Genomic DNA, 72,089 nt, shown 5'->3' with positions numbered 1-72,089 from the left:
AAAATTTTTGAAATTCATCAAAAAGGAGATGGTGTTCGTTGACGAACCTTCTTCGTGACCTCGTCGACGAAGGCCGCAGTATAAATAATGTTAAACTCAGATTTTACGCAGCAATTTTTAGCAAAATTCTCTCTCTCTCTCTCTCTCTCTCTCCCTATGGTTCCTCTTCTTTCTCTCATCGATTTCGGCCCCGTCATTTGCCGGATCGATGATCTGAGGCCACCACGATGCTCCTGGGAAAGTTCTCCCTAAGTCTACCGAAGCGGATCGTCGATGGGATGGAGTTGAATTTCATTCCAAATTCAAGGTAAGGTCTTTTTGTCAAAGTTTGGCTTTCCAGTAGTGATAGGAAATGCAGTAGACGTAGAAATAGTGATATTTTGTTTTGGAATATATGATTTTTAGAGTGTTGAGTGGGAAGCCCTACGGGTGTAAGACCCAATACAGTAGGGGATTTTAGCAGAAATTAGGTAAGGAAAATACACTATGTTAGGTAAACCTATTATGATACAATATAAATTATATGTTTTCAGAAAATTATTATTCATATTATTTATGCAGTTTTAGAGCCTGTTAATGTTGATATTTAATTGTGTGACATGAGTTAGTATTAGCTCATTACAAGGTTTCCATAAGTTTTAGAATACCATGATTTTCAGCATATGTGCAAAAACTTGTATTTTGTAGTATTTTCAAAATATTATGTTATAACAATTTCAAAACGATAACATTTAGTTTATACAGTTAATCAGATACTTTAGTTAATCAGTTATGTAGACATTTCAGATATCCCATTATTATAGTTTATTCAGCTCAGTATATGTAATGTTATAGTTATTTCAGTTGTTACAAAATCATGGTTAAAACAATATTTTTTTAGAAATATCAATTATGTATATAGTATCAAACCCTGATGGACCATATTCAGCGGCAGAATACGGTACCGTAGCTATATTCAGTTCAGAGTGCCACCCCTATTCAGATAATAGGTGGTATTTAGAAGTCGATCATACTTATGTTGTGGACAGGCTCCCCATCAAATATGGGTTGAGGGGGCCGATCTGATTGTCGGAGTTCAGTTGACTTACCCTGGTCGGCCAGTTAGGTTAGCCCCCGCCTTTGGGCCGCACAACCCTGTCATGAGGGGTTAAATCATGACTTTCAGTTATCCATCCAGAGAATTTTCTCCACTATTATATATACGTATGATTAGCTTTACAGAAAATAGTCTTACTTATAGATATTAGCAGTATTATGAAAAGAATATTCAGAAAAATCAATTTATGTTAAGCAACTTAGGTATGATTTTATTTTGTAGTAGGTATCCAGGTTTTATTCAGTTGTGTTATTTTTGGTATTTTTCTAAATCAGATTTTACAAGCATGTAGCTTACTTGCCACACACTAGCAATAGTATATTTCGTCTTACTGAGCGTTGTCTCATCCCATTTAGTTGATATTTTCAGGTGATCCAGGTAGGCGAGCAGAACAAACTCGCAGATAGAGGGGGTTACAGTGCTACCCTGCCAGTAGGGTGAGTGTTTTGGGAAATAGGGGTATTTTTGTGTAGCCTTAGTTCAGTTATATATGTATATTTTGGGAGTATTTAGCACTCTGGTATCGTATTGTATATGTATATGGTTGTGAATACTTGACTTCAGCTTCTCGCTGCTTAGGTTGATGTTTTATTCCATCCATAGTTAACAACACAGTTTAACTTAATATATAAATATATAGAATTTTAGCAAGTCATTACAATTTGGTATCAGACAAAAGGTTGCTAGGTTTTGTAGACTTTAGAATACAACGGAAACAATACTAGAGTATAAGAAATAATTTGAGGTTTGTTCTGTAGTCTGGGTATAAGACTTTCCGTCGTAGTTTCCATATTTTTCCTGAGATAACGATTTCAAGAAAACCATAGTAAACTATCATCGGGTCGTGTGTCTAGGTTGCAGAACTGAATTTTGAATTAAAATCAGGGAAGATAGGCAATTATAAATATAGGATTTGAGTGGAACAAAATAGATTAGGTATGTGCAGGAGATAAAATTCTTAAAGTGTGTTCTTTGTTTTCAGGATGGACCCAGGAAGCAGTGGCACGAATGCTGGGGGAGATAGACCAGGATCTTCCAGTATGGGTGGTGGTGATACAGATGCAATACTACGCATCGTCACCCAGCAGGTGATGGTTGAGATGGCCAAGAGCTCAGGGGAGCGTAGCTGCACAATTGAGCAGTTTACGTTGATGAAGCCGCCATCCTTTGTTGGAGGAGATGACCCGATTGTAACTGAAAATTGGGTCTAGGACATCGAAGAGACGTTGGCTGTGCTTCCTTGTACAGATGAGCAGAAGGTGGTATTTGCAACATTTAAACTGACAGGGGAGGCGAAGCGCTGGTGAAGATCAGCGCGTTTTATAGAGGAGCAGAGGCCCGTTCCGATGCTAGTGACTTGGGATCGATTCAAGGAGCTGTTTTTCGAGTGATATTTTTCCTCGATTGTTCAAGGCACGAAGGTAGCAGAGTTTATGCACCTGGTACAGGGGCAGATGACTGTATCTTAGTACGCGGCTCGGTTTATTGAGTTTTTATGTTTTGCTCCACATCTAGCACCTAATGAAGAGAAAAAGACAAAGAAGTTTTAAGCGGGACTGAGGCATAACTTGTTTGAGCAGGTGATTGGTTTTAGGGCTTATACATTTACGGAGGTTGTAGACAGAGCTGCGATCATTGAGAGTGGTATACAGAGGGGGATAGTAGCTCAGAGTCAGAGGAAGAGGATGGCACCTCAGGATTTCAGGCTGGCTTCAGTAGGGGTCCATGGAGAGGAGGTCGAGATAAGGGAGATCAGCGGCAGATGACAGGACCTCGCAAGAACTAGGGTACCCCAACTTTCCCAGTATGTCAGACATGTGGGAGACGTCATTTGTGGGAGTGCCGGGCAGGGAGAGATATGTACTATTGCTGTGGGAGACCCGGCCACATGACACGTGCATGCGCAGGTCCTCTAGACCAGGTCACAGCTCCCAGTCCCTATTAGGGAGGTTATCAGGCGACTCGGGGAGGTCAGCAGAGGAATGTGGCCTTGGCAAAGAGTTTACGCTTTAACGTCGGGTGATGCTGAGACTGCCACAGGTGTGGTGACATGTACTTTTACTGTGTTATCATATCCAGTTATTATCTTATTTGATTTAGGTGCTATACATTCATTTGTATCTACATCTTATGTTAAACTATCTGGAAGTGAGATCCAGTTATTAGATATAGAGTTGTCAGTAGCTACACCGTCAGGGTCAGTGTTGCGATGTCAAAAGGTACTTAAGGATTATCCAATACAAATTCAGGGGAGAGTGCTACCGGCAGACTTGATTGTGTTTGATATGTGTGGGTTTGATGTAATATTGGGAATGGATTGGTTGGCAATTAATCACGCCACTATTGATTGCCATCAGAAGGAAGTAATTTTCAGACCCCCTAGTGAGTAAGAATTCAAGTTTGTTGGTTCATGTGTACAGGCTACGTTGCAGATAGTATCAGCTATACATGCAAGCAGACTACTCCGGGACGGAAGTCAGGGGTTTGTGGCTTTTGTAAATGAAGCGTCAGAGAATGAATCGAAGCTCGATAGTATCCCGATTGTTCAAGAATTTCCTGATGTTTTTCTAGAGGAGCTACCAGGGTTGCCTCTTGAACGCGAGGTGGATTTTTCCATAGATTTACCTCCAGAGACAGCACCAATTTCTAAGATTTCTTATCGTATGACCCTAGTTGAATTAGGAGAATTGAAGAATCAATTGCAAATCTTACTGAATAGGGGATTTATACGACCTAGTGTATCGCCTAGGGAGCTATAGTGTTGTTTATAAAAAAGAAAGACGGGTCTTTGAGGATGTGTATTGATTACAGAGAAATCAACAAGTTTACTATTAAGAATAATTATCCTCTACCCCATATAGACAATTTGTTTGATCAGCTCTAGGGTACACGGGTATATTCCAAGATCGACCTCAGATCAGGGTATCATCAAGTGAGAGTAAAAGCAGAGGATGTCGCAAAGACAACTTTCATGACTAGGTATTAACACTATGAATTCCTTGTTATGCCGTTTGGTCTGACGAATGCCCCAACTGTGTTTATGGACTTAATGAATAGGGTTTTTCACTAGTATCTAGATCATTTTGTGGTAGTTTTTATTTGATGATATACTGATGTACTCGAAGAATTTTGAAGATTTTGAGGTGCATTTGATACAGGTTCTACAGACACTCAGGGAAGAGAAATTCTATGCCAAATTTAGCAAGTGCGATTTCTGGCTTGAGGAAGTTGCATTTTTAGGCCACATGATCTCAAGAGATGGTATTTCAGTGGATCTCTGTAAGATTGATGCAGTGGTGAATTGGGTCAGACTGAAGAATGTGCAAGAAGTCATAAGTTTCTTGGGATTGGTAGGTTATTATCGTTAGTTTGTTGAGGGGTTTTCAGCCTTATCAGGGCCTCTCACACGTTTGGCCAAGAAAAATGTTAGGTTTGTGTGGGATGAAGAATGTGAGCGGAGTTTTTAGGAATTAAACCAGCGGCTCCTCACTGCAACAGTTCTGACGATTCCATTAGGAGGTGATGGGTATGTGATTTACAGTGATGCGTCTTTGAGAGGGTTCGATTGTGTACTGATGCAGCATGGTAAGGTGGTAGTGTACGCTTCCAGGCAGTTGAAAGAATATGAAAAGAACTACCCTACTCACGATATGGAATTGGCTGCAGTTGTATACGCACTGAGGATCTGGAGACATTACTTATATGGTGAGAGATGTGAAATATTTTCTGATCACAAGAGCCTAAAGTATTTGTTTACATAGAAAGAGATGAATATGCAGCAAAGGAGATGGTTAGAACTCATCAAAGATTACAACTGCACTATCAATTACCACCCAGGTATAACAAATATGGTGATTGATGCTTTGAGCTGTAAATAAGAAAATGCAGCACAACTAGAAGTAGTGGTTTAGCACCCAATTCAGATGGACTTAGAAAAACTTGGTGTGGAATTAGTGGAGGATGATCCTCAGGCCCTTATTATCAGTATGGTTGTACAACCTACACTATATGAAAGAATTAAAACTGCTCAGGGGGATGATCCAGAATTAGCAGAAGTAATAGCCAGAATACAAGATGGTCAGGGAGAGGAATTCAGCATTTTTGACGATGGGGCTTTGAGATTTCGCACCAGATTGTGTGTGCCTGTGGATGATAGCACTAGGAGGACGATTCTAGAAGAAGCACACAAATCTTTGTACATTGTTCATCATGACAGTACGAAAATGTATAGGGATCTGCGAGAGTATTTCTGGTGGAGTGGCATGAAGAAGGAAATATCAGAATTTGTGTAGCAGTGCTTGATGTTCCAGCAAGTTAAGGCTAAGCACCAGAGGTCGGCTAGTCAGTTGGAGCCACTTTTATTTCCTGAATGGAAGTGAGACCACGTATCCATGGATTTTGTTACTGGGTTACCGCCGGCGTTGCATGGTCAGAATGCCATCTGAGTAATTGTTGATAGGCTGACAAAGACAACTCATTTCCTACCTATTAGAGTTAGCTGCCCTATGAACAGGTTGGTAGAGATTTACATACCGGAGATTGTTCGACCCCATGGAGTGCCGGTATCCATAGTCTCGGACCGTGATCTATGTTTTACATCATGGTTCTAGAGGAGCATGCAGGAGGCATTGAGGACTCAGCTGGCATTCAACACCACTTTCCATCCTCAGATAGACGGTCAGACAGAGAGAACGATTCAGGTACTTGATGATATGTTGCGAGCGTGTGTATTGGATTTTGGGGGTAGCTGGACTCAATATATGCCATTGGTGGAATTTGCGTACAAAAACAACTACCAAGTTAGCATTGACATGACTCCTTATGAAGCACTCTATGGTAGGAGGTGCTATTCCCCTTTATACTGGAGTGAGTTGGGTGAGAGGCGAGTTTTGGGACTAGAAATAGTACAGCAGGCGTACGATAAAGTTCAATTCATTCAAGATAAAATCAGTGCAGCACAGAGTTGACAGAAAAGGTATGCGGATACTCGCTGCCGGGAACTGAAATTTGAAGTGGGAGACCATGTATTTTTGAAAATAGCTCCGTTAAAAGGGATTATGAGGTTTGGGAAGAAGGGTAAGTTGAGCTCTAGGTTTATTGACCCATTTAAGATACTCGGGAAGATTGGGTCAGTTACTTATCGGTTAGCTTTACCACCATCTTTATTCAGGATTCATGACGTATTTCATATTTTTATGTTAAGAAAATACGTCCTAGATCCTTTCCATATTATCAGTTATGCAGAATTGGAGCTCAATGATGTTCTAGCATATGAGGAAGCTCCAGTACAGATCTTAGATAGAAAAGAACAGGAATTGCGTAATAAGAAGATACCACTAGTAAAAGTCCTGTGGAGGAACCACACGATAGAAGAAGCTTCTTGGGAGCTTGAAGATGAGATTAGACAGAAATACCCCCACCTGTATAGGGGGTTATAATAGTAATGTGTAAATTAAAGTAGTGGTAATTTTTTTGTACAATGTAATTGTAATGTAGAGTATAGGATAGGTAATATTTCGATTTTGGGGGAATTTTCTTTTATAGTTGTAATCTCCCAGAACTACCCATGTAACCACGGTATTCCTTCGCCATAACTGAGGGCAGGTAATAAAATAAGTAGACCATTTGTTTTAGAGATAATGGATCATGTGAATAGAAATTTCGAGGATGAAATTTTATAAGGAGGGGAGAATGTAATGACCCGAAGAATAATGGTATTTAAATAATAAAGAGGGAGGGAAATGAAAATAGTAATAGAAGGAGACAACAGGCTTCTATTCGTCGATGACGTTGTACTTTGGGTGTAATAACCTAGAAATTTAATCAAGGACTCGTCGACGAATACAGGGGATTCATAGATGATGATAACATAGGGTCTCATCGACGAGGGTATGTTTCGTCGACGAGAAGATACAGAGAGGCTGTTTTCTAAATTTTGAAATTTGTCGAAGAGGAGATGGTGTTCATCGACGAACCTTCTTCGTGACCTCGTTGATGAGATGACGTGACTCATCGACAAAGGCCGCAGTATAAATAATGTTAAACTCAGATTTTATGCAGAAATTTTTAGCAAAATTCTCTCTCTCTCTCTCTCTCTCTCTCTCTCTCTCTCTCTCTCTCTCTCTCTCTCTCTCTCCCTATAGTTCCTCTTCCTTATCTCTTCGATTTTGGCCTTGTCATTTGCCGGATCGACGATTTGAGGCCACCACGATGCTCTTGGGAAAGTTCTCCCTAAGTCCGCCGAAGCGGATCGTCGGTGGGACAAAGTTGAATTTCATCCCAAATTCAGGGTAAGGTCTTTTTGTCAAAGTTTGGCTTTTCAGTAGTTATAGGAAATGCAGTAGACGTAGAAATAGTAATATTTTGTTTTGGGATATATGGTTTTCAGAGTGTTGAGTGGGAAGCCCTGCGGGTGTAGGACCCGATACAGTAGGGGATTTTAGCAGAAATTAGGTAAGGGAAATATGTTATGTTAGGCAAACCTATTATGATATAGTATAAATTATATGTTTTCAACAAATTATTATTCAGATTATTTATGTAGTTTTAGAGCCTATTAATGTTGATATTTAATTGTGTGGCATGGGTTAGTATTAGCTCAATACAAGGTTTCCATAAGTTTTAGAATACCACGATTTTCAGCATACGTGCAGAAACTTGTATTTTGCAGTATTTTTAGAATATTATGTTATACCAATTTCAGAACCATAACATTCAGTTTATACAATTAATCAAATACTTTAGTTAATCAGTTATGCAGACATTTCAGATATCCAGTTATTACAGTTTATTCAGCTCAGTATATGTAATGTTATAGTTATTTTAGCTGTTACAAAATCATAGTATAAACAGTATTTTTTTTGGAAATATCAGTTATGTATATAGTATTAGACCCTGATGGACCATATTCAGCAGCAGAGCACAGTTCCGTAGCTATATTCGGTTTAGAGTGCAACCCCTATTCATATAATAGGTGGTATTCAGAAGTCGATCGTGCCTATGTTGTGGATAGACTCCCCATCAGATATGGGTTGAGGGGGCTGATCTGACTGTCGGAGTTCAGTTGACTTACCCTGGTCGGCCAGCCAAGTTAGGTCCCGCCTTCGGGCTGTACAACCCTGTCATGAGGGGTTAAATCATGACTTTCAGTTATCCATCCAAGGAATTTTCTCAGCTATTATATATACGTATGATTAGCTTTATAGAAAATAGTCTTACCTATAGATATTAGCAGTATTATGGAAAGAATATTCAGAAAAATCAATTTCTGTTAAGCAACCTAGGTATGATTTATTTTGTAGCAGGTATATAGGTTTTATTCAGTTGTGTTATTTTTGGTATGTTTCTAAATCAGATTTTGTAAGCATGTAGTTCACTTGCCACACACTAGTAATAGGATATTTGGTCTTTCTGAGAGTCGTCTCATACCATTTAGTTGATATTTTTCAGGTGATCCAGTTAGGCGAGCAAAACAGGCTCGCAGATAGAGGGGGCTACAGTGCTACCCTGCCAGTAGGGTGAGTGTTTTTGGGAAAGAGGGGTATTTTTATGTAGCCCTAGTTCAGTTATGTATGTATATTTTGGGAGTATTTAGCACTTTGGTATTGTATTGTATATGTATATGATTGTGGATACTTGACTTCAGCTTCTCGCTGCTTAGGTTGATGTTTTATTTCATCCAAGTTTAATAGCGCTATATAGAATTTTGGCAGGTCACTACACAAGCGGCGAGTTCAAGATCATCATGGGAATGGGTACTTAGAACTAATGTATTTACATATTTCATATGATTTAATTTGAGGCTTAACATGTACTCTAAACTGACCTTAGGACTCATGTATCTCATGAACATCATTAGGAGATATTTATGAACTTAGAGATATTTTTAAAATCCAGAAAAATATTTTATAAAAAAATAAAGAAAGAGAGCAAAGCATATTTTTTAAACTAAAAAGAAAAAAATCCAGTAATTGGTCAGTTCAGAAGACTAAACTCCACGTTCAGTCATCTAAAGATTGAATTTCAGAAGATTGAAGTTAAGCTCAGTTGTTTGAAGAATTTTTTCAGAAGACTGAAGATTAAGTTCAGGCGTCTGAAGAATTTATGGTGAAACACCAAACCTAAGAGAAGCACCTTAGAAGACTGAACTCAGACTTCAGTTGTCTGAACCCGACACTTCAGAAGACTGAACCCCAACTCCAATCGTCTGACCTTGTGTCCAAGCTAATTTTTTGAAACTCTAAGGAACTTCAGTCGTCTGGTCCTTAACCCTCAGTCATCTGAGCATGCGGGAAAGTTTAAAAAATTAATTTTTAATGAGAGAACATGCGAGTTAATTTTTGATCCAACGGTTAAAATTCATTCTAAGGGCAAGGTTCCTATATAATCAACATCAAACCCTAGTTCCCGGAGGAGAAGAAAAGAGAAAAAACCTTTGGCATACGATTGAAGAGATTGTACGTTTAGCACAACTTTGAACACACTGCTAAAACTTTTGCTTGAGATTTCAAAGTTCTTACGTCAAATCTGAGCTAAGGCTATCTCGATTTTCAAAGACAATCTTGCAATCATTGTGGAATCATTTTGGTATTGAGGTTTGGTAAATCAATTTGCACGTTAATATTTATTCTCATAAAGTTCTTTATATAAACTGATTTTCTTGTTGATATTTAGTTTTCAAAGAGTTTTTCGTATCAAAATTTGTTATTGAATATATGCTAAGTGATTGATCTTGAGTGTACTTACTTATAGATTATTTTGATAAGATCAATACTTGAGAAAAGTTTTCGCCATTAGTTAAACAGTTTTGATTCAAGTGTATATTTAGTTAAAGGCTCTATATTTTTAATATCTTAAAACCACTTGATTAAATATCCTTAGTGTTCATAACTATATATTTTATTAAGGGATATTTTCTGGAAAACATTATATTCAGTTTTTTATCTTTGGAAATCATATATATATATATATATATATATATATATATATATATAGATTTGCACATTATAAAGATCGTATTGTGATTGAATATTTGATAGAAAGCTTTTTGATTTTGATCGATATAATATTCAAGACAAAACTTTTGATAAGTTCACATTTGATATTCGTGCATTTTCGTAAAGTGAACTAGAACCCTAATTTTCTCCAAAGCTTTTTCTTATATCATTACTTGGAAGATTTAATAAAAGGGAAATTATTTGAAGCATTTCATTCATATAACGATTGTATCGTTTCATACATACTGAGCTTCAAGTGTCATCATATGTATATGTGATAGGTTTCAATTGTACGCACTAACTTTGCTAGAAGCGAATCTTGAGTTATTTTGCAAATTTGATATTATATTGTAATCTCAGTTCGGGTTGTGAACCGGGTGAGGAGGAAGTCATGCCTTTTGTAAGCAGCGGATGTAAGGGAAGCTCCGTTCCGGTTAAAGGAGTAGGGAATTAGTGGAATCTTTGATTGGGTTGCTCAAGGCGAGGACGTAGGCTGGGTTGACTGAACCTCGTAAAATCGTGTTTGCCTTCTCTTTTCCCTTATCTTTTTATTTTCCGCACTGCATTTCAATACTCGTATTGCATGTGTATGTTGAATAACTCTACACGCACTTAATTGGGTAAAAAGAATTCATTGATCAAATAAATATAAATCAGTCTCAAACTCCTGCATTTAATTTGTTAAACCTAGAAATCGAGAATAAGTGGTAATTAATCTGAAAGATTTTAAAAATATCCAATTCACCCCCCTCTTGGGATTACACCTAAATTAACATTTTATCTTAAAATGTTAGAAAAAATAGAGATGTTATTTTTTAACCCAATTCCACGAATAACTAAACAAATTTTGCTATCCGCTTGTCCTAATTATTATAATAATTGGAAATCAGCTAAATCCACTAAAACTGTTTGTGAGTTCTTCTCATCTATTTCATTGTTGTATTCTTTTTTGAAATTGCATCATTAATGTAAATGATTTGCTAAACATTTTAAAAAATTCTTGTTCTTTGGTTTTGAAATGAATGTGGATGAATTTGAAAGTTGGAGATCATACTAGGTAAAAAATGAAGGCTTAGGTTGTTGTTGATTATTTTAATAATACTTCACTATCCTTTCGGAATTAACGATAAAGAATTTGAGCACAAAAGATCTTTTGAAAATAACACCCATTCCTTCAAACTATCCTAGTTAAACCATCTTGAGATGTCTTCAAAACTTGCTTAATATCAAGTAGACCAGTGCATTTTTTTTTTTTTTAAAGGAATCCTCAACCTAAATCTTGGTTGACTTTAAAACTATGTATTTAATGTCAAAATGACAAGCTTCGATCTCATATAAAACATAGATTTATAACTGTTTGGATTGAATCTAACATTCATTTAATAGGCTGCTTAGTGCCTTTATCATTGGATCAAGTCCAACCATAGTTTATAAACAACTAGGAAGATGAAACATTGAATATTTCTTCTTCACTTTTTTTTTTTTTTCATTATTTTCTTCTTTTTCTCTTCCCCCTATTTGAAGAGATCATTCTTCCCCAAATATTAAAGTCACAAACCAAGCCATGAAATACTCAATGAAATAGAAAGATACTTGATTTCCAAATGATCATTACATCATTTTGAAGTACAAAACTTAGAATACCATACAAGTTTTGAGGGTAAAATTTCTTAATTACATCATAATTGAAAGGTTGTGTGAACTTTTCATTAATCATATTAGCTAAGATTACAACTCATTTTGAGAAAAAAATTCTTCACAAGATAGAGCCCTTTCATTTTTCGTAGTGAATTTTCCTTTGGGATCATTTTTATTAGCTAGTTGCCTTTAGAATACCAAGTGTCTCTCACTGAAATTCTAAGGACAAACTTTTTTTGTAGTAGGCTCTGATAATCCCTTTGGTAAAGGTCAGCCAACCTTGAAACTGGGTGATTTTTTGTGGGGGGGTTTTGGGCAACTTTTTGTTTGGAAAAGACTTCTAGGATTGAAATGAGTCGAATAAAAAAAAAAAAAAAAAAAAAACAGGCCTCAATTTGGAACTCAAACGAAGAAGATACGGTCGTTTGAAGTTTTAGAATTCTAGCTTTGTTGCCAGAGGCAACACTGGAATAGTAATTCCAGCGACTTCCCTCCTGCACACGTGACCTGTGTGCCTTGCTGAATAGTGCAAATCGGTCCTACTATTTTTAATTTTCATTCATTTATTTATTTAGTTTATAATCTAATTTAATTAAAAAAAATCACAAAAATGTTGTCTACTTGCAAAAAATTATGGAAAAATAGTAGATAGCCTAAATAAAATATTTTATTTTTAAATATTTTATTTATTTTTATTATTCTTTTAATAGGGTTGTCCCTAATTTCAAAAAAAATACATTCTTTCAAATTTTTTTTTTTAAATTCTTTTCTAAAAATACATCCTTTAGTGTTTTTTGGATTTTTAGACCTCTTAAATAATTTTATAATGATTTTTCATGCATTTTTTTTTTTTTTACCTTTGATAAGTTGATAGAAATTCATAAAAATTACAAACAAATTCTAAAAATTTGTAGAGAGTTTTCATTCTAATTTTTAAAGGATTTTCTAAGTATTTTTGAGTAGATTTACATCTCAATTTGAATTTGAGAGTCAGAAAATATGAAATCCCTAGCCTTAGTGTTATCCAATTCATCGTTTGCGAGCTATTATATATATGTGAAAGAAAAATTTACGCCAAAATTTAGGGAAATGTATTCTTGAATGTTCACTTTGAAGCTTATGTTGGTTCAAAATGTATATATGATTTCAATGATGTGCGTGGTTATTTATGTTGTGATACGGTTAATTTATTATAAAATTGTGATTGACTATGGATTGAATGTTTAAACCTATTTTTAGACAAATCTTATGCTAAAACCTATTTTTATATATGCCATATGTTTTAAATTCAAATCTTTTGCGGGTCTTGCGTTGTACTTAAATTGCAATGGTTTGCGGATATTTTTGATCTGATCTTGTCAACATGTCATTTTAATCTTTAATTGACCAATTATACTTTTATGTGCTCTATTGCCATATATTTTTCAAGAAAATATAAGAATGATTTTCAATACCAAAATCTTGTGCCAAACAAGTGGAGAGTTTTTCTAAAAAAAAATTTATTATTATTATTTTTTAAAAAAGGAGAGTTCTCTTACTAAGCGTGTTTTTAAATATTCAAATGTTTTCTACTTAACTTAACCCTTTTTGTTGATGCCAAAAGAGGGAGAATTTTTATGAAAAAATTTTTTATGATAAAAAAAGGGGAAATATCTTAAGGGCAAATTACATAAGGGCAAATCGCATAGGGGCAAAATATTTGAGCTTGCACTTGAATGCTAAAAATAAATGCATGATCATTTGTAATGTTTTCATTCGTGAATATGTCTGAACTTTACTATTTATATTCTCTATGCATATTGTTGAGGGAAGCTTTTTTAGGGTATACCCATTTTGCTCTTATGTGTTTGTCATCATAAAAATGGGAGAGATTGTTGACCTTTTGAGTCAAATCCCTGTTTTGATGCTGACAAAACACAAGTTACTTATATGTGAATTTAGTGATTGAACATATTTTAATTCAACACACACATAAGGAGACTAGCAATGGAAGTCTTGAAGGACGTAAAGACTATACACTCAAGCACACTCCATGATGTCAGAAGAGCGAAGAAGAAGACATATTTGACTTAATTTGTATATGCATTTAGGTTTTTATATTTTGGTCTGTAATAATACATGCATATGCATGGTATGAATTGAATGCTCAAATAGAACCGTAGACTGACCGTAGGGAACCGAAAGCCATAGTTTGACCTTAGGGCGGTCGATCGACGTTAGATTTTTTGGGTTTAATTTAAAAGCTTACGCCTTAAACTAGCCTTAGGTCCCTAAACATTCCATAAAAAATCCCTTGAACTAAAATACCATACCTATATGAAAAATGGAAACTTTTAATCAAAATTTGGACCTAAATTTACTTTGAAAAAGTTTCAGGTGACCGAACCTAGGAGGTTATAAATACCTCGGTCGATCGAACTAGTAAGAAGTCAACAAGTTGACTAAGGCTTGGGCAACCAAACCGAAATTGAACTACCATCCATGGTCAACTGAACCTTGAAGTTAACTTTTCCCACTATCCCTGGGTGACCGAATGTCACGCCCCAAACCCCGAAATGGGACCCAAGGGTGAAAATTTAACTAACCTGTCCCTGTATCTGATAAGACATCCAACGATATAGTAGAATGGATGAGGGTTCGACCCTGTGGGATTCCCAGGCACCCTAAACACATCCAAACACAAATATATACGTAGCGGAAAAAGGTAATCTATATACACATATGCAGTGCCATACCAAAGTCTATATAAGAGCAAAACATGGCTCTATCACAAACGTACAAACGGGTGCCCAAACACATCTCAAAATGGAAACCCCCCAAAATTGCAATCCTAACACTTACCCAAGCGCTAAACGCAGTACACGGGCCACTACGCTCCCTACACCAGGACGCTAGTTCTAGTTACTTGAAGGACCTGTAAAAATATATGTATAGCAGGGGTGAGACACCTCTCAGTAAGGAAGAGCATAGGTTATATTGGTGTGTGGCATTTGAGTGTTATCATGATACAACATACACGCAGTTAAATGCATTCCAGTACTAATTTACACTGTGCATACACGCACACACAACACATGATCAGCAATCTCGGTGTCGTCACACCCTTCGGCTTGAAGCCAGTCTGCGACAATCCGACGTTGGCTCGGCCAACCTGCGAAGCATGTCGCCACCGGCACATGGCTAGTCCCTAACTCCCATGGCATCGTACCGGCGCTAACTGGTGGATCCACGCCCTTTGGCCTGCTTTGCCGGAATAGGCTTATGCCCTCAGATATAGAGCCGGACACTCTTGCCTACGTGGCAGGTGATAAACACACGCCATTGGATATAGAACCGGACACTCTCAGTACCTGGAACAATTTCGGAACTTAGTTCCTCCTAGCATTTCAACATATTACACACACATGCATGCTCATATAACCAAACAAACCACACCCATTTGGTAATCTAAATCATGGTTTTCCAAACAAATATAGTTTAAACAAAGTCAAGGCACGACCATCCCAATAAAAAAGTATAAATCAACATATACATAGGTTTTCATCAAAACCAGGGATGCAGCCCGTCGCCCCCTTTTTCCCAAAACTGTAATAATGAAAAACCTATAGTTTTTCTCATTAAATCCCCCCAAATGAGTAGCCAAAACACACATAGGACTGTGAACCACAGTTCCACCGAGTCTGATTTCAAAAATAACCAATATAAACATAGTTTCCCTTACCTTTTCCTCGAAAAGCAAATCCCGAACTCCAAGGCCCCTAAACAGCGAACCGAGTTCCAAAACCTACAAATCACAGTACAAAATATACTCACAAAAAAGTTTCCTACAAAACTACCGATCAGAATTGAAAACCGAGCCTTACCTCGATTTTTCACCAAAACCTGAAAATCTCCGAAACGAGATTTCGATCTGTAGAAGTTGTAGAGAATCCTTCCATGATCCTCGTGGTAACTTCAGATTTTCGATTTCGTCAATGATCGACGAAGAAATCTAGAGAGAGAGAGAGAGTAGGGAGAGTTTTAGAGAGAGAGAGAGAGAGATGAGATTGAGTTTTCCTAATGAAGAAGTAATGGAATTTCATTTTATAACCCTTTGACCTAGCCAAATTTCGTCGACGAAATAGTGTTCTCATCGAGGAATCTTTCATTGACTTTGTCGACGAATCGGTGGCCTCGTCAACGAATCTGAAATCGTCAGTTTTTTCGAGACTCCTCGGCTTCTCCTCATCGACGAGTCTCTGAATTTCATCAACGAGAAGAACACAGGCTTTGTCAACAAAATTCTGCTTCGTCGACGAATCTTGTTCTTTTACCAAAATGTCCCTCTCTTTAGAATTAAACCCATTTATCAAGGTTCGGGTTCTTACAATCTCCCATCCTTACAAAAATTTCGTCCTCGAAATTTGCCATATCTCATTCATAATGTCATATCCGAAATACACACATACAAACTACCAACAAGAAACTGACGACTACTACAGCGTAGTCCCATCATAAACATACACATACATACCCTCACTTATGGCGGAGGAATACCGTGGTTACATGTACAATGATCTTAGGAGGTCACAATACACACACACTCCCGACGACTAATCACCTATCCCAACCCACAGTAGGATCATGTACAAGTGCTCAAAACAATTATGGATACTTTCGGCGTATTTCCATTTCCAGTTCGCAAGAAGCTTCCTCAACCTTGTGGTCTCGCCACAATACCTATGTCTTTAGTATGAAGCTTCTGAACTTTACGGTCCAGGACCTGAACAGGTATCTCCTCATACGCTAAAGTATCCTCAATTTTCAACTCATCATAGCTAATAACATGTGAAGGATCCAACACGTACCTCCTCAACATGGATACGTGAAACACATCATGGACCCTTGAAAGTGCTGGAGGTAATGCAATCATATAGGCTACCGGACCCACTCGCTCAAGTACCTTGAATGGTCCGATATACCTCGGGCTCAGCTTGCCCTTCTTGCCGAATCTCATCACCCCTTTCATTGGAGTAACACGCAGAAATACTTTACTTCCCACCTCGAACTCTAAATCACGGCGGTGAACATCTGCATAACCCTTCTGCCGACTCTGAGCTGATCTAATCCTCTTCTGGATCAAACCCACCTTCTGACGCCTGTTGCACGAGTTTAGGTCCTAACACCTGACGTTCACTAACCTCATCCTAACACAAAGGAGATCGACACCTCCGACCATATAAAGCCTCGAACAGTGCCATCCCGATACTAGACTGGAAGCGGTTATTATAAGCAAACTCTACCAGTGGCATAAATTGTATCCAGCTACCACCAAAGTCTAACATACAAGCTCGCAACATATCTTCCAAAATTTGTATTGTCCTCTCCGACTGTCCATTCGTCTAGGGGTGGAACGCTGTACTGAAAGTAAGTTTCATCCCCAATGCCTCCTGCAAGCTCATCCAGAATCGAGAAGTAAACCTCGGATCTCGATCTGACACAATGGACATCGGTACTCAGTGCATTCTCACAATCTCATGCACATACAAATTTTCTAGCCTACTCAAAGGATAGATAACTTTCTTCGGTATGAAATGAATAGATTTCATCAATCTATCCACAATCACCTATATAGCATTCTATCCGTGTAGTGCTGGCGGCAATACGGTCACAAAATCCATGAAAATATGCTCCCATTTCCACACCGCAATAGGCAAAGGCTGCAATGGCCCCGATGGCCTCTAATGTTCAGCTTTCACTTGCTGACATGTCAGACACTGCTCCACGAACTGAGCAATTTGCCTCTTCATACTAGACCACCAGAAGGTCTCGCGCAAGTCTCGATACATCTTCGTACTACCAAGATGTACCGTATACAAAGAACGATGCGCCTCCTCGAGAATCGTCCTTCTGATCTCATCATCGTTCAGAACACACAGTCTGGTCCCAAACCTTAACACACCTCCCTCAGAGATGTTAAACCCTATAGCCAGTCCCTGCTGTACCTTTTCCATAACCTTTGCCAACTCTACATCATTAGCCTGTGCGGCTTTTATACGCTCAAACAAGGTCGGTTGGGCTGCCAAACCAGTAAGGTAAGCCTGATGATTACCAACCACCGACTCTATACCTGAGCTTTCCAAATACCATCTGATGTGATATTGAGTTACAACCGCAGATACAACCGTAGGCCCCGACTTCCGACTCAACGCATCAAACACCACATTAGCCTTCCTTGGATGATAACTGATTGTGCAATCATAGTCCTTAATCAACTCAAGTCACCACCTTTGCCTTATGTTCAAATCCTTCCGTGTGAAGAAATACTTGAGGCTTTTATGGTCAGTGAAGATCTCACATTGCACTCCCTACAGATAATGTCATGAGATCTTCAGTACATACACAACAGCAAACAACTCCAAATCATACGTAGAGTAATTCTTCTCATACTCTTTCAATTGCCGAGAGGCATACGCCACTACCTTACCCTGATGTATGAGCACACATTCCAGGCCTTTTAGAGATGCGTTGCTATAAATCACAAACCCACTATCCCCCGAAGGAATGGTCAACACTGGAGCAATAACCAGCCGGTGCTTTAACTCCTGAAAGCATTGCGCGCAATCACTGGTCCACTCAAACTGGGCTCCCTTCTTGGTCAATCGTGTCAGAGGTCCAAATAGTTTAGAGAAACCCTCTACGAACTGAAGATAGTAACCCGCCAGTCCCAGAAAACTCCGAACCTCCTGCATATTCTTCAGCCTTACCTAGTCGACCACAGCTTCAATCTTGCTAGGATCAACTGATGTACCATCCCCAGTAATCACATGGCCTAAGAACGCAATCTGACTCAACCAGAAATCACACTTCTTTAGCTTAGCATACAACTTCTTCTCCCGCATAATTTGTAACACTAACCTCAAATGTTCCACGTGCTCTTCCGTACTGCTCGAGTATACCAGAATGTCGTCAATGAATACCACTACGAACTGATCGAGGTACTCATGGAAAACCCTATTCATAAAATCCATGAACACCGCCGGTGCATTCATCAACCCAAAAGGCATGGCTAAAAACTCATAGTGGCCATATCTGGTTTGGAAAGTAGTCTTTGCTACATCCTTTACTCTAACCCTCACCTAATGATATCCTGACCACAAGTTGATCTTCGAAAAGACCCGTGTCCCTTGCAACTGGTCAAAAAGATCATTTATATGAGGTAACGGATAGCGATTTTTCACAGTTACGTTGTTAATCTCATGGTAATTAATGCACATCCGCATCGACCCGTCCTTCTTCTTTACAAATAATACTGGAGCTCCCCAATACAAAACACTAGGTCAAATAAATATCTTGTCCAATAATTCCTATAACTGTTCCTTCAACTCCCAAACTTTTTTTGGGGCCATCCGGTATGGAGCTTTAGAGATTGGTGCCTTACTAGGCAGCAACTCTATCGCAAACTCCACCTCACGATCCGGAAGTAAACTGGGTAAATCATTTGGAAACACATCCTGGAACTCGTTGACTACTCGAATGTCCTTGAGTGTCAACTTATCTCGCGGAGGTTCCTTCATACAAGCTAAGTACCCCTGACATCCGTTCAAGAGTAGCCTCCTCGCCTGTAGTGCCGATAGAATCTGTGGCGTTGAACGCACACACGATCCCATGAATTCGTACTCCTGCTCCCTAGGAGGTCTGAAAATTACTACTTTCCTACAACAGTCGATCACAACATAACTGGAGAACAACCAATCCATCCCCAAAATGATATCGAACCCCGACATGTTGTATATCAAAAGATTCGCCGGTAGTAGCTTTCCCTAAATTTCCACTGGGCAATCTACTAACATCTTCCTACAGAAAGATACACTCCCAGATGGGGTAGTAAAAGCTAACATCTCATTCATGTCTCAGGTCTCAAACCCACACCGTCCCACAAAATTTACAGACACAAAGGAATGGGTTGCACTCGAATAAAAAAAAAACAGAAGCTTTATTCGAAAGCAATAATAAGGTACCTGTCACCACGTTACCTATATGCTCAGCGTCCGCTGGAGTAAGAGAGTATACTCTGGCCGGAGCTATATTCGCATGAACGGTTCCCCGAGGTATCTGATTGCTCTCTCGGTTCCCACTGAATGCAAGCACATCTTGCCTTGGTGCTCGACAATCACGAGCCATGTGACCTGGTTGGCCACAGTTGTTAGCAGTTACCCTCAAATGACTGGAACTCACCCTCGTTCCGCCTATGGCACCTGGTACAATGACCACTAGTCTAGCTCATATGAGAATCCTAGCGCTCGGTATTCTGGCGGTAACCCGAGCCCTTGCTCCTCTTCCTTCACAATCCCTGACGAGATGCTGATTGAGAATCAGAATGTACTATCCTCTTCCTCGATTCTTGATCCACCTCGTCCTCTCGGATACCAGTCTCGATCACCGTGGCCTTATCCACCAACACCGAGAACTCGTAGATCTGAAGCATACCCACAAGTCTATAGATATCCTTCCTTAAACAATTTTTGAACCTCTAAGTTTTCTTATACTCGCTCGAAATCATACATGGTGCAAATTGGGATAGCTCTATGTACCGAGCCGTATACCCTTGCACCATCAAACTCCCCTGAGTCAACGCAGAAAACTCATCTGCCTTCGCATCACGCACTGAAGCCAAGAAGTGTCTATCGAAGAACACCTCCTCGAAACGGCTCCACGTCATCTCCTTAGGACTAGCTCTCTGCTTCTCCAGCAGATTCACTGCAGTCCACCATCGGCCCGCCTCCCCAGACAGCTGGAAGGTGGCATAAAGGACTCGCTGCCTATCCATGCAGTGCAGGACCTCCAAGATCCTCTTAGACTTCTCCACCTAATCCTCTGCTATCTTTAGGTCAGGTCCTCTAGAGAACGTCGGAGGATGCATGCATGTGAACCTCTCAATGGTGCACCCCGAAGCAGTAGGAGAGCATTCGCATCTCCTCACACTCCGCCCAATCTCCCGAAATACTTGCCTCGTCAAACCTCGAGGCACAGAAGGAAACTCATCACTCGCAGTCTCCTAGGAGCCACTTCCCAGGTTATTATCCTTGGGCTCCATTCTACAGCACAATAGGAATCTATCAGTATCCCTACAACACATACAGTTAACACAATGATCTACACTAATCATGTTAACTACTCCCTACTAGGTCTAGGTTTGTCCTATCACACCGACACGAAAGTCATCAATGATCTACCCTGCTTTTACTGGAATCGTCATCCTAGGAAAAACACGCAATACCGTCGATAAATTCCGGTATAGCAACCGAACAACCCTCAATCAACTCTACCCATATCCACATCCTATACTCTGGTATGTACTCATAACTAAGCCTAACCAAGTCTACAAGATTTAGTAACCTGGTTAGCTCTAATACCAAGCTGTCACGCCCCGAACCCTGAAATGGGACCCAAGGGTGAAAATGTAACTATCCTATCCCTGTATCTGATAGAACATCTAAAAATATAGTACAATGGATGAGGGTCCGACTTCGTGGGGTTTCCAGGCACCCTAAACACATCCAATCACAAACATATACGCAGCGAAAAAAGGTTATCTATATACACATATGCAGTACCATACCAGAGTCTATACAAGAGCAAAACATGGCTTTATCACAAACGTACAAACGGGTGCCCAAACACATCTCAAAATGGCAACCCACAAAAATTACAGTCCTAGCACTTACCCAAGTGCAAACGTAGTACACTGGCCACTACGTTCCCTACACCAGGACGCTAGTTCCAGTTACTCGAAGGACTTGTAAAAATGTACGTACAGCAGGGGTGAGACACTTCTCAGTAAGGAAGAACATAGGTTATATCAGCGTGTGGCATTTGAGTGTTATCATGATACAACATACACGCAGTTAAATGCATTCCAGTACTAATTTACACAGTACATACACGCACACACAACACATGATCAGCAATCTCGGTATCGTCACACCCTTCGGCCCAAAGCTGGTTCGCGACAATCCGGCGTTGGCCCGGCCAACCCGCAAAGCACTGCGCCACTGACACATGGCTAGTCCCCGACTCCCATGGCATCGTACCGGTGCTAATTGGTGGATCCACACCCTTTGGCCTGATCTGTCGGAATAGGCTCACGCCCTCAGATATAGAGCCAAACACTCTTGCCTACGTGGCAGGTGATAAACACACACCCTCGGATATAGAGCAGGACACTCTCAGTACCTGGAACAATTTCGGAACCTAGTTCCTACTAGCATTTCAAAATATCACACACATGTGCATGCTCATATAACCAAACAAACTACATCCATTTGGTAATCTAAATCATGGTTTTCCAAACAAATACAGTTTAAAAAAAGTCAAGGCACGACCATCCCAATAACAAAGTATAAATCAACATATACATAGGTTTTCATCAAAACCAAGGATGTGGTCCGTTGCCCCCTTTTTCCCAAAAACTATAATAATGAAAAACCCATAATTTTTCCCATTAGATCCCCCCAAATGAGTAGCCAAAACACACACAGGACTGTGAACCATAGTTCCACCGAGTTCGATTTCAAAAATAACAAATATAAACATAGTTCCCCTTACCTTTTCCCCGAAAAGCAAATCCCGAACTCCAAGACCCCTAAACAGCGAACTGAGTTCCAAAATCTACAAATCACAGTACAGAATATACTCACAAAACAGTTTCCTACAAAACTACCGATCAGAATTGAAAACCGAGCCTTACCTTGATTTTTTGCTGAAACCTGAAAATCTTCGAAATGAGATTCCGATCTGCAGAAGTTGTAGAGAATCCTTCCATGATCCTCGTGGTAACTTTAGATTTCCGATTCCGTCAATGATCGGTGAAGAAATCGAGAGAGAGAGAGAGAGAGGGAGAGAGAAGGAGAGGGAGAGAGAGAGAGAGAGAGAGAGAGAGAGAGAGAGAGAGAGAGAGAGAGAGAGAGAGAGAGAGAGAGAGAGAGAGATGAGATTGAGTTTTCTTAATGAAGAAGTAATGGAATTTCCTTTTATAACCCTTTGACCCCACCAAATTTCGTCGACGAAATAGTGTTCTCATCGACAAATCTTTTATTGACTTCTTCAATGAATCGGTGGCCTCGTCGACGAATCTGAGATCGCTGATTTTTTTGAGACTCCTCGGCTTCTCCTCGTCGACGAATTTCTGAATTTCGTCAACGGGAAGTACGCGGGCTTCGTCGACGAAATCCGGCTTCGTTGATGAATCTTGCTATTTTACCAAAATGTCCCTCTCTTTATAATTAAACCCATTTATCACGGTTCGGGTTCTTACACCGAACTTGTAGTTCAAAAACACACTAGGCGATTGAATTGTGAGGTTTGAAAAATTGAACTACTTACCAGGAGACTGAACTTCAAACGTTTGGAAATTCGCCTTGGCTTCTGCCAACATGACTCACCCTCAGGCACCCGAACCCAAAAGCTCACCTTTTCTCTTTATCTTTGTTCGGGCGACCGTCCCTAAGGACCGGGCGACCGAAACTCTTGTGTTGCCAAAAATTAACTGTGGTAATTTGGGTTAAAATTTAGTTAAACTTTTCTAAAATTCCCAATAGGTTCCCAACGGTCATATTTTTGAGAAAAGCTATAAATACCCCTTTCATTTGTTTAATTAGCAACTTTGATTAACAATTTTTTTTCTCTCACTTTTTTCACTTAATCAAAGTTCCCCCACACACACTCTTATTTCAAAAATCACTTTGGAGTTAAATTTTATACTCTCCAAACTCTTTTTACTACTCTTTGGAAAATCTTTTGAAAGAGAGTATTCATTTTTGATTAGGCATTTATTTTATGGAAAGCATTTTACTCTCGTAAATTCTTTCATTGTTTTAAAATCATTATTTTGAGTAAATCTTGGTTTCTCCCAATTATTTTCTTGATAAACATTTTCGGAGAAACTTTTTGTAAGCTTTAAGATCTTTGAATTATTTTATTGCATACTCTATTTTAAATCAAAGATCATATACTTTTCATTTGTGCAAAAATTTCGTTTATATATCATACTCAAAGATTGCACAATTATTTTGAAAACGCCGTTACTTTACTGAGCATTAATTTCATATCATATTAGATAGTGCATTGTAGAGCTTAAACGTGTTAATTTTTGCTTGTATTTTCAAAAGTATTATCTTGTACAAAAATGATTTTTAATGTATCAGTTGGGTTCAACCTGGAATTGAATCGGGGAGTCTCAGCCCTGTAAGTGAGACTAGTTCGGTTCAACTCGAAAATTGAACTGGGGAGTCTCAGCTCCGTAAGTGAGATAAGTTGGGCTCCGCCTTGTAATTGAGTTGGGGTTTACCTCGCCCTGTAAGGAGAGGTTGAAACAGCTTCTGCTCCACCCGTTTAAGTGAGCAGGATTAGTAGAATCCTTGGGGGGTATGCCCAAGGCTGGGACATAGGCTGGTTTTGTCGAACCTTGATAATAAATCTTGTCTCTCTCTTTCTCTCTCTCTCTCTCTCTCTCTCTCTCTCTCATTTATATTTTCACACTTAATTTTTTGTATGTGTATGTTTTTTTATTCATGGTTACAATTATTTGCATGCACACATTTAAATTGAATGAGATACACTGCACACGTATATGCCTAAACTCATAGTTTAATTATTTTACATACACGCGTACACATTGAATGAGATATGATTTGTGATGAATTGGCAAAATGTTTAAATTAGCCAAAAAGTTTTTAAAACCCAATTCACCCCCCTCTTGGGATCACACCAATTCCAACATTCTCTAGATGTCCATCCTCATCAAGGTGTCAAATCTTGTTCTGTAAATGTTGACAATTGTAATCTCTAATCTTGAGTTATTGCATAAACTTTACCACTTCGTCATCACTGACTTCTTTGCCTATTACTTCTTTGTCTGCTTCTTTATCCTTCTCCATGACAACCTTACTTTTCCCCCCCTCTTTCTTTCTAGCTCTTCCAGTTATAACAACGACTACTTCTTGTCATTATGCCAATTCAAATAAAGTTACAACATTTTCTTTTCAAGGCACAACTTGATTTGAAGAATATGGTAATAGAGTAGGTGACTTAATGATCAAAGGTTTAGGATTGGATGAACGTTCTAATATTGGATGAAAATAGGTGTATATCTTATGGTAATGGATGATGTTGGTTGATTAATACTATATATTTCACAAACTTCAAGAGCCTTGGTAAATGTACTTCCTTGATCAGGTAGAGGTAGAGGATTTATTTTGATATTAAAATTAGAATCGAAGCATCTTTAGAGTTTCAAGATGTTAGCATTAGTTAAGTTGTGAACATTGTGTTAAGGGATAAACAAACATTGGTAGCATGACCAAGAGCATTCATATGATATTCACAAGACACATTCATAAGATTATAGCTCCTATTGAGAAAAATTTCTTCACTAGCCTTTCATTTTTCGTAGTGAATTTTCCTTTGGGATCATTTTTGTTAGTTAGAATCCTTTTAAATAGCCAATTTCCCTCCTTGACATTTTAGGGACAAACTTTTTTGTTATTGGTTTTAGAAATCCTTTACATATAATTGGATATGGTATATTGTCTTCAATCTTTTCTCATAAATGAAATTGAACTGATCTAATATGTTTTGTACCCATTCAGCTTTATCCGACTCAGATTCCATAAGAAGTCTAAGAGATAGTATTTCCACTTCTAGGAGCACCATGACATCCATTCCATAAACCAAAGAATATAAAGTTGCTCTTGTTGAGAACTTGGAGTTCCAACAATTGTCTGATAAACATGCAATGCAAATGACAACATCTCACGCCAATCTTTAGAAGTGACTGTCATTTTTCTAATATCTCCTTAACATTCTTATTTGCTGTTTTAGAAACTCCATTTATCTTGGGATGATATATAGAAGAATTATGATTTTAAGTTTTACACTAGTAGCATAAGTCATCATATTATTGTTCTAATCTGTAGCATTTTTTGTGATAATCAGTTTTGGAAGACCATACATGCAAATTAACGCCTTTATAAACTTGACAATCACCTTCTTGTGATGCTTGCAAAAGATGTAGTTTCAACAAACTTTCTAAAGTAATCAATGACCACTAAGATGAGACAATGACTATTAGATGCCTTTCCTTGAATTGGTTAGATCATAACCATGCCCTTACATCGTTTGCTATTCAGGGTGTATCCTTCTAAGCTTCTGTTTGACAGGTTTGCAGCTAAGCCATACAGATATATGATGAGTTACCATGTTTGTGTCTAATCTAGATATATCATGATAATACCAGGCGAATATATGTTTACATTCATGTAGTAGTGACTCGTTCTGAACTGTGCTTCCAAGTGTGGAAGTGTCAAATTATATTAAGGATAAGTCAAGGATCGTATTCCACAGGGACCACTGATTATCAAAGTATTTGTAAAAGTTAATTCTTTTTAGGTCTTTTTATGTTTACGAAAAGAGTAAACAAAATGGGAAGTAATTGAGAAAATGCTAAAATGAGATTGAACTTTTACTAAGATTCAAAAACTATAAATTCAATAACGCAGCCAAAACAAAACAGATTCATTGAAACAATTTATCAAACACTTGGATTACGGATTCAACATCCATTGCTTCCACCATTTACTAATTTCTTGGGCTTTACTCCTTTTCTTATTAATCTAATCAAGACATTAATAAGATGAAATATGCAAACCTAAGCTTGAGTAAATTTGCCAAGTCCAAACGGAACAAAATAAATACTCTCGCCAAGTATAAACCGAAATTCATGTAAAAATTAATTGATGAAAATCTTAGATTAAATCAAGATTTTGTTGTGCCTATCATCAACAATAATACAAGAAATAAGAGCAAGCCATTTATCTATCTTCGATTTCCGATTTTAGCCAAATAAAAATTTAACAATAACATCAAAGGAAACCTAACGAATCATGAAAAACAACCGATAGTGAACCACAACTCAAGTTGTAAAACTTAACCACTCATGTTTGCAATCCAAAATTTTCGGATCAAATTAATCCCACAATAAATCATTGAAACAATAAATAAAAGACAACAAAACTAGCGGAACAAATTAAACCAACCAAAACTCATTCATAACGATGAACTAAATAAAAATAAAGGGACACTCAGTCCAACCAGAAATTATTCAAAATAATAAATTAAAATGAACAATTAAAAATAAAAGAACAACTCAAACCAACAATAAATCTTTGAAATCTGTAAAATAAATGTAAATAAAACTAACGGAACAAGAATAAATTAGGAGAGGAGAAGAAGAAGGGAGGAAGAAGAGGAAAGTTGGAAGAACTCCCTTGGCCGAACTCCCAAACTCCCAGCTGCTGCCCCTCCTTTTGAATGGCCTTCACGGCAGCTTGTTACTTCTCTGCGCACACAAGCTGCTCACACAGCAGCTTGGTGCTTCACGGCCTTCAGCAGATTTTCTCCCCTCGAATCCAGCAGCTCACGGCCCTTTCCACTTCTTTTCTCCAAGCTGTTGCACAGCAGCTCACGGCCCTTTCCACTTCTTTTCTCCAAGCTGTTGCACAGCAGCTTCTATCCACCAAATTTTCAGCAAACCCCACGGCTGCTCTCCTTTCTTTTCTTTTTTTTTTTCTTTTCCATTATGCGCCAAGCCCATTAATTCCTTACTAGATGAGTGCCTCACCAAAAACAAACTTCTAAAGGCAGCCCACTATCCATGAAATTGGCCACCATGCATTTTTTTTTTTTTTTTTTTCTATGCATGAAATTGGCCTCCTTTATTATTCTTTTGCATGCCCCAATTCTTATTTTGTCGTTCAGAATCAAAGCTCCTTTTTGCTTTGTTTTATTGTGCACGGCCACCTAAATTTATTTGTATTTTTATTACTCCTTTAATTTTAAAAATATCCATTAAACACAAGTACTCGCCAATTTATGGATAAAAATAGAATAAAAATTCAAATGTTATAAATTGAGCTCCATTAAAATAACGTGCATAACTTGGGCATTTAATCCAATTTGCAACAATCAATATACACATTTAAACACCTAATTATGCAATATTTGACACTTAATCAAACAGCTCCACCGCTTCTTTTCTCACTTGTGAATTCACCAAAGTACCAATTTGTACCTCTTGTGGGACATCCTCTATTCCAAAATTCACAATTTCAACACTTGCATTGGGTTGATCTGTTTATCCTAATGCTCCAATATTCACAAAAGCTCTTCCGATGGCTTTAATTCCTCATCTCCTTTACTAGGGTTAAGTAAAGTATGTTAAAAAAAAATTAAAAAATTAAAAAATAAAAAATAAAAAATGAACTAATTCTAAGAGGAACACTATGAGAAAAGAAAAGTTGATACAAAAAAGGAAAAGATAAGCCTAATTGTAGCAAGATGTCTATCTTTTGCCAAAGGTCAAACCAAAGAAATATTTTATGTTCATTAAATCATTCACACATGGAGAGAACTTTAGCAATCCAATTATCAAGTGACCCTAATGCATTATCAGAAACATGTAACTGACATTCCTTCCGATTAGTCATGTTAATAGATAATTTGACTTCATTTAACTCAATGAATTCTTTGAGCTCGAAGTCTTCTTTAGAAACTATCTCCAATCCATGATGCATCACACATGGCAACTATGGAAAAGTCTAATGGGTAGAGTGAATTACTAGTCCAAGCTCATACAAAATTCTTCTCTTAATCTTGGCCGATTTCTTCTTTTTACACCTAACAAATGCTTTAGGTTTGTTTCTCTTGGATCGTTAAAAAATCAAATACAACAATATCTTTATTACTTTTCAATACAATTGATTCAGTTGCTCCTTGAAGATATTTTCCCAAGCCTTTCCCAAATTCTTATTCTTGCTTCCACATTTGTCGCGCAGTCATTGTTTTGACTTTAATGAATTTTGAGTCTGAATTTAAATATTTTAAAGTAAAAATAATATAATATACTTTCTTGATTAACAATAATATTTTTCTTATTTTATATTTGTAACATATGATTATTATACTAATTTATGTTAAAATAATATTATTAATTAAATTAGTATTTTTAATTTTTAATATTAGTTTAAATTAATAGATGGTTTTTCCTTTTTCATTCAAGAATTGAATTATGTTTCATTAATAATTATTATATATTATAATGCATAGTAAAATAATATATTATTTTCTAATATATTTTTTAAATTATAAAATCGCTACTAAATTATCTTATATGTACAAAATTGACCTCGCCTATGAACAGTGTCACTTATAAGTGACAAAAAAACTATTTTAGATTGTTTATCAAGATTTACTTAAATAGTTCTAAAAAAAATGGTTCTGAAAAAACACGTATTGCTATAAGTGTTTGTTGTAGTGTAAATCAAACGCCACTTTTTTTTTTTTTGTTAAAATACTTATTTTAAGTGATAAGTGCTATAAGCATTTTTTTTAAGTACTCCCAAACGGGTGCTTAAATGTGATATATAAATAAATTTTACCCTTATGATAATTTACAATTTTCACCCACAAACACTATAATTATAATGTTATAGATTATTATGTTTATTGCAGTGTCAATGCATAGGACTGGTTGAATTAAGAATTGGAAATTCACATGCATGTGATTTTACATTCAAAACGTTGTAAGGCAACTCAACTTCAATGTTGTCAACTGTAAATACTACATAGTTGACATGATATGCACTTTTCTTTTGGCTTTGAAAATCTATCTAACATGAAGCAAATAGGCCAATTAAAGTCAACAATTTGCACATGGTTTTGTATTATCGCACATGTCCGCCGTAAGCGTTCATATAAAGACATTGATAAATTTTTATAGCCGTATTTTAAATGTGGTTTCAAAGGGTGTAATTATAATTATATTATGTGCCTTTAGTCCCACAGAAAAAAATATACCTTTTTCCCCTTTAAAAATGCCAGCATTGTGCGTTCTCCCAAATCATTATTTTCTTCATCCAGTGTCTTCATAAATTTTATGACCCCAACTCATTCTTAACAATATACCTTATTCCCAACTCATTCTTCACTCCTATTTTAGGTTCTCGAAGGCATGGAGATGGAGCAACCCATGTTTATGATGACTGCCTCAATTGGTACAAGTGATAACATAATCAATGGTAGAGGCAACAGAGAAGAGGGCAGCAAAAGCAGAAGCTCATCAATCCCAATTAGTGAACTTGAAGCACCAGATGAGCAGGGACACCCCTTCGAAACACTAAAGATTAATGACATTCCCTGTAGGAGCAACACCACAGAAAACAAGCTGTCTTGGTTGCACTCTCAGGTCATCGGCACCAACCGCACATTTATTTCCCCATTCGGGGAGCGTCGAATCACCTATGCCGATCATACTTCCACTGGTCGGAGCCTCCGCTACATTGAAAATTTCATTCTTAATAATGTTCTTCCCTTCTACGGTATGTCAGCCCCTAGTTTCGTGCAAGCTACTATATATATATATATATATATATATATGCTTTGTGCTTGTTTTTTCATATTGGAACTTGTGGAACCACCTACATTTCTCCACATAGAAATCAAATGGTTTGAATATTGCAAAGTTTTGTTTTGTTTTTTTTTATACCTATTTGTTATTTATATATACTAGTTGTGTGCATACATTATATGTACATGCTCCACAATCTTAAATTTATGGTTTTTAAAGAGATAATAGGGGAGTAACAACCAATCAAGATTAATAGAATAACTATTTTGAAAATAGGGGACCATGTATGGTGACATTAATTCTTTCTTATGCATTATTAGATCATGCAGGTGTATAAATATATGTATGCAAACGTCATCATACCCACTTGTTCATTCAATTAATATAAATAATACAGGGAATACCCACACATCCGACAGCCACGTTGGGCAACGGACTACAAGAATGGTGAATGAAGCAAGCACGTACATTAAGAGTTGCTTGGGCGGAAGAGCAGAGGATGCCATCATGTTTTGTGGGTCAGGCACCACGGCCGCAATAAAGCGGCTTCAAGAGGTCATGGGCATTGTCGTGCCGTCAACTCTAAGAGAGAGAGTACTAAAAAGCCTAAGCAATGAGGAGAGGTGGGTGGTTTTCGTTGGGCCTTACGAGCACCACTCCAACATCCTCTCATGGCGCCAAAGCCTAGCAGAGGTTGTGGAGATTGGTCTAGATGACAATGGCTTGTTAGATGTGGAAGCTTTGAGAATGCAGCTACAGTACTATCAGGCTACAAACCGGCCCATGTTGGGTTCTTTCTCGGCCTGTAGTAATGTCACTGGACTTTTCACTGACGCTAGGGCTCTCGCCCAACTTCTTCACCAATTTGGAGCATTTGCATGCTTTGACTTTGCAGCTAGGTAATCATATTCAAATAATTAAAAGAATTTGTGCAGCCAATGCAACTGATATATCTACATAAATTGTAGCCTTAGGTAGTCAGGGCTAATATAAATTGATGTGATTCATCAAATCTTTGATGATAATTTTTCTTGTCTGCAGCGGTCCTTACGTGGAAATTAACATGCAATCAGGGGAAACTGATGGCTATGATGCTATTTTCCTTAGTCCGCATAAATTTTTAGGAGGCCCTGGGTCACCTGGTGTCCTATTAATGAGCAAAGTTCTGTATCAACTAAGATCTTCTCCTCCATCTACTTGTGGGGGTGGAACTGTTGAATTTGCCAATTGCTACAGTGAAAAGGTTTGACACAAACACACACACACACACATATTTATATATTTGAACCATTTGATCTTAGGTGGCATTTTGGGAGTATATATTTCAAGGTCTGGAATTGGATTTGTGTAGATTTGGAAAATTTTGAAGTAAAAATTAGATTATATTTTATCCAAATTCACATAAGTCCAAATTCAAGTCTTGAAATCTATGTTTCCAAATGTAAGGTTAGTTATTTCTATTGGATTCTATGATAGAAAAAATCTTCAATTAAAATATAAACATATACACCATCATGAAATTGTAGGATACTCTTTATTATGAGGATGTAGAAGAAAGGGAAAATGCAGGAACGCCGCCACTTATCCAAACCATTAGAGCAGCATTGGCATTTTGGGTAAAGGAGTACATAGGCTATGAAGTTATTGAAACAATAGAGCACAAGTACATACAAAAAGCACTTCAAAGGCTTTTCCCCAATCCTAATATACTGGTTTTAGGAAATACAAACGTGAAGCGACAAGCTATTTTGTCGTTTCTCATCTACTCAACTACACATTCATCCTCATGTGATACAAAAACATGTGAGCTTGATAATGAAGATGGAGAAGGAAGAGATGGAGCACTTTACATGTTAGGTCATTCAGGTAGTAAAAAGGGTAAGCCTCTTCCAGCACCATTTGTTGCAAAGCTACTTAATGACTTGTTTGGCATCCAAGCTCGAGGTGGGTGCTCTTGTGCTGGGCCTTATGGTCATAGATTGCTTAACATAGATGAGGCTTGCTCCCTCGCCTTTCGATGTGCTATTCAAAAGGCAAGTATTGATTTAGTTTACATCATCAAATTCAATATAAATTGTTTCAAGTTTTGTTGAATTACACAAAATATCAAATCCAATTCTGGAATTGCCTGACATAATTATTTTTCTTGGTACAATTTTGACTAACATGACCATTGGTTTTATTTTTAGGGTTTTTGTGGAATAAGGCCTGGATGGGCAAGAATTAGCTTCCCTTACTACATGACTGAAGATGAGTTTGAGTTCATTCTAACAGCTTTGGAGTTTGTATCTATCTATGGCCAAAGGTTCCTCCCTTTGTATCACTTCAACTGGAAAACTGGAAACTGGACAATCCAGAAAAAGGCTTTGAAGGAAACACTAGTAGTTAATGAGAATACCCAAAATTTGTGTGACTCGCCTTTGACCAGTGCTTTGGGAGCCCTAAAGTTGGACCTTGACAAATCTAGAGAGCAGAATGAAGATCAGTATAAAGAGGTTCAAACGATTCATAAGTTTGCAACATATTTGGATACTGCAACTTACATTGCGAGTCATCTCCCTAAATTCCCCCGCCAACGAAGGATTCCATATGACATACAACCTAAGTTCCTGCACTTTAGAGTCTAGTTCTCTACTGCATTATTTATATCTTTATGAATTCCTTCCTCAAATAATGTTTTATCTTATTCAACCTAATATTTCTTCTTTAAGACAACACCTAGCTTGTATGCAAAGCCCTAACACAATGTTAAGAGTCAAGAAAAAACATGATGTATGCAACCTTATTTCTATATTTAAATAAGTTATTTTTGTGATGTAAACATGACTATCATATATGTTTGAGAATAACACATTTCTTTTTGTTAATGCTAAACATAAAATATGATGTTTGTACCCACAGTACATGACAATCATCTGCAATCAAGAAGGATAAAGAAAGCTTGGAAGACTCCCGTTGGTCTCTGAGGGCCTTCAGAGTGCTCAAGTCAATATTGGAATCATATAAGCTATGTAATTATATATGGTATAAAATATGAAACATGTCCCTTACTTTTTCATTGTATGGATTAGATGACCTATAAGATTATATGCCCCATTAATAGAGGTTATATGTCATTATTAGAGGCATGTGACACATTTTGTATCCCCACTTTAATACGAAGAAACCTAAAAGTCTCTTTGATCAATAACCGTTAAACCATAGGGTATTTTCATCCATATCAAATGCTCCCCACCCCCATGCCATGAAAGGCACTTTTGTGTTTGGGAGTATTTTAAAAATGATTGGTTTTTTTTTTTTTTTCATGGCTATTTATTTTGATCAAAATTCATTGTTCAATTTTAGCATAGCTGTAACGACCTGAAATTTCCATCCATTTTTTTTCTTCTATATTAATATATATAATTTCTAATACCTTGCATGAGCATAGCTATCATCATCATGACCTAGAGTGGGACCATGATATCCTGTGCATTTCATATAACACCTAAGCAACAGAAGTACATACAAAACAAACATATACTAAAATACAATACCAGAGTACTATATACCTAGCTGTACACATACACACATATACATAACACTTCCAAAAAATCCCAAAATACTGTGGGCTCCACAAACTAGCCCAAACTCAAGCCAAAACTACGCCGACTCTACACCACCTCTACCTCTGAGCTGACCCTACTTGCCTCTCTGGATTACCTAAAATGTTTAATAATGTTGGGGGTGAGATACCTCTTAGTAAGGAGAAACATGTTATCACCAGTGTGTGGCATATGAATTAGTTGACAACATATCATTTAATTAATACTGTATACGATATACATCAAGAAAAACATTTGTATAACAACACATGCTTATATCATATAGAATATGAAAATTTCTGAATTATCTATTCAAAAGTACTTTTATCTATAATACGTAATCTTTGCTTTCTGTGTGTACTATACATAACTATATATTTGTAAACTTCCCCTTGGATGACTATATGTTATGACTTACCCCCTTATGACTGGGTTGTGCAGCCCGTAGGTAGGGCTAAACACTAGTTGACCCTTTAGTGCTAGACAAACTATATGCATATCTAGATTCTTATAGCACGAAAGGCTCGCTCCACTTGGTCCAGACACCAAGGAGCTAACAACTCTACTTGAGGGCACAATCGACTGTACAATACTCTATTTGAGACGTATGGTTGCATTGTCTATACTTTAATGCAACGGTAACGTGCTATGTAAATTGCTGTATTCCATCGGGGTCTGATACTGTATAGTAATATTTCTATATAAATCTAAGTGTTTTACCATGATTATGTATTTATGTAATAACCATGATTCTGTATCAACTGTATAGCCATGACGTTGTAATAACTGTGTATCTATATATCTGTATATTCTGTAATTTATATCTATAATTCTGTATTCTATATGTCATGGCTCTATATTCTGTATAATCTATATTTCTGTATATCATGGTTCTATATTCTTTATATCATGATTTTATAAAATTCTATATAATCATGGTTCTGTATATTTTTGTATAATCATGGTTCTGTATATTTCAGTATAATCATGGTAATAAAAGCACTGTATAATCACTTTGTAAAATACTGTACAATCTTGTTCTGAAATATACTACGTAATCATGATTTTGTAAAATACTGTATAAGCATGATTCTATAAAATATTGTATATCATATAAACTATATTTTTGTATAATTCTGTATAGCTGTAGCTCTGTATATAAAACTGTATAAGCTATGTTTCACAACTCTGTAAGCTATATAATCATGCTTTTGTAAAACTGTATAACATATTCTATAGTATTCCAGTATTCCTTATGTCACACAATTTAATAAAACTCTATAAATATGTTCGGTAAAATTATATAATTTTCATGCTCTGATCAAATACTGTATTATACTGATAAAATGTCTAATAAGGCTGGCATAACATGTATTCCCGTTACCTGACTATCTATCTCCAAATACTATCTAACAATCTTACGCATACGACGTTCATAATTTTCAACACCCTGAAATAACACCCATATAATTCCCAGTCAAACAACTAAATTTACCATAATAATTATCACATTCATATTTTCCCCAAATCACCTATCCAGTATTTCTAAACTATAATTTACTTGAACTCTTGAAAATATACCTGTTGGGGTCCTTAACCCATATCTGCAAGGTCCCAAAAATACCCTAATCCTTAAAACATAATACCTTAGTTTTACTCCACAAAACACTAGTATATTCCTATACAACAGAGAATCTAAACTCAAATAAGCCTGGTAATACTGAAAATACCCAATTAATCAACTTACCCTGATTTTGGGATGGTACCCAAGTTGGCCTAACCAACAATCTACTCTAGAAGACTTGAAGAAAATCTTCCTAGGAGTAGCATGGCGACTTCTGATCGTCGAACCGGCGAAGAACGAAGCCGAAATTGTAGAGAGAATGAGAAGGGGACGGGTTTGAGAGAGAGAGAGAGAGAGAGAGAGAGATAGAGAGAGGACTTCTTCATGGATTTCTCGCTGGAAAACTCGAGTTAAGCATATTTATAAAATGAGGATTCATCGACGAGACACGTCACCTCGTCGACGAGTCCATGAAGGGAGTTCGTCAATGAACTTGTAACCCTTGTTGACAAACTTCAGACTCTGCTAAACCCCTCTTGGTAAGCTCTCGTCGACGAGACGCGTGTCCACGTCGACGAGCCCAAGAAGGATACTTTTCGACGAGCGCCCGACATTCCTCAATGAGACCCTGTGAGTTCCTTTTGAAATTTTCCTTTTCCTCTCTTTTCCTTTATTATTTAATTACTATAACTCTTCGGGTTACTACATTCTCCCCTCCTTATAAAATTTCGTCCTCAAAATTTGCTATTTGTATTGAACACCATCAATTGAGAAAAACAGGTTATTTATATTATTAATTACCCTTACTTATGACGGAGGAATACCGTAGTTACGTAAGTTTTCTGGGAGATTACATTTATACCCATCAAAGAAAAATTTCTCCCAAAACCAAAAACACAAACTACATTATAAACTAAAATTACAACTATATATTCATCATTCTGTACTGATTAAAATAAAACTGCCATTATCTAAAAAATATTGACTATTACTGTATCCCACTAAACAAGTGTGAGTATTTCTGTTTGATTTCCTCCTCAAGCTCCCATGAAGCTTCCTTTATGGCATGATTCCTCCACAAGACTTTTACTAACTTAATTTTCTTGGTACGCAATTCATGTTCCTTCCGGTCTATGATTTGCACTGGTGCTTCCTCATATGACAGTGAATCTCTGAGCTCTATTTTCGACTAACTTATCACATGGGAAGGGTCTGGAACATATTTCCTCAACATGGAAACATGAAATACGTCGTGAATTCAAGATAGAGCTGGTGGTAGAGCTAGCCTATAACGACCTTTAAAATTTTAACTATTTAAAATAATAAGAAAGATAGAAGGGAAGGAAAAGAAATTTTTAAAAAGGTGTTAGCAAGGAATCATCAACGAATCAATTGGTCTCGTCGACGAGAGTTCTACTTTGGATCGTTGACGAGGGCACAAGTCTCGTTGACGAGGAATTACCGAGAGGGGTTTTCATATGACTGAAATTCATCGACAAGTTTCCTATTTCATCGACGAATGGAGTGCTTGGAACGACCTGGTATAGAAATTTGGCCCTAGTACCTTCTTTGTAACGACCTGCTATTTAACTGAGTTTTTATTTTATTTTATTTTATACTATGACATTTAACATGCTCTGATACCATACTGGATTAAACCCAATCATCAACCTAAGCAGCGAGAAGCAGAAATCAAATAAACATATCCATATATAATTATATACAATACTAGAGTGCTAGAATGTATCCTCAAAATATAAATACATATATATATATATATATATATATATATATATATGTTTTCCCAAAACACCCTCAACTGGCTAGGGCTATACAAAATTACTCCCAAAAATATACTCACTCTCTACTGACAGGGCAGTACTATGGCCCCTCTATCTGCGAGCCTGGTCTGCTCGCTTACTTGGATCACTTGAAAAATGTTAAAGTAATTGGCATGAGCCAATGCTCAGTAAGACGAAATATGCTATTACTAGTGTGTGGCAAATGAGCTACAATATTATGAAAATATGTTTCTATATAATCATGTATAACTGGATATGTAAATACAGTACAAGTAATAAAATCCACCACCCTTTCCATGTTGCTTAACATAATAGTATTGTAGGTTACTATTCAAAATACTTCTAATGTACATAAGTATATTCTCTGTTTCTGTAAATCTGTATATACGTAATAGTAATTGAAAACTTTCCCTGTGGATAACTATATGTCATGATTTAACCCCTTATGATAGGGTTGTGCGGCCCGTAGGTGGGATCTACACTAGCTGGCCGACCAGGGTAAATCACTATACTCCCTCGGTCTGATCTGCCCTCCTCAACCCATATTTGATGGGGAGCCTGTCCACGTCTAGGGCACTATATGATCGACCTACTACCACGTATTATCTAAATAGGTGGTTGCACTCATAACTGAAATATCTGTAGCTACGGTAACGTGCTCTGTAAATGTGTGGTCCAACAGGGTCTGATACTATATAATATATCTCTATATACAACTACCTGATTTACCATGATTCTACAATAACTACAATAACCATGATACTGAAATAAACTATAACTGTATCAACTGTATTTCTAAATTGAACTGTAATCTGTAAATCATGGTACTGAATACTGTATAATCATGGTATTGAATACTGTATAATCATGGTATTCTGTAATTATTATAAAACATACCCACTGGCTGTATACTCTATAAATCATATCCTGAAAATACTGTAAAACATGTTTCTTTACTATGCTCATATTCTCAAGCCACACAGGAGTTTTAAACATATTATACATAAATAATAAACTGTATGAATTTCTATCGTGAATAATCATCTTATAAAAATGTATAATTTATAATGAAACATGGTAAAATTGCCTAGCATAACATATTTTTCTTACTTGATTACTGAAAAGCCCCTATAGTATACTTGTAGTAACCCGAAGAATAATAGTATTATACTAATAAAGAGGAAGGAAAATGGAAACAGGAACAGAAGGAGGCAGTAGACTTCGCATTTTTGAGGAAATAATAATTTCAGGAAACTACCAGGCTTCGTCGACAAATACAAGGATTCGTTGATGAAGGCCTTTAGGATCTCGTCGACGAGGTCCCATTTCATCAACGAGAAAATACCGAGAGAAGAATGGGCTACTTTGAATTTCGTCGACGAAGGGTAAGGTTCGTCGACGAATTTCCTTAAGTACTCGTCGACGAGATGACGTGGCTCGTCGATGATTCCCGTAGTATAAATAGCCCTAAACTGATTTTTAATCGCAGAATTTCAGCCGAAACCCTCTCTCTCTCTCCTCTATTGCTCCTCCTCCTTCTTTCATCGATTTTGGCCCCGTCAGTAGCCAGACCGGCGATCTGAGGCCACCACAACGTTCCTAGCAGAGTTCTATTCAAGTCTGCCAGAACAGATCATTGGTGAAACGAAGTTGGAATTCATCCCAAATCCGTCTTTTATTTAGATTTTGACTTCTTGGAAGTTGTAGGAAATGATGGAAGCGAAGAAATACTGATGTTTTGTTCTGGGATTTATGATTTTCAGGGTGTTGAGTGGAGAACCCTGCGGATGTTGGACCCTTTATAGTAGGGGATTTTTAGTAGGAAATAGGTAAGGGAAATATGCTATGCTAGGTTATTTGAGAATGTTTTCAGTATAAAATTATAAATGTTTCACCAGAGTATTGTTCTATAACACAGATTTATACAGTTTATCAAATATGATTAATATGTTTTAAAATTATTGTGTGGCATGAGAATACGTACCTAGTGTAGAAACATGCTTTACAGTATTTTTCAGAGATATGTTTTACAGAATATACAGATAGTGAATGTATTTCTCAGCAATTACAGAAATACTATGATTATATAGTTTTATAGTGCCATGACATACATATTCATAGTTAATTACAGAAACACAGTTGATATAGATACAATTTTGCTACACTGTCATGGTTTATACAGTTATTACAGAATCATGGTAAAACAAATAGTTGTATATAGAGATGTATTATATAGTATCAGAGCCTGTTGGACCATACAATTTACAGAGCATGGTACCATAGCTACATACAGTTTATAGAGTGCAACCACCTATTCAGATAATACGTGGTATAAAATTCGATCGCATAGAGCCCACGAGTGGACAGGCTCCCTATCAGATATAGGTTGAGGAAGGCTGATCAGACTATGAAGTATAGTGATTTATTCCTGGTTGGCCAGCTAGGGTAAATCCCACCTACAGGTCGCACAACCCTATCATTAGGGGTTAAATCATGACACACAGTTATCCACAGGGAAATTTACAGTTATTATTATGTTTATACAACTTTATAGAAATAGAAAATATATACATATATTAGTAGTATTTTGAATAGAAATCTAAAGTACAAAAATGTTATGCAACAGGAAAAAGATGAAGACTATATTTCTAGTATTGTGCTTTACAGATTCAGTGATACATGATTATATGAAAACAGATTTGCATAGTATTGTAGCTCATTTGTCACACACTAGTAATATCATATTTCGTCTTACTGAGCTTTGGCTCATCCCAGTGTTGAATTATTTTTCAGGTGAGCCAGTTGAGCGAGTGGACTAGGCTCGCAGATAGAGAGGTCACAGTACTCCCCTGTCAGAGAGAGAGTGAGTATATTTTTGAGAGTATTTTTGTACAGCCTTCACCAGTTGAGGATGCTGGGGGAACAATAAATATGTGTATTTTGGGAAAGCTCTTAGCACTTTAGTATTGTATATAATTATATATGGATATGTTTATTTGATTTCCGCTTCTTGCTACTTAGGTTAATGATTGGGTTCAGTCCAATATGGTATTAGAGCATGTTAAATATCATAGTATAAAAAGAAAAAACCCAGTTAAATAGCATGTCGTTACAATACTGGCCTAACACCCGCGGGGCCTCATACACAACACCCAAAAAACAACATTTGCCATAACAGAATATCAATATTTCTTTGCCTACATCATTTCCTATAACTGTCATAAGGCAAAAAATGAACTAAAAGGCCTTAGCCTGAATTTGGGATGAATTCCAACTTTGTTTCACCAACGATCTGCTCTAACAGACTTGTAGAGAACTTCGTTAGGAGCATCATGGTGGCTTCAGATCGTTGATTCGGCGACTGGTGGGATCAAAATCAAAGAGAGAAGGGAGAGAGACTGTAGGAGAAAGAGAGGAGAGAGAGAGAAAGAAGCACTGAAATTGCATAAAAATCCTAGTTTTCACTATTTATAGGGCCAAATTTGTCGATGAGACACTTCACCTCGTCGACGAGTCCTTAAGTAAATTCATCGACGAACCTTACCCTTCGTCGATGAAATTTAGAGTAGCCCAAATCCTTCTCTTGGTATTTTCTCGTTGACGAGACAGGGCCTCGTCGATGAGGTCCTGAAGACCTTCATCGACGAAGCCCACTACCTCCTTCTATTCTTGTTTCCATTTTCCTCCCTCTTTATTATTAAAATACTATTATTCTTTGGGTCGTCACATTCTCCCCTCCTTATAAAATTTCGTCCTCGAAATTTACTATCTGTATTTCCTTCTATCATCCCAAAAAGACAAATGGTCTACTTATTTTATTACCTGCCCTCACTCATGGCGAAGGAATACCATGGTTACATGGGTAGTTTTGGGAGATTACAACCATAAAAGAAAATTTCCCCCAAAACCAAAATACTACCTATCCTATACACTATATTACAATTCCACCATGCTAAATAAAATAAAATTACTATTACTTTAATTATACATCACTACTATGACCCACTAAACAAGTGAGGATATTTCTGTCTAATCTCGCTTTCATGCTCCCACGAAGCCTCTTCTATTGAGTGATTCCTCCACAGGACTTTTACCAACTGTATCTTCTTATTGCGCAATTCCTGTTCTTTTTTTATCTAAAATCTGTACTGGAGCTTCTTCATATGCTAAAGCCTCACTAACTTCCAGTTCTGTATGGCTGATGATATGGGAAGGATCTAGGATGTCTTTCCTTAACATAGAAACATGAAATACGTCATGAACTCGAAATAGAGATAGCGGTAAAGCTAGCCGATAGGCTACTGACCCAATCTTCTCAAGTATCTTAAATGGGTCAATAAACCTAGGGCTAAACTTACCCATCTTCCCAAATCTCAAGATTCCCTTCAGTGGAGTTATTCTCAAAAATACATGATCACCCACTTCAAATTCTAGTTTTCGGCGGTGAGTATCCGCGTAGCTTTTCTACCGACTCTGCACTGCACTGATCCTATCTCGAATAAGTCAAACTTTATCACACGCTTACTGAATTATCTCTGGACCCAAAACTCGCCTTTCACCTACTTCATCCCAGAAAAGAGGATATTGGCATCTCCTACCATATAATGCCTCGTAGGGTGCTAGCCGATGCTAGTATGATAACTGTTATTATAAGCAAATTCAACTAGTGGAAAAAACTGAATCCAGCTACCTCCAAAGTGTAGTACATAGGCACAAAGCATATCTTCTAATACCTGGATTGTTTTCTCAGTCTGACCATCAGTCTGAGGATGGAAAGCAGTGCTAAATGCTAATTGAGTCCCCAATGCCTCCTATAAGCTCCTCCAAAACCATGATGTAAAAACGTGGATCACGGTCCGAGACTATGGATACCGGCACTCCATGGGGTTGAACAATCTCCTGTATGTAAATCTCTGCTAACCAGTTCATAGGGTAGCTAACCTTAATGGGCGAAAAATGCATTGTCTTTGTCAATCTATCAACTATTACCCAGATGGCATTCTAACCATGCGGCGATGGCGGTAGCCCTGTAACAAAATCCATGGATACATGGTCCCACTTCCATTTAGGAATGAAAAGTGGTTGCAATTAACCGATTGGTCTCCGCTGCTCAGCCTTAACCTACTAGCATGTCAAACACTATTGCACAAACTCTGCTATCTCCCTCTTTATGCCACTCCACCAGAAAAAACTCTCGCAGATCCCTACACATTTTCGTACTGCCAAGATGAATAGTGTATAGAGATCTATGTGCCTCATCTAGAATCATCCTCCTAATGTTGTCATGTAACACCCCGACCCCGAGGGGCCTGGGATATTAACTTTTTACTACTGATTTACAGCGGAAGCAAATAAACTCAATTTTTATTAAACCAGAGCACTAATATTCCATATTACAATCATTTATTTCAAAAGAAGAAAATTACACAAACGTAAATATCTGAAATCATACTAATATTTCTAGTCAATTTTTATTTTTCTAATCCCCACCCGCATGCTTGCTAAGCTTGATTTCCGACATGTCCTTCAGAGTTATCTGAAATCAAATATGATTGGGGTGAGACGACGCTCAGTAAGTAAATAAGATTATTATTAGTGTGTGGCCAAAATGAGCTTTTAAAGAATTTCGTAAAATAATATTTAATACTATAACTTCAAAACTGCTTTTAGAATAAACATAAATTTAAAAAATTCCTGCATAAAACTTTTGTCATCAATTTTAACAGTAAATTTTTACAATCATATACTATAACTGTTAAATTAAACTTTTAACTTTAAAACTGTAAAAATATTTAATGATAAACATACATATACTTTTCCTTATACGTTTTCCTTAGATCGTCATTTAAGCACCAAAATGATCCTTTTCACGTAAACTTACACTTTTCCTTCAAATCATCAGTAACTTTGTACACGTAATTAAATATGTATAAACATATATTGTAAAAACCACCCTTAGGCCTGTTTGCCGTAAGTCATGTTTACCCCCATGACTGGGTTGTGCGGTCCGAAGACTGGACTTAGCTGGCTGGCCGACCAAACTAAATCAACGTACGTAAACTTTAAGTGAGATTTTCCTTATTAAGTCTTGGACTTAAACCAGGTGTGCACTCAGGAGAAATCCACTAACATAAATAACCACTCTGTAAACAGTGTGGGTGCACTCTGATCCGTATAAACTTTAAGCTGCGGTACCGAGCATCTGTAACTTTGAACTTTCGTTGCCATAAGGGGTTTGAAAATCATCTTATTATCATTTATGCAATTTAAAATAATATCGTGAAAATCTCATCTTTACTCATATTTACATAAAAAAAATTTAACGTAGAAATAAACTCATGCCACACAATTTTTGTGTTAAAAATATATATATAATTTTATTTTTGAATAGAAAGAAATGCTAAAAATTTACCCGAGGGGATTGGAACATTTCTTAACCCAAAAATAGATGCAGGTATATTAACAATAGAACTGGTATAATTAAATATGCGTGAAAATAAACTCATGAAAATTTTGTGGAACTAATTGACATAATTAAAATTTACGTACAAAATAAACTCGGGTATGAATTTAAAATAAAAAGAAACTAACATAATCAAAATTTACTTACCTTCTTCTTTTACCGTGTGCTACGAACACAATAATTATCTTTAAGAAATGAGATCGGAAAAAGTGGGTGATTAAGAATTTATTCAAAAATTCTCTCTCCACCACAAATTCTTTCACTCACTAATCCTTCTCTTCCTTAGAAAATTGTTGTGAAAAATGAAGGTTGAGAGCTCCCTATTTATAGGAAAATTTTGGGGAAGAAATAGAATTTATAAAAGTGTGGGGAGATGGGTGAAATTAAAATTTTAAAAATTAAAGAATGGGCAAGGGATGGGCAAGGTATGGGTTGAGTGGAGGCTATTTGGGAGTGCTTGCCACCATTCCCACTAAATAAATTTTTAATTAATTACTTACCTTATTAATTAATCCATTACCTAACTAATTATTTTATTAATTTATTATTTTTCTTAATCATCATTATCATCATTGTTATTAATTTTAAACTATATTTAGTATTTATTTTATTTTATTTTATTTTTGAACAAGAATTAAATTTAAATTTTAAAAACTCATGTGGGCCCCACACGGTCTTGTGGGCCCCACACAACTTCGAGACCCGAATGGATCCTACGTAACTCGAATAATTCTTATACGATTTTATGCATCCTAAATAGCTTTGAGACTCGTGTAAACCTCCATACGGCTTCGGGACTCATGTGGGCCCCACACAGTCTTGTGGGCCCCGCATATGATACTTACATTATTATTATTTTATCATATATTTCTACAAATTATGTCAGTCAAAACATTATTTTATGTACTTATTTACGTATATAAACAGTGTCTACCCTGTTTATCCTATGAAATTCCATTTTGACCAGGCCGACCTCCAGGGAGCGACTGAGCCGCAATGGTCTCTGAGCACTCGCTTAGACAAGGTCTTTCTTAGGCATCAAACATGGAATCAAGGATCCTAACAGAGAAACAATTTATTTTTTTTTTTTTTTTTTTTTTTTTTTTTAATACTAACTATTATTATTATTATTCATTTTTTTTTCTTGGGTTATTACATGTCATCTGCAGGCACACACAATCTGGTGCGAAATCTCAGAGCCCCATCATCAGAAATGTTGAATTCTTCTCCCTAATCATCCTATATTTTGGCAATTACTTCTGCCAATTCTGGATCATCCCTCTGAGCCCCTTTAATTCTCTCATAAAGTGTAGGTTGTACAATCAAACTGGCAATAAACGCCTGAGGATCATCCTCCACTAATTCCACACCGAGTCTTTCTAAGTCCATCTAAATCGGATGCTAAACTAACGCTGCTAGTTGTGCTGTGTTTCCTGATTTACGGCTCAAAGCATCAGCCACCACTACCTTCTTCTATTCCTGTTTCCATTTTCCTCCCTCTCTATTATTAAAATACTATTATTCTTCGGGTCGTTACATTCTCTCTACGATTTTGGGCTGGATTTAGCCCGATTCAACGATCAGAAGGTACCACGAGACTCTTGAAAAGATTCTCTGCAACATAGGTGGAGCATAATTTTGATTTGAGAGGTTTGGGAAACATCCCAAAATCAGGGTAAGTGAGTTATTTTGGAGTTTTCTTAACAAATATTGTTATTTGGAGCCTAGGAAGTATTAAATGGGTATTTTTCTAAGGTTTGAGTAAGTTGAAATCTTTGAAATACAGGGTCTCATTTTGTTGATTTTAGGCCGAATCCCAAGGAATAGGTAAGGGGAAATATTTTATAGCAACATTTTTATTAATTTCAAATTGACTAATTTTGGATATAAATTTTACATATTTAGGTATAGTTTTCTAAACCGTGCAAGTATTGAAAATACTGTCTTTTTTGGAATATATAATATATGGGAAAAAATTGTGTGGCATGAAAATAGCTTTGAAAATTAAATGATTGTGAGTACTGTGGGATGATGAATCATTGTGACTATGAATACTATTAGGTTGTGATTTCTATTTGGTTGGAAATATTGGTTGGTTGTGGATACTGTTTGTTTGTGTATACTGTGGTTGGATTGTGTGAATGTGTTAGAGTGGCTGGATTTGCTTTTAATTTGTGTTGTGGTTCATGTAAATTGCGATGTAGCGTTGGCAGTACTATAAGGAGGTCGTTATATAGGTGTTTATATTGGGGGGGGGGGGGGGGTAAACATTGATAGTGGTATTGAGGAGTTTGTTTACCTATTTACCATGAACAAGGTGGTTTGTGCTGTAATTTGTGTGTTGGTTTGTCCTGTGTGGACTGTAAAACCTGTGTGGTTGATAGTCCTATGTGGACATGTATGTTGTGTGTTTTAGAGTCCTGTGTGGATGTTGCATTTGGTATGGATATGGACCCTGTGTGGGTGAGAATGGATAATGTCTATATCCTATGTGGATTTATTATGATATGTGTATGCGTGTAACTTTAATTACTTAAGTATTTTTGATAAAGTAGAATACTCCACCCGAGGGCTTGCTGAGAAGGCGAGTACTCTGGTAATTATTTGTGGATACTAGAGTAGAGGGAAGCCACTTGTATGGGCGGGTGACCTTCCCTATTCTCAGAGACTTTACCTGGATACATAACTTGAGGGCCTATTGAGAAAGGTTAGTGCCTTGGTGTTTGCACTAGAGCAGAGGGAATCGACTTGTATGAGTGAGTAGACTTCTCTATTCTCGAGAATTATCAGTAAAAATAATTATGTATGTGGGCATGTGATTGGGTGACAGGGAAGTTGACAATGGTGTGGTTATATATGCGTTTTATTGGCTATTAGAGTGGTGAAATACGATTATATGTGTATTTTTTTAATTATTATAAACACTTCAATCACACACTATTGTAAATTATTTCTTCCTTACTGAGAGGTTTCTTACCCTATCGATTTATTAATCTTTCAGGTCTACTAGGTGATCGAGCTTAGATAGCTCCAGGGCGGGGTTAGTTTTTGTGAGTTGAATATTAGAACGGATATGTATTTAGTTTTATGTTTAATATATTTTATTCTAGTTTTGTAATATGAAGAATGAGAATGTAATTTATGGGTCTGCATATGTAATTATAGAAATCAGGTATTTTGTTTGAGGTTTTTAAATTAATTTCGCTGCGTGAATGGTATCAGAGATGCATGTTTGGTCTTATAACTCTCCGGGCCCCATGTGGCGGGTCTGGGGCATTACAGTTGGTATTAGAGCATAACGATCTTGCGAACTTAGGAGGATTAATGCTAGATTATAGGTTTGAGTTGAATAAGGGTATGAATGGGTAGATTTGGGTGTTGACAGCAGTTTGAGTTTGTTTCGTAGCTTGGAAGCAGAAATCTCTCGGCTGACTTCTGTGATTTTTTGAATCAATTGATGGTTTCAAAAAACCATGGTAAATCTATTGACGGTGGTTTTTCCGAGCGGAGAAACTGGAATTTGGAATTTGAATTTGAAAATTAAGATGATTGCAGATAAATGGATGTTGGATATTTAATTGAGGACTTGGATATTGAATTGGTTTCATGTTTTATGATTATGTTAGATATATTAAGATGTGGAGATTCCAAATTTCCTTTATTGTATGTTTATAGTCAGGGATGGATCTTAGAGGCAAAGGTGTGGATGAGGGAGGAGGAAGCAAATTGGGAGCTTCCAGCGAGGATGAGATTGACACCTCTTGACTGTTACGAGGAATAGCTCGTCAGGTTAGGGAAGTGATGAGACGAGATTTCAGGGGATCAAGCTACCCACCAGTGCACTAGGGTTGCACGATTGATCAATTCACCCATCTGAAAACCTCATCCTATGAGGGTGGCACTGACTCGATTAAGGCTGAAATGTGGATGCAAGAAATGAAAAAGTTACTGGTAGTGTTGAACTGCACCGAGGAGCAGAAGGTTCTCTTCACCACCTTCAAACTGGCTAGAGAAGTTGAACGGTGGTGGCATGTAATGAAGCTCTTGGAGGAATAACGAGCAGTACCTATAGCGATGACCAGGGGTTGTTTCCAGCAGGTCTTCTATGACCGATACTTTTTCGCTACCACCAGAAATATATAGGCGGAAAAATTTTTTAGCTTGACTCAGGGGCGCCTCATTGTTCACCAGTATGTTGCTAAATTTTTGGAACTATCTCGATTTGAACCTTCTATGGTTTAAGATGAATACCAAAAAGTGAGGTGGTTTGAAAGGGGCCTAAATCAGAGGACTCATGAGCATATGGCGTGTTTACAGATTCAGGACTTCGTGGAATTGGTGCAGAAAGCTACTGTTGCAGAGTCGGGTCTGTAGAGAGGTACAGAGGCATCAGAATGAAAGAAAAGGCATGTGTCTCCTCGTTCCCAAGAAAATGTCAGACAAGGGTCGTGGAGAGGAGACAAAGATGCTCTAGGTTAGGGGTCAAAAAGGAATGATTGGGAACGATAGGGCGATTCGTTACGCCCCCATTGCCCTAGATGTAATCAGCAGCAATGGGGAGACTGCCGGGGTAGGGGTTTCATATGCTATAGATACGGAAAATATGGTCACATAGCTTGGGAATTTCAAGAATCACTAAAAAATGCACCAGCTTTGAACTGGAACCAAAGGAACAATCTGGTGCCTCACGATAGTGGTGCCCTGAAACGTGTCTATATGTTGGGTACACCTGAGGGGGACAACACTAAGGGTCTAGGTAATATGTTTATGTTAGTATGTGTATTAACTTTATTTAACTTTGCATTATTCGGTGTTACATATGTTTGAACTGATTGAAATGTACGAATGTGTTTAATTATCTTTTTGGTTGTGAAAATGGGTGACTAACGAATTTCAAGGATGAAATTCTTTTAAGGAGGGGAGAATGTAATGACTTGGAAAATTTTAACTATTTAAAATAATAAGAAAGATAGAAGGGAAGGAAAATTTTTTTTTAAAAAGGTGTCAGCAAGGAATCGTCGATGAACTAGCTAGTCTTGTCGACGAGAGTTCTACTTTGGCTCATTGATGAGGGCACAAGTCTCATTGACATGGAATTACCGAGAGGGGTTTTCATATGACTGAAATGCGTGGACGAGTTTCCTATTTCGTCAATGAATGGTGTGCTTGGACTCGTCGACAAGTCCACGTATCTCGTCGACGAATCCCTACCTATAAATAACGAATTCTTTCATTTCAGCGCGAATTTTCTGCATGTATATTCTCTTTTTCTCTCTAGAAATTCGGCCCTTGTACCTTCACTTTACGATTTTGGGCAGGATTTAGCCCGATTCAATGATCGAAAGCTACCACGAGACTCTTGGAAAGATTCTCTACAACATAGGCGGAGCATAATTTTGATTTGAGAGATTTGGGAAACATCTCAAAATCAGGGTAAGTGTAACAACCCGAAGAAATAATGATATTTAAATAATAAAAGGAAGGGAAATGGAAACCGGAAACAGAAGGATGTAGTCAACTTCGTCGATGACATTGCATTTTGGAAAGGATAAATCCCAGGAACCTTTCAGCTCCTCGTCGACGAATACAGGGAATCGTCGATGAATTTTATATTAGGCTCGTTGACAAGGTGACGTGGCTCGTCGACGAGGAAATACAGAGGGGTGATTTTTGGGGTTTCTGAATTTTGTCGACGAAGAGGAGAGTATTGGCCTTGTCAACGAAATGACGTGGCTCGTCGACGAAGGCCACAATTTAAATAGGCCTAAAACTCATTTTTTGGTCGAAATTCATGCGTAACATCTTTCTCTCTTTTACCCTTCGATTTCTCCACCTTCTCTTTTCGATTTCGGGCCGGATTTCTACCGATTCGACGATTTGAGGCCGCCACGACGCTCCTGGGAAAGTTCTCCACAAGTCTGCTAGAGCGGATTGTCGGTGGGGCTGAGTTGGAAACCATCCCAAATCTAGGGTAAGGATTTTTACTCAATATTTGGATTTCTGGTAGTTGATGAAAGTGTTATACGCATTGAAATATTGAACTTTAGTTCTGGGAAATGTTGTTTCCAGGGCGTTGAGTTAGGAACCCTGTGGGTGCAGGACATATTTTCTTAGGGGTTTTTCAAGAATCAGGTAAGGGGATAAACTAAGCTAGTTCTTTTAAGGAAATGTATGTATATATATAGCATTTGATTTATGGAAAGTAAACATGTTTATATATATGATTTATATTTGGTAAAACACTGTTAAAATGATGATACGTTGAATATGTGAAAAACCTGTTAGTGTGGCATGAGTATAAATGTTATGAAATACTATTTTTTGGAAATGTGGTTATGATAAGGATTTTTATAATGGAAAATCGGCGTACAGGCCGAGATTTTTATATATATCTGCCAGCATACGGGCCGTGCTATGTGTATGATCTGCCAGCGTACGGGCTGTGCTATGGTTTGCCGGCGTATGGACCGAGCTATGTGTATGGTTTGCTGGTGTATGGGCCGAGCTATGTGTATGTTTTGCCAGCGTACGGGCTAAGCTATGGATTTTTTTGCCGGCGTACGGGTCGAGCTATGGAAATGATTTGCCAGCGTATGGGCTGTGCTATGATTTGCCGGCGTACGGGCCGAGCTATGGTAAAATGTGTAATACTGGCGTACAGGCTGATGTTTTTCATGACATACATATATATATATATATATATATATACGCAAAATGATATAATTGATTTGGTAATTAATGATATGAAATATCCATGTATCACTGTTTCAGTATATGTTATATGGTATCAGAACCTGGTTGGCTTGGTCTAGGCTAGCACTTGCACAGTACCGTTGCTGTGTGTCTATGGTCTTTGTGATCATGATATTTGTGTTAACGCCGTTGTACGGAGTGGTGTGAGATTGGATGGTCGATATGGTTTTTAAGAAGTGTGTGAGCGCCCCTGGTGTACGAACCAGGTCAAGCAGACCCATCAAACTTACAGACTATACTTTTGACTTTGCAGTGGTCGGCCAACCATTGTTAGGTCCCGCCTTCGGGCCACACAACCCAGTCATGTGGGGGTAATACATGACAACAGCCAGCTAACTTACCAGGAATGTTTTTGTATTACTATTATATGAGATGAGATATTTTTATGAAAATGCAGTATGTTCTGCCATGTTTTGATGATATATATATGTTTTCCAGATTGACATAACAGTTACTGATTATGGTCTATGTGGTATATGTATAATACAGAATACTCATGTTGCCATACACTGGTATTAGTTTATTTCCCTTACTGAGAGGTGTCTCATCCCTAAATTTTATAAACTTTTCAGGATCCCTTGACAGGAGAGCGGGTAAAGCCCCGTTGGTCTAGTACGGTAGATCTGCCCTTCCAGAAGGGTGAGTATTTTGATAGGGTCAGAGGTATTTTGTGGAAATGGCCCTAAGACATATTCTTTTTGGGTTGAGTGTTGTGTATATATGGATACAGTGATTGTAGTAACTCTGGTATATTGTGATGTATGGTATAATGAGATATATATGATTGCGTATTTCCTGCTACTTAGGCTTCTGCTATATGTTCTGATATATCCCTGGTACTCACGGGTCCAAGTGGATTATGATCTGTTGAGAATTATGCTATTGATTTTATTATATATAAAAAAATGTGGAAATTAAGTAGGTCGTCACAGTAAGTGAGTTATTTTAGAGTTTTCGTAACAAATATTGTTATTTGGAGCCTAGGAAGTATTAAATGGGTATTTTTCCAAGGCTTGCGTAAGTTAAAATCTTTGAAATACAGCGTGTCATTTTGTTGATTTTAGGTCGAATCCGAAGGAGCAGGTAAGGGGAAATATTTATAACAACATTTTTATTAATTTTAAACTGGCTAATTTTGGATATAAATTTTACATATTTAGGTAGAGTTTTATGAACCGTGTAGGTATTGAAAATACTGTCTTTTTTGGAATATATAATATATGGGAAAAATTGTGTGGCATGAAAATAGCTTTGAAAATTAAATGATTGCTAGTACTGTGGGATGATGAATCATTGTGACTATGAATACTGTTTAGGTTGCAAAATCTGTTTGGTTGGAAATATTGGTTGGTTGTGGATACTGTTTGTGTATATTGTGGTTGGATTGTGTGGATGTGTTTGAGTGGACGGATTTTCTTTTAATTTGGGTTATGGTTCATGTAAATTACGATATAGTGTTGGCAATGGTATGAGGAGGTCATTATATTGTACCTGATATAACTGTCATATAACATTGGTAGTGGTATGAGGAGGTCGTTATATGGGTGTTTATATTGGGGGGGGGGGATAAAATTTGGCAGTGGTATGAGGAGTTTGTTTACCTATTTACCATGAACAAGGTGGTTTGTACTGTAATCTATGCATTGGTTTGTCCTGTGTGGACCGTGAAACCTGTGTTGTTGATAGTCCTGTGTGGACATGTATGTTGTATGGATGACAGTCCTGTGTGGACATGTAGGTTGTGTCTTTTAGAGCCCTGTGTGGATGTTGCATTTGGTGTGGATACAAACTCTGTGTGGGTGAGAATAAATAATGTGTAAATCATGTATAGATTTATTGTGATATGTGTATGCGTGTAACTTTAATTACTTAAGTATTTTTGGTATAGTAGAATACTCCACCCGAGAGCTTGTTGAGGAAGGCGAGTACTCTGGTAATTATTTGTGGATACTAGAGTAGATGGAAGCCACTTGTATGGGCGGGTGACCTTCCTTATTCTTGGAGACTTTATACGTAACTCGAGGGCTTATTGAGAAAGGTGAGTGCCTTGGTGTTTGCACTAGAGCAGAGAGAATCTACTTGTATGGGTGGGTAGACTTCTCTATTCTTGAGAATTATCAGTAAAAATAATTATGTAAATGGGCATGTGATTGGGTGACAGGGAAGTTGACAATGGTGTGGTTGTGTATGCGTTTTATTGGCTGTTACGAGTGGTGAAATACGATTATATGTGTATTTTTTTAATTATATAAAACACTTCAGCCACACACTATTGTAAATTATTTCTTCCTTACTGAGAGGTTTCTTACCCTATCGATTTATTAATCTTTTCAGGTCTACCAGGTGATCGAGCTTAGATTGCTCCACGACGGAGTTAGTTTTTGTGAGTTGAATATTAGAACAGATATGTATTTAGTTTTATGTTTAAAATATTTTATTTTAGTTTTGTAATATGAAGAATGAGAATGTAATTTATGGGTCTACATATGTAATTATAGAACTCTGGTATTTTGTTTGAGGTTATTTAATTAATTTCGCTGCGTGAATGGTATCAAAGATGCGTGTTTGGTCTTATAACACTTCAGGCTCCACGTGGCGGGTCTGGGGCATTAGAGTTGGTATGAGAGCATAACAGTCTTGCGGACTTAGGAGGATTAATACCAGAGTATAGGTTTAAGTTGAATAAGGGTAGGAATGGGTAGATTAGGGAGTTGACAGGAGTTTGAGTTTGTTTTGTAGCCTTGAGGCAGAAATCTCTCGGCGGACTTCTGTGATTTTCTGAATCAGTCGACGGTTTTAGAAAACCATGGTAAATCTATCGATGGTGATGTTTTCAAGCAGAGAAACTGGAATTTGGAATTTGAATTTGAAAGTTAAAATGATTGCAGATAAATGGATGTTGGATATTTAATTGAGGACTTGGATATTGAATTGGTTTCATGTTTTATGATTATGTCAGATATATTAAGATGTGGAGATTCTAAATTTCCTCTAATGTATATTTATAGTCCAAGATGGATCCTAGAAGCTAGGGCATGGATGAGGGAGAAGGAAGCAAATTGGGAGCTTCCAGCGGGGATGAGATTGACACCTCTCGACTCTTACGAGGAATAGCTCATCAGATTAGGGAAGTGATGAGACGAGATTTTGGGGGATCAAGCTACCCACCAGTGCACCATGGTTGCATGATTGATCAATTTACCTATCTGAAACCCTCATCCTTTGAGGGTAGCACTGACTCGATTAAGGCTGAAATGTGGATGCAAGAAATGGAAAAGTTACTGGTAGTGTTGAACTGCACCGAGGAGCAAAAGGTTCTTTTCACCACCTTCAAACTGGCTAGAGAATTTGAACAGTGTTGGCATGCAATGAAGGTCTTGGAGGAACAACGAACAGTATCTATAGCGATGACCTAGGGTCGTTTCAAGCAGGTCTTCTATGACCGATACTTTCCTGCTACCACCAGAAAAGTGTGGGTCGAGGAATTTTTTAGCTTGACTCAAGGGCGCTTCACTGTTCACCAGTATGCTGCTAAATTTCTAGAACTATCTCGATTTGTACCTTCTATGGTTCTAGATGAATACCAAAAAGTGAGGTGGTTTGAAAGGGACCTAAATCAAAGGATTCATGAGCATATGGCGTGTTTGCAGATTCAGAACTTCACGAAATTGGTGGAGAAAGCTACTGTTGCAGAGTCGGTTCTGCAGAGAGGTACATAGGCATCAGAATGAAGGAAAAGCCTTGCATCTCCTTGTTCCCAAGCAAATGTCAGACAAGGGTCATGGAGGGGAGACAAAGATGCTGTAGGTTAGAGGTTAGAAAGGAATGATCTTGGATGACAGGGTGATTCGTCATGCCCCCATTGCCCTAGATGTAATCAGTGTCATTGGGGAGACTGTTGGGGTAGGAGTGTCGTATGCTATAGATACGGAAAACATGGTCACATAGCTTGGGAATGTCAAGAACCGCCAAAAAATGCACCAGCTCTAAACTAGAACCAAAGGAACAATCTGGTGCCTCATAGTGCAGTGCCCTGACACTTGTCTATATGTTGGGTACACCTGAGCGCGACAACACTAAGGGTACATGCAATATGTTTATGTTAGTATGTTTATAAACTTTATTTAACTTTGCATTATTCGGTGTTACATATGTTTGAATTGATTGAAATGTACAAATGTGTTTAATTAGCTTTTTGGTTGTGAAAATGGGTGATTAATGAATTTCGAGGATGAAATTCTTTTAAGGATGGGAGAATGTAATGACTTGGAAAATTTTAACTATTTAAAATAATAAGAATGATAGAAGGGAAGGAAAAGAAATTTTTAAAAAGATGTCAGCAAGGAATCGTCAAAGAACCAGTTGGTCTCGTCGACGAGAGTTCTACTTTGGCTCGTTGATGAGGAATTATCGAGTGGGGTTTTCATATGATTGAAATTAATCGACAAGTTTCCTATTTCGTTGAAGGATGGTGTGCTTGGATTCGTTGACGAGTCCACGTGTCTCGTTGACAAATCCCTACTTATAAATAGCAAATTCTTTCATTTTAGCGTGAATTTTCTGCATGTATTGTCTCTCTCTCTCTCTCTCTCTCTCTCTCTCTCTCTCTCTCTCTCTCTCTCTCTCTCTCTCTCTCTCTTTCTCTCTCTAGAAATTCTGCCCTACTACCTTCTCTCTATGATTTCAAGCCGGATTTAGCCCTATTCAACGATCGGAAGCTACCACAAAATTTTTGGGAAGATCCTCTGCAATATAGGCGGAGCAGAAATTTGATTTGAGAGGTTTGACAAACATCCCAAATTTAGGGTAAATGAGTTATTTTGGAGTTTTCTTAAGACATATTATTTTTTGGAGCCTAGGAAGTATTAAATGGGTATTTTTCTAAGATTTGAGTAAGTTGAAATTTTTGGAATATAGGGTCTCGTTTTGTTGATTTTAGGCCAAACCCCGAGAAGCAGGTAAGGGGAAATATTTTATGAGAACATTTCTGTTAATTTTAAACTGCCTAGTTTCAGATATAAATTTTACATATTTAGGTATATTTTTCTGAACTGTGCAGGTTTTGAAAATACTTTATTTTTGGAATATATAATATATGGGGAAAAATTGTGTAGCATGAAAATAACTTTGAAAATTAAATGATTGCATGTATTATGGGATGATGAATCATTGTGATTGTGAATACTGTTTAGGTTGCAATTTCTATTTGGTTGGAAATATTGGTTGGCTGTGGATACTTTTTGTTTGTGTATACTGTGGGTGATTGTGTGGATGTGTTTGAGTGGTTGGATTTGCTTTTGATTTTTGTCGTGGTTCATGTAAATTGTGATATAGCATTGGTAGTGGTATTAGGAGGTCGTTATATCGCATCTGGTATAACTGTCATATAACGTTGGCAGTGGTATGAGGAGATCATTATATGGGCGTTTATATTAGGTCTAACATTGGTAGTGGTATGAGGAGTTTGTTTACCTATTTACCATGAACTGGGTGGTTTGCGTTGTAATGTGTGTGCCGGTTTGTCCTGTGTGGACCGTGAAACCTATCTGGTTGATAGTCCTGTGTGGACCAGTCCTGTGTTGACATGTATGTTGTATGGTTGATAGTCCTTTGTGGACTAGTCCTATGTTGACATGTATGTTGTGTGTTTTAGAGTCCTGTGCGGACTTTGCATTTGGGGTGGATATGGACCCTATGTGGGTGAGAATGGATAATGTGTATATCCTGTGTAGATTTATTGTGATATGTGTATGCGTGTAACTTTAATTACTTAAGTATTTTTGGTAAAGTAGAATACTCCACCCGAGGGCTTGCTAAGGAAGGTGAGTACTCTGGTAATTATTTGTGGATACCATAGTAGAAGGAAGCCACTTGTATGGGCGGGTGACCTTCCCTAGTCTCGGAGACTTTACGTTGATACATAATCCGAGGGGTTACTGAGAAAGGTGAGTGCCTTGGTATTTGCACTAGAGCAGAGGGAATCTACTTGTATGGGCGGGTAGACTTCCCTATTCTTGGGAATTATCAGTAAAACTAATTATGTATGTAGGCATGTGATTAGGTGACAGGGAAGTTGACAATGGTGTGGTTATGTATGCATTTTATTGGCTGTTACAAGTGGTGAAATACGATTATATATGTATTGTTAATTATATTAAACACTTCAGCCACACATTATTGTAAATTATTTATTCCTTATTAAGAGGTGTCTCACCCATCGATTTATTAATCTTTTCAGGTCTACCAGGTGATCGAGCTTAGATGGCTCCAGATAAGATTAGTTTTTGTGAGTTGAATATTGGAACGGATATGTATTTAGTTCTATGTTTAATATATTTTGTTGTAGTTTTATAATATGAAGAATGAGAATGTATTTTATGGGTTTACATATGTAATTATAGAACTCTGGTATTTTGTTTGAGTTTATTTAATTAATTCCGTTGCGTGAATGGTATTAGAGACGCGTGTTTGGTCTTATAACACTCTGGGTCCCACGTGGCGGGTCCGGGGTGTTACTATTGGTATCAAAGCATAACGGTCGTCCGAACTTAGGAGGATTAATACCAAAGTATAGGTTTGAGTTGAATAAGGGTAGGAATGGGTAGATTAGGGTGTTGACAGCAGTTTAAGTTTGTTTCATAGCTTGGAGGCAGAAATCTCTTGGTAGACTTCTATGATTTTTTGAATTAGTCGACGGTTTCAGAAAACCACGGTAAATCCATCGACAGTGATGTTTCCGAGCGAAGAAACTTGAATTTGGAATTTTAATTTGAAAGTTAAGATGATTGCGGAAAAATGGACATTGGATATTTAATTGAGGACTTGGATATTGAGTTGGTTTCATGTTTTATGATTATGTCAGATATATTAAGATGTGGAGATTCTAAATTTCCTCTGTTGTATATTAATATTCAGGGATGGATCCTAGAGGCAAAAGTGTGGATGAAGGTGGAGGGAGCAAATTGGGAGCTTCTAGCGGGGATAAGATTGACACCTCTCGACTGTTACGAGGAATAGCTCGTCAGGTTAGGGAAGTGATGAGATGAGATTTCGGGGGATCAAGCTACCCACCAGTGCACTAGGGTTGGACGATTGATCAATTCACCCATATGAAAACCTCAGCCTTTGAGGGTGGCACTGACCGATTAAGGCTGAAATATGGATGCAATAAATGGAAAAGTTACTGGTAGTGTTGAACTGCACCGAGGAGCGGAAGATTCTTTTCGTCACCTTCAAAATGGCTAGAGAAGTTAAATGGTAGTGGCATGCAATGAAGTTTTTGGAGGAATAGCAAGCAGTACCTATAGCGATGACCTAGGGTCGTTTCAAGCAGGTCTTCTATGACCGATACTTTCCCGCCACCAGCAGCAATACGTGGGCGGAGGAATTTTTCAGCTTGACTCAAGTGCGCCTTTTTGTTTAGCAGTATGTTGTTAAATTTCTAGAACTATCTCGCTTTGCACCTTCTATGGTTCCAAATGACTACCAAAAGGTGAGGAGGTTTGAAAGGGGCCTGAATTAGAGGATTCACAAGCATATGGTGTGTTTGTAGATTCAGGATTTTGCGGAATTGGTGGAGAAAGCTACTGTTGCTGAGTTGAGTCTGAAGAGAGGTACAGAGGCATCAGAACGAAGGAAAAGGCCTCCTTCTCCTCGTTCCCAAGCAAGTGTTAAACAAATATCATGGAGGGGAGATAAAGATGTTGCAGGGCAAGGGTCAGAGAGGAATGATCGGGGACGACAAGGTGATTCACCATGTGTAACGTCCCTCAATTTCTTAACATAAAATACCACATAATAAATAAAATGGTCAACCTAAACCCGTGGGTAATGGGGACACCTGTCGTACACAGCGGAAAAAACAAGCAGCAGTAACCATAAAAATCCATACATCCATCCATAAAACATAATACCAGAGCTTTTATAACATTATGATACTGTACTACTATACATCCTCATATACATCAAAATATCTCTAGGGTCAAACACAAAATAATTCTAACCCTAATACAAAATCTTACCCTCCTCACAGGGTAATCTCACTAATCTCAACGACGGCCTTGACCCGCTGGTCTCTCAGGGACTCTTGAAAAATTTAATAATATTGGGGGTGAGACACTTCTCAGTAAGAGAAAATAAACTAAATACAGCTGTGTGGCAATATGAATATTTAATGCATTTATACGTATACAGTACATTTCATAATTCTATAAACATTATCATATCGTATTAGGTAAACATATATTTTCACATCTGTTAATAATCATAACATACATAAAATCATCTGTTATAACTGTAGTACTAAAAACAAATCCAGGATGAATAGCTAGCTGGTGTTATGTATTACCCCCCATGACGGGTTGTGCAGCCCGAAGGCGGGACCCGACAATGGTTGGCTGACCACTGCCGAATCAAATATGTCTGTAAGTACGATGAGCCTGCCACACCTTGGTCCGGACTTCCAGGTGGACATCCACACTCTACTGAAAGCCACATCGACTATCCATCTCCCATCCCCTCGTGGGATGGTTAGCACTAATCTGACGTAGATATCTGATCTACACATATAGCTACGGTACCGAGCCCCTGAACTAAACTAAACTAACATCCTGGTGGTTATAACATATAATATATGATCATATATATAACATCATTACGGCCTCGTGCCGAAAATATAGTAATTACGGCCTCGTGCCGAAAACATAAATACATGGCCTCGCACCAATAACATAAATACGGCCTCGTGCCGATAACATAAATATGGCCTCGTGCTGATAACATAAATACATGGCCTCGCGCCAATAACATAAATATGGCCTTGTGCTAATAACATAAATATATGGCCTCGCGCCAAAAACATAAATATGGCCTCGTGCCGATAACATAAATATATGGCCTCGAGCCAAAATTGTTTCAGGTATATATATTCTGAAAATACATCATTTATCACATAATCATTAAAACCATCACAACATAACTCATATTTTCATAATACCTGAAATCATGCTTTGTTCGTAAAATCTTTCACATTATAATACATTTCACACAAAATAATATTCATGCCACACATATGCTGTTAAAAGTCATACTTCATATTCTAAAATCGTGAATTACTTACATCTCATACATACATATACATTTTAATCATCATAGTAGTATTTTCCCAATCGTACATTTCATTCGTAATACACAATATAACATATGCTTTTCTGAAAATAAATTTACTCATAATCAATAATAATTTGCATGGAAAATTACTGCTTTAGTTTATTCCCTTACCTGGCTACTGAGAAATTCCTTAGGACCCAAATCCTACGCCTTTAGCACCCGAAATTCAACTCCTGAAATTTATATTTTCCCCATATTAATTAATCTATTTCTCCAAAATAATATTCATCTAGCCTTTCCTAGGCTCCATATACCTCAAATTAATATTTAAACTATTATTTAACATCCCTACTTAATTTTCCATATTTTGCCTGCGGGTCCCAAAATTACACCCGCGGCGCTCACCCGGGCGTTAAATTTTAGAAATCCTACTTCAGTCCCAGATGCTTAATATTTTAGCATTTCTAAATTAATGCTAATTAATTAAAAATAAGCCCCTTAATAATTGCCGCACCCCAAATTTGGGGTTTTGGCCCGACACCCCTACGAGAATTCCATCCCACTAGACTTGTAGAGAATCATCCCTAGATTCTCGTGGTGGTGTCCGTTCGTCAATTGGGCTTATATTTTGCAAGAAATTAAAGAAAAAGGAAAAAATGGCTTACCCCAGGGAATACGCTTATGCCGCTCCTACCACCGATCCTCTTCGATAGAAATGATGGCAGCGGCGAATAGAGTCTAGTGGTATTTTTGGATTTTCGATCAGGCAAAAATCCGTCACGAAATCGAGGAGAGAGGGAGAGAGAACATGAGGAGAGAGAGAGAGAGAGAGAGATTACAGAAGTTGCAGAGAAAAGAAAAGAAAAGAATAGAAGAAGAAGAAGAAGAATAATAATAATAATAATAATAATAATAATAATAATAATAATAATAATAATAATAGTTTGAATCTCCTGAAGCTTGTTGAAGCTTCTGGAGGATAAATATAATAATAATAATAATAATTAATTAATATTAGTAATAATATTTTTTTATAAAAAAAATTAATTTTAATTAATTAAATTTTTTTATTTTTCTTTTTAAATTCGTTTAATTAATTAATTAATATATATATTTTTTAATTAATTTTTTTTAATTTTAATTTTAATTTTAATTTTTTTATTTTTTTATTTTAATTCTTTTTTTATTTTAATTTTTTGGAATCATTCTATTAATCTTTGATATCTCTTTTTGGGGTTTTTACATCACGCCCCCACTGCCCTAGATGTAATCAGCGACACTGAGGAGAATACCGGGGTAGGGGTGTCATATGCCATAGATATGGAAAGCATGGTCATATAGCCCAGGAATGTCAAGAACTGTTGAGCAATGCACCAGCTTCGAACTAGAACTAGAAGAACAATCTGGTGCCTCGCGGCGGCGGTGACCTGACAAGTGTCTATATGTTGGGTACACCAGAGGAAGACAACACTAAAGGCCCAGGTAATATGTTTATGTTAGTATGTGTATAAATTTTTTTTAACTTTGCATGATTCGGTGTTACACATATTTGAATTGATTGAAATGTACGAATGTGTTTAGTTAGCTTTTTTTTTTTTTTTTGTGAAAATGGGTGATTAATGAATTTTGAGGAAGAAATTCTTTTAAGGAGGGGAGAATGTAACAACTCGAAAAATTTTAACTATTTAAAATAATTATAAAGATAGAAGGGAAGGAAAAGAAATTTTTAAAAAGGTGTCAGCAAGGAATCGTTGACGAACCAACTAGTCTTGTCGACAAGAGTTCTACTTTGGCTCGTCGATGAGGGCACAAGTCTTATCGATGAGGAATTACCGAGAGGGGTTTTCATATGACTGAAATTCATCAATGAGTTTTTTGTTTCATCGAAGAATGGTGTGCTTGGACTCGTCGACAAGTCCATGTGTTTCGTCGACGAATCCATGCCTATAAATAGGAAATTCTTTTATTTCAACGCGAATTTTATGCATGTATCCTCTCTCTCTCTCTCTAGAAATTCAGCCCTACTACCTTCTCTCTATGATTTCAGGTCGGATTTAGCCCAATCAACGTTCGGAAGCTACCACGAGACTCTTGGGAAGATTCTCTGCAATATAGGTGGAGCAGAATTTTGATTTGAGAGGTTTGGGAAACATCCCAAAATCAGGGTAAGTGAGTTATTTTGGAGTTTTCTTAACAAATATTGTTATTTGAAGCCTAGGAAGTATTAAATGGGTATTTTTCTAAGATTTGAGTGAGTTGAAATCTTTGGAATACAGGGTCTCATTTTGTTGATTTTAGGCCAAATCCCGAGGAGCAGGTAAGGGGAAAATATTTAGGTATAGTTTTCTAAATCGTGCAGGTATTGAAAATACTACTTTTTTGGAATATATAATATATGGGGAAAATTGTGTGGCATGAAAATAGCTTTGAAAATTAAATGATTGTGGGATGATGAATCGTTGTTATTGTGAATACTGTTTAGGTTTAGATTTCTGTTTGGTTGGAAATATTGGTTGGTTGTGGATACTGTTTGTTTGTGTATATTGTGGTTGGATTATGTGGATGTGTTTAAGTAGTTGGATTTGCTTTTGATTTGTGTTGTGGTTCATGTAAATTGAAATATTGCGTTGGCAGTGGTATGAGGAGGTCGTTATATCATATATGGTATAACTGTCATATAACGTTGGCAGTGGTATGAGGAGGTCGTTATATGGGCGTTTATATCGGGGGGTAAACATTGGCAGTGGTATGAGGAGTTTTTTTACCTATTTACCATGAACAGGGTGGTTTGCGCTGTAATCTGTGTGTTGGTTTGTCCTGTGTGCACCGTGAAACCTGTGTGGTTGATAGTCCTATATGGACATGTATGTTGTATGGTTGACAGTCTTGTGTGGTCATGTATGTTGTGTGTTTTAGAGTCCTGTGTGGACGTTGCATTTGGTTTAGATATGGACCCTGTGTGGGTGAGAATGGATAATTTGTATATTCTGTGTATATTTATTGTGATATGTGTATGTGTGTAACTTTAATTATTTTAGTATTTTTGGTAAAGTAGAATACTCCACCCGATAGCTTGCTAAGGAAGGCGAGTACTCTGGTAATTATTTGTGGATACCAGAGTAGAGGGAAGCCACATGTATGGGCGGGTGACCTTCCTTATTCTCGAAGACTTTACCAAGTTACATAACCTGAGGGCTTATTGTGAAAGGTGAGTGCCCTGGTGTTAGCACTACAGCAGAGGGAATCTACTTGTATGGGTGGGTAGACTTTCCTATTCTCGAAAATTATCAGTAAAAATAATTATGTATAATGTGATTGGATGACAGGGAAGTTGACAATGGTGTGGTTATGTATGCGTTTTGTTAGCTATTACGAGTGGTGAAATACCATTACATGTGTATTTTTTAATCATATTAATCAATTCAGCTGCACACTATTATAAATTATTTCTTCCTTCTTGAGAGGTGTCTCACTCCGTTGATTTATTAATCTTTTCTGGTCTACCAGGTGATCGAGCTTAGATAGCTCCAGAGCGGGGTTAGTTTTTGTGAGTTGAATATTAGAACGGATATGTATCTAGTTTTATGTTTAATATATTTTATTCTAATTTTGTAGTATGAAAAGTGAGAATGTATTTTATGGGTCTGCATATGTAATTGTAGAACTTTGGTATTTTGTTTGAGGTTATTTAATTAATTTAGCTACATGAATGGTATCAGAGGTGCGTGTTTGGTCATATAACACATCGGGCCCCACGTGGTGGGTCTAGGGTGTTACAGCTGGTATTAGAGCATAATGATCTAGAGAACTTAGGAGGATTAATACTAGAGTATAGGTTTGAGTTGAATAAAGGTAGGAATGGGTAGATTAGGGTTTTGACAGGATTTTGTTTTTGTTTCGTAGCTTGGAGGTAGAAATCCCTTGGCAAACTTTTGTGATCTTTTGAATCATTCGACAATTTCAGAAAACCACAGTAAATCCATTGACGATGATGTTTTTGAGTGGACAAAATGGAATGTGGAATTTGAATTTGAAAGTTGAGATGATTGCAGATGAATGGATGTTGGATATTTAATTGAGGACTTAGATATTGAATTCGTTCCATGTTTTATGATTATGTCAGATATATTAAGATGTGGAGATTCTAAATTTCCTCTATTGTATATTTATATTTTGGGATGGAACTTACAGGCAAAGGCATGGATGAAGGAGGAGGAAACAAATTGTGAGCTTCCAGCGGGGATAAGATTGACACCTCTCGACTGTTACGAGGAATAGCTCTTCAGGTTAGGGAAGTGATGAGACGAGATTTCGGGGAATCAAGCTACGCACTAGTGCACTAGGGTTGCACGATTGATCAATTCACCCATTTGAAACCCTCATCCTTTGAGAGCGGCACTGACCCAATTAAGGTTGTAATGTGGGTGCAAGAAATGGAAAAGATACTTGCAGTGTTGAACTGCACCGAGGAGCAGAAGGTTCTTTTCGCCACCTTCAAACTAGCCATAGAAGTTGAACGGTGGTGGCATGCAATGAAGTTGTGGGATGAACAGCGAGCGGTACCTATAGCAATGACCTGGGTTCATTTCAAGTAGGCCTTCTACAATCGACTTTCCTGCACCACCAGAAATGTGAAGGCAGAGGAATTTTTCAGCTTGACTCAGAGGTGCCTCACTGTTCAGTAGTATGCTGCTAAATTTCTGAAACTATCTCGCTTTGCACCTTCTATGGTTCCAGATGAATACCAAAAGGCAAGGTGGTTTGAAAGGGGTCTGAATAATAGGATTCATGAGCATATGACGCTTTTGAAGATCCAAAATTTCACGATGGTGGAGAAAGCTACTATTGTAGAGTTGAGTTTGCAGAGAGGTACAGAGGCATCAGAACGAAGGAAAACGCCTGCGTCTTCTGGTTCCCAAGCAAATGTCAGAAAAAGGTCACAAAGGGGAGATAGAGATGCTGCAGGTCAGGGGTCAAAAAGGAATAATTGGGGATGACAGGGTGATTCGTCATGCCCCCACTGCCTTAGATGTAATCAGCGGCATTGAAGAGAATGTTGGGGTAGGGGCGTCGTATGCTATAGATACGACAAACATGGTCACATAGGTCGGGAATGTCATGAACCACTGAGCAATACACCAGCTTCGAACTAGAACCAAAGGAACAATCTGATGCCTCGCGGCGGCGGTGCCCTGACACGTGTTTATATGTTGGGTACACCTGAAGAGGACAACACTAAAGGCCCAAGTAATATGATTATGTTAGTATGTGTATAAATTTTGTTTAACTTTGCATGATTTGGTGTTAGATATGTTTGAATTGATTGAAATGTACAAATGTGTTTAGTTAGCTTTTTGGTTGTGAAAATGGGTGATTAACAAATTTCGAGGATGAAATTATTTTAAGTAGGGGGGAATGTAACGACTCAAAAAATTTTAACTATTTAAAATAATAAGAAAGATAGAAGGGAAGGAAAAGAAATTTATAAAAAGTGTCAGCTACGAATTGTCGACGAATCAATTGGTCTTGTAGACGAGGAATTATCGAGAGGGGTTTTCATATGACTGAAATTCGTCAACAAGTTTCCTGTTTCGTCGATGAATGGTTTGCTTGGACTCGTTGACGAGTCCACCGGTCTTGTCAACGAATCCCTGCCTATAAATAGCGAATTCTTTCATTTTAGCGCGAATTTTCTGCATGTATCCTCTCTCACTGTCTCTCTCTATATAAATTTGGCCCAAGTACCTTCTCTCTACAATTTTGGGCTAGATTTAGCCTGATTCAACGATCGGAAGCTACCACGAGACTTTTGGAAAGATTCTCTACAATATAGGTGGAGCAGAATTTTGATTTGAGAGCTTTTGGAAGCATATTAAAATTAGGGTAAATGAGTTATTTTGGAGTTTTCTTAACAAATATTGTTATTTGGAGAGCCTAGGAAGTATTAAATGGGTTTTTCTCTATGATATGAGTAAGTTGAAATATTTGGAATACAGGGTCTCGTTTTGTTGATTTTCAGGGGAAATATTTTATAACAACATTTCTATTAATTTTAAACTAGCTAATTTTGGATATAAATTTTACACATTTAGGTATAGTTTTCTAAACCATCCAGGTATTGAAAAAAAAAATATTTTTTGGAATATATAATATATGGGGAAAAATTGTGTGGCATGAAAATAACTTTGAAAATTAAATGATTGCAAGTAATGTGGGATGATGAATCATTGTGATTGTGATACTGTTTAGGTTGCGATTTCTATTTGGTTGGAAATATTGGTTGGTTGTTACTGTTTGTTTGTGTATACTGTGGTTGGATTGTGTGGATGTGTTTGAGTGGTTGGATTTGCTTTTGATTTGTGCTGTGGTTCATGTAAATTGCGATATAATAGTGGTGGTGGTATGAGGAGGTCGTTATATCATACTTGGTATAACTGTCATATAACGTTGGCAATGGTATGAGGAGGTTGTTATATGAGCGTTTATATTGGGGGGGGGGGTAAACATTGGCAGTGATATGAGGAGTTTGTTTACCTATTTACCATGAACAAGGTGGTTTGCACTGTAATCTGTGTGTTGGTTTGTCCTGTGTGGACCGTGAAACCTGTGTGGTTGATAGTCCTGTGTGGACCAGTATTGTGTGGGCATGTATGTTGTATGGTTGACAGTCCTGTGTGGACATGTATGTTGTGTGTTTTAGAGTCCTGTGTGGACGTTGCATTTAGTGTGGATATGGAGCCTGTGTGGGTGAGAATGGATTATGTGTATATCTTGTGTAGATTTATTGTGATATGTGTATCCGTGTAACTTTAATTACTTAAGCATTTTTCATGAAATAGAATACTCCACCCGAGAGCTTACTGAGGAAGGCGAGTACTCATGTAATTATTTTTGGATACCAAAGTAGAGGGAAACTAGTTGTATAGACGGGTGACCTTCCCTATTCTCGGAGACTTTACCTGGATACATAATCCAAGGGCTTATTGAGAAAGGTGAGTGCTTGGTGTCAGAACTAGAGCAGAGAGAATCTACTTATATGGGCGGGTAGACTTCCCTATTTTTGATAATTATCAGTAAAAGTAATTATGTATGTGGGCATGTGATTGGGTGACAGGGAAGTTGACAATGGTGTGGTTATGTATGCGTTTTGTTGGCTGTTACGAGTGGTGAAATACGATTTTATGTATATTTTGTAATTATATTGAACACTTTAGCCACAGGCTGTTTTAAATTATTTCTTTTTTACTGAGAGGTGTCTTACCCTGTCGATTTATTAATCTTTTCAGGTCTATCAGGTGATTGAGCTTAGATAGCTTAAAGCGGGGTTAGTTTTTGTGAGTTGAATATTATAATGGATATGTATTTAGTTTTATGTTTGATATATTTTTTTTTTTGTTTTTGTAATATGAAGAATGAGAATGTATTTTATGGGTCTGCATATGTAATTATAGAGCTTTGGTATTTTTTGAGGTTATTTAATTCCGCTGGTGAATGGTATTAGAGACACGTGTTTGGTCTTATAACACTCCGGGCTCCACGTGGGTCGTCCAGGGCGTTACATAGCATATGGGCAACCGACCCCACTCTTTCAAGTATCTCAAATGGGCCAATTTACCCAGGGCTTAGCTTACCCTTCTTTCCAAATCTCATAACTTCTCTCAATGGAGCTACCTTCAAAAATACCCGATCTCCCATGTCAAACTCTAACTCCCGGCGGCGAGTATCTGTGTAACTTTTCTGTCAACTCTGAGCTGTATTGATTCTGTCTTTAATATGCCGGACTTTATCATATGCTTGCTGTACCAACTCTGGTCCCAATACTCACCTTTCTCCCAGTTCATCCCAGTATAATGGGGAATGACACCTCCTACCATATAAAGTCTTATATGGTGCCATCCCAATGTTGGACTAATAGTTGTTATTGTACGCAAACTCGACCAGAAACAAATACTAGGTCCAACTGCCCCCGAAATCTGACACGCACACTTGCGGCATATCCTCAAATATTTGGATCATCCTCTCTGTCTGCCCATCTGTCTGAGGATGAAAAGTGGTGCTGAATGCTAACTATGCCCCCATAGCCTCCTGAAAGCTTCTCCAAAACCGTGAAGTAAATCATGGGTCTAGGTATGAGATTATAGATATTGGCACACCATGAGAGTGCACGATCTCCTAAATGTATAACTCTGCTAGTTTGTCCATAGAATAGTTTACTTTGATAGGGATAAAGTGTGTGGTCTTTGTTAGCCGATCTACGACCACCCATATAGCATTTTGTATCTACTAGGATGGAGGTAGCCCTGTCACGAAGTCCATGGAAACATGATCCCATTTCCACTTAGGAATGTAGAGTGGCTGCATCTGCCCTGTCGGTCTTTGGTGCTTAGCCTTTATCTGCTGGCACGTCAAGCACTGTATCACGAATTCAGCAATCTCCTTCTTCATGTCGTTCCACCAAAAGGATTCTCATAGATCCTGATACATTTTTGTACTACCCGGATGCACAATGTAAAAGGATCTATGAGCCTCCTTTAAGATTGTCCTCCTAATCTTGGCGTCTGCAGGAACACATAGTTTGGCATGGAACCTCAAAGTTCCGTCATCTATACTAAACTCTTCCCCCAGTTTGTCCTGTACTAGTTTCATCAATTCTATTAATTATAGATCATTCCTCTGGGTGTTTTAATTCTTTCTTGCAAAGTATGATGTACCACCAGGTTAGCAATGAATTCCTGGTGATCACCCTCTATTAGCTCAACACCCAACCTCTCCAAATCCATTTGGATAGGGTGCTGAATCTCCACTGCCGACAATACTGCTCCCATTAACTTTCAGCTCAGTGCATCAGTTATCACATTTGCTTTCCCTATGTTGTAGCTAATAGTGCAGTTATAATCTTTAATGAGTTCCAACCATCTTCTTTGCCTCATATTCAGTTCTTTTTGAGTAAAGAAATATTTCAAACTTTTGTGGTTCGTGAAGATTTCACATTTCCCTCCATAAAGATTGTGTCTCCAGATCTTGAGGGCATACACCACTGCAGTTAGCTCTAAATCATGCACATGATAGTTCTTCTTATATTCTTTAAGTTGCCTGGATGCATAAGCAATAACTCTCTCGTGCTACATCAACACACACCCGAGCCCCCTCTGAGACACATCACTGTAAATGACAAATTCATCCTCTCTTGATGGAATAGTTAACATCGAGGTAGTAACCAGCCCCTATTTCAACTCTTGAAAGCCGTGCTAACATTTATCAGACCATTCAAACCTCACATTCTTTCTCGTGAGTCGTGTCAAGGGACCTGACAGTTTGGAAAACCCATCCACAAAGCACCGGTAATATCCTGCCAGTCCTCGAAAACTCCTAATTTCTTGAACACTTCTTAGCCTCACCCAATCTACCATGACCTCTAGCTTGCCTGGGTCAACTACTATACCATTCCCAGATATCACATGCCCTAGAAAAATGACCTGCCTCGACCAAAATTCACATTTCTTGAATTTCACGTACAACTTTCTTTCCCTCAATACCTGCAACACCAGCCTCAGATGATGTTTATGCTTCTAAAAACTTTTCGAATAGACCAGTATATCATCTATAAATACCACAACGAACTAGTCCAGATACTGATGGAACACCCGATTCATCAAGTCCATAAACGTTGCCTGTGCATTCGTGAGACCAAACGACATAACGAGAAACTCATAGTGCCCATATCTGGTCCTGAAATCCGTCTTCAGAATGTCCTCTGCTTTGACTCTCACCTAGTGATAACCTGACCGGAGATCAATCTTGGAGTAGGCTTGAGTCCCCTAGAGCTGATCAAATAGATCATTAATTCTAGGAAGAGGATATTTATTCTTTATCGTCACTTTGTTTATTTCTATGTAATCAATACACATCCTCATGGTCCCATCTTTCTTCTTCACGAATAACACCGATGCTCCCTAAGGTGATATGCTAGGCCTGATAAAACCTTTTTCTAACAGCTCTTGTAACTGATATTTTAACTATTTTAATTCTTCTAGAGCCATTCTGTAAGGCACTTTAGATATTGGTGCCGTCCCTAGAAGTAAATCAATTGCAAATTCTATCTCTCGATCAGACGATAAGCTAGGTAACTCCTCCAGAAAAATATCTGGAAATTCTATAACCACTAGAATATCAGTAAGCTTTAATTCTCCCTCTGGCCTCTCCTTTACATAAGCTACGAATCCCTAACAACCACCTTGAAGCAGCCTCTTCACCTGTAAAGCCGACACTAACTGTAATAGGGTGCAAACACGCAACCCCACAAATCTGAATTCCTACTCACCCAGAGGTCTGAAGATCACTTCTTTCTGATGGCAGTCAATGCTGGCATGATTAGCTGCCAACCATTTTATACCCAATATCACGTTAAACCCCTGTAGGTATAGTACCACGAGATTAGTTGGTAGTAATTTCCCCTAAATGGCCACTGGAAAACTCCTAAGTACCTTTCTACATATTTTTGCAGATCCAGTGGGCATGGCAACAGACAACTTTACATTTAATAGTTGTGCCTTAATCCCAGATAATTTAGCATAACCCGTTGGTACAAATAAATGGGTGGTACCTGTGTAAAAAAAAAACAACAACTTTATATAATAAAACGGTAAAAGTACCTGTCACGACGTCTGCGACAATCTCTATATCCCCGGGCATCAAAGTGTAAACCCTCGTCGGGGCTATATTTCTTTGTTGGCCGCCACCCCTAGGTGCCTGATTATGTCTCTGGATCTTCTTAGGGGTTGGTGCTTTGTTCAGTGACCACTAACACTACCGTGCTATGTGTCCAGCTCTTCCACAACTGTAGCAAACATTACTCCCCAACCAGCATGCTCTTATGTGTCTCCTTCCACAAATAGAGCAAATAGGGTATGCCTGATCACCCCGACACCTGTGATCTCCTCTCTCCTGCCTCTGAAATCTACTAGATCTATCTCCCCTCCAACGGCCTCATCTAGAACTTGCCTGAAATCTCAAAGATGCAGGCCTTTTTTTCTGACTCGAGGTCCCCACATCCCCACTGGCTCGGTACTCTTGTATCTTTCTGCTCGCTCTCCTCCTCCATAGTGGCCCTGTCAATGAGCTCCGAGAAATCCTATAGCTTTAAAACCACCACTTGTTTATAAATATCTCATCTCAAACCCCTCTTAAACATCCTAACCTTTTTCACCTCATCTAGAACAATATAAGGGGTGAAGCGTGACAGCTCAATAAACTTTGTTGCGTACTTCTGGACTATAAGATTTCCCTGAGTCAATCCTAGAAATTATGCTACCTTCGCCTCCCTGACGGTGGTGGGAAAATATCGACCAAAGAAGATTTCTTTAAATCGGCACCAAGTCATAGCTATAGGTACCTGTCTCTATTCCTTTAGTAATCTCGTAGTCATCCACCACCTTTCAACCTCACCTGTTAGTTTATAGGCAGCATAAAGAACCCTCTGCTCATCGGTGCAATGGAGGACCGTCAGTATTTTCTCAATCTCCTATCTCCAATTCTCAGCCCCTGCAGGATTGGCTCCACCTAAAAAGGCCGAAGGATTCATCTTCACGAACTTTTCAATAGTATAGCCTCGCTCTATCGATGGTCCTCCCTACTCTCTAGAGCTATGTGCAATCTCAGTCATAACCTGCTGAGCTACACTATGTAAGGCTGTGTCTGAATCCCCACCACCTGCACCAGAGGGGCCGGCCCCATCATCTCCACTGGCATGAGAGCTACTCTCTTTACGGTCCATCCTGAAAAGGAAAATAAACATAATCTAAGGAACTAACATATTCATTTACTTGAAATCTCATATCACCAATTAATCTATCGTTCTTACTCTCAATTTAAGGTTCAGTCCAGCAATTGAGAAACACAACCCAACAATAGTTTACTATGACTTTCCTAAAATTGTCATCCCAGGAAAAACACAGAAACTACTACCAAAATCCTGTTTCCCAATCACGGAAAAAAACCCTAAATACTCATCTTAATTTCCCTAACATTGACTCACTAAATTCCTGATCCATTCCTATACTCTAGTATTATATCCATGACACTCTATAGTCTACAGAACCTAGCAACCTAGGCTTTAATACCAAATTATAAAGACCTGAAATTTACATCTATTTTTTTCTTCTATATTAATATATATAATTTCTGATACCTTACATGAACATAGCTGTCATCATCACAACCCGGAGTGGGACCGTGGTATCCTATGCATTTCATATAACACCTAAGTAGTAGAAGTGCATACATATCCAACATATACCAAAATACAATACCAGAGTACTATATACCTAGCTGTACACATACACACATATACATAACACTTCCTAAAAATCCCAAAATACTGTGGGCTCCACAAACTAGCCCAAACTTACCCCAAAACTATGCCAACTTTACACCACCTCTACCTCTGAGCCGACCCTGCTTGCCTCTTTGGATTACCCGAAATGTTAATATGTTGGGGTGAGACACCTATTAGTAAGGAGAAACATGTTATCACCAATGAGTGGGGTGACGACATGCTATTAATTCAACATTTTTTTTTTCTGAATATAATAAATGTCAGTTGTCTGAATACTGATAATAACATCTCAGGCCCAAAGAGCGCTGA

At 37.6% G+C, this 72,089-nt stretch overlaps 3 protein-coding genes across 3 annotated transcripts; all 3 read left to right on the top strand.

Moving 5' to 3' along the window:
• The first annotated feature begins 29,776 nt into the window (after positions 1-29,776).
• On the top strand, positions 29,777-32,993 carry LOC131167616 (uncharacterized). Its single transcript, XM_058126446.1, has 5 exons — positions 29,777-30,143; positions 30,570-31,071; positions 31,214-31,415; positions 31,699-32,205; positions 32,362-32,993. The coding sequence occupies exons 1-5, from the start codon at positions 29,777-29,779 to the stop codon at positions 32,797-32,799; spliced, it is 2,016 nt and encodes a 671-aa protein (XP_057982429.1). The 3' UTR covers positions 32,800-32,993.
• A 20,380-nt stretch (positions 32,994-53,373) lies between these two features.
• On the top strand, positions 53,374-63,724 carry LOC131167552 (uncharacterized). The gene is made up of 5 exons (XM_058126374.1): positions 53,374-53,733; positions 53,863-54,049; positions 57,784-57,830; positions 57,891-58,097; positions 63,638-63,724. The coding sequence occupies exons 1-5, from the start codon at positions 53,374-53,376 to the stop codon at positions 63,722-63,724; spliced, it is 888 nt and encodes a 295-aa protein (XP_057982357.1).
• Positions 63,725-63,864: 140 nt separating this feature from the next.
• On the top strand, positions 63,865-64,443 carry LOC131167481 (uncharacterized). Its single transcript, XM_058126302.1, has 2 exons — positions 63,865-64,005; positions 64,132-64,443. Exons 1-2 carry the CDS (start codon positions 63,865-63,867, stop codon positions 64,441-64,443), a joined length of 453 nt encoding a protein of 150 aa, XP_057982285.1.
• Positions 64,444-72,089: the final 7,646 nt, after the last annotated feature.

This window comes from Malania oleifera, chromosome 1 (genome assembly GCF_029873635.1).
Source record: "Malania oleifera isolate guangnan ecotype guangnan chromosome 1, ASM2987363v1, whole genome shotgun sequence".
In the NCBI taxonomy this organism is placed as follows: Eukaryota; Viridiplantae; Streptophyta; class Magnoliopsida; order Santalales; family Ximeniaceae; genus Malania; species Malania oleifera.
The sequence above is the reverse complement of the archived record's forward strand: the minus strand, read 5'-3'. Positions and strand labels throughout refer to the sequence as shown.

Excerpts from the sequence above, each read along its gene's own strand:
- LOC131167616 (XM_058126446.1), top strand. The coding sequence starts at position 29,777 with ATGGAGATGGAGCAACCCATGTTTATGATGACTGCCTCAATTGGTACA. Across the intron at positions 30,144-30,569 it reads TAATGTTCTTCCCTTCTACG|GGAATACCCACACATCCGAC; the intron begins GTATGTCAGCCC and ends TAAATAATACAG. Across the intron at positions 31,072-31,213 it reads TGCTTTGACTTTGCAGCTAG|CGGTCCTTACGTGGAAATTA; the intron begins GTAATCATATTC and ends TCTTGTCTGCAG.
- LOC131167552 (XM_058126374.1), top strand. The coding sequence starts at position 53,374 with ATGGATGAGGGAGAAGGAAGCAAATTGGGAGCTTCCAGCGGGGATGAG. Across the intron at positions 53,734-53,862 it reads TCTTGGAGGAACAACGAACA|TATGCTGCTAAATTTCTAGA; the intron begins GTATCTATAGCG and ends ACTGTTCACCAG. Across the intron at positions 58,098-63,637 it reads GACAAGGTGATTCACCATGT|GCAAAGGCATGGATGAAGGA; the intron begins GTAACGTCCCTC and ends TGGAACTTACAG.
- LOC131167481 (XM_058126302.1), top strand. The coding sequence starts at position 63,865 with ATGTGGGTGCAAGAAATGGAAAAGATACTTGCAGTGTTGAACTGCACC. Across the intron at positions 64,006-64,131 it reads TGTGGGATGAACAGCGAGCG|TATGCTGCTAAATTTCTGAA; the intron begins GTACCTATAGCA and ends ACTGTTCAGTAG.